This window comes from Setaria viridis, chromosome 4 (genome assembly GCF_005286985.2).
Source record: "Setaria viridis chromosome 4, Setaria_viridis_v4.0, whole genome shotgun sequence".
Lineage (NCBI taxonomy): Eukaryota > Viridiplantae > Streptophyta > Magnoliopsida > Poales > Poaceae > Setaria > Setaria viridis.
The window spans coordinates 8,755,446-8,812,173 of NC_048266.2; the positions used below are offsets into that span (position 1 = coordinate 8,755,446).

The 56,728-nt window shown below is 47.4% G+C and overlaps 2 protein-coding genes and 2 pseudogenes across 3 annotated transcripts; 2 read left to right on the top strand and 2 right to left on the bottom strand.

The window, feature by feature from the left end:
- Positions 1–11,942: 11,942 nt before the first annotated feature.
- LOC140222554 (uncharacterized) lies at positions 11,943–16,791 on the bottom strand (annotated as a pseudogene).
- An 8,393-nt stretch (positions 16,792–25,184) lies between these two features.
- On the top strand, positions 25,185–29,474 carry LOC117853823 (probable fructokinase-6, chloroplastic). Its single transcript, XM_034736107.2, has 6 exons — positions 25,185–25,548; positions 26,452–26,669; positions 26,994–27,206; positions 27,310–27,645; positions 27,874–27,990; positions 29,029–29,474. Exons 1-6 carry the CDS (start codon positions 25,398–25,400, stop codon positions 29,161–29,163), a joined length of 1,170 nt encoding a protein of 389 aa, XP_034591998.1. The 5' UTR covers positions 25,185–25,397; the 3' UTR covers positions 29,164–29,474.
- Positions 29,475–36,395: 6,921 nt separating this feature from the next.
- Positions 36,396–39,350, top strand: LOC117854096 (probable auxin efflux carrier component 1c). 2 transcript variants are annotated; one of them, XM_034736386.2, is made up of 6 exons: positions 36,396–37,524; positions 37,621–37,897; positions 37,985–38,070; positions 38,175–38,332; positions 38,656–38,732; positions 38,874–39,350. In XM_034736386.2, exons 1-6 carry the CDS (start codon positions 36,396–36,398, stop codon positions 38,938–38,940), a joined length of 1,794 nt encoding a protein of 597 aa, XP_034592277.1. In that variant the 3' UTR covers positions 38,941–39,350. The 2 variants fall into 2 exon arrangements, with proteins under 2 accessions (XP_034592277.1, XP_034592279.1); XM_034736388.2 differs by having other exon boundaries at positions 36,396–37,897.
- Positions 39,351–55,292: 15,942 nt separating this feature from the next.
- LOC117854364 (small nucleolar RNA Z247) lies at positions 55,293–55,417 on the bottom strand (annotated as a pseudogene).
- Positions 55,418–56,728: the final 1,311 nt, after the last annotated feature.

The following is a 56,728-nucleotide window of genomic DNA, read 5'->3' on the forward strand; positions in this document are numbered from 1 at the left end:
ACTGCCAGGGACAGCTGATACTGCTTCACCATAAGACATGCATTGGTGGGTTGCAGCTGGTTCTTCCTCTGGCTGATCGCTGGGAAAAGACATACTCTTAATGTCGTACTTGTAGGCGCGTTGGAAGTGAAGATAGAGCCACAAATTGATGAACCACCAGGGGCCGCCCAGATTGCTGATGGGTTCTCCAGCCAATAGTTTGTTGGATACTTGATGCAGTAAGTGATAGGCCAATCCAAGAAGATGCTTTCCTACGGGAATTGAAGACCCTGTGCCAATGCTTCGGCCAAAGGTTGCATATTACTGGTGTAACGACCTGGACTACTTAAGCCGAGTTTAATCTTAAGACGAATCCGCTAATCTGGTTGACTCAACTTTTCTGGAGCTATCCCGGCTAAGTCTAGTTTTTAGCCCAACCTGGTGCCTTAGAGAGGGTTTATCCTTGGTAAGTTGAGCTGAACGTCCAGAAATTCCTTTATGGAAGTTGGAGAACGAAGTCCCTGCTACAACTTTATTACTTGGACCTTGGTCCAATTCATCTCCGAAACATCCCAAATCTGCAGCTCAAATCAGCCCCGACCTCTGAAACCCAACAAATCGCCGTTTTCTCTAAGTCTCGAGACCAGTGTTCCTTTGAACTTTGGAGCTTTGGGTCTCCGAATCCACTGCATCAAAGTTGGACCCTAGCTGGTGTTCTACAACTCTTGTTAAGGAAGTCAAAGTGGTGAAGATTACAACTTGGGAGATCAAGAGGCTGGAAAATGGACCCAGAACAGGATCCCGCAGATCTCTCGGGCCAAGCGCGCCCGAGAGCGCGTGCGCCCTATTTCAGAGCGCCGCTGCTGCGTGGCGTAGCCTCACCGACGAGCGTCGCCTCACCCAGTCGCCGGCCGTGACAAGATGGATCAGCGCGCCTCCTCTCCAATCACGCGCAGAAGCGCCCTGCAGTCCTTTTCCGCCTCGTCTCGTCTCGCCCGCAACCTCGTCGGCCACGCCAGGCGCCCTATCGCCGCTACGACCAAGGATTGGCCGCTGCCGCGCCAGTTCGCCTCGCCTCCCGCGCACATCTCCTCACCAGGATCCCCGGCCGCGCGCCCCAACGCCTTCCGGCTTTTCCGTCGCCCCTCAGTCGCGCTGCCCACGCGCGCCCCGTGACAATATCGCCTCCGCCAACCACTGCGCCGGCAGTGACAGCTCCTTTCCCCCGCCCCGCCAGTAGCGTGCCCCAGCAAAGCCGCTGGTTCTGCGCTTGCTAGCGTCGCCGCTCGCCCGGTCACCTCGCCTGCAGCACCCTCGCCTGCAGTGCCCCTTTCTTCCTTCCTGCCACACGCTGGCCGAGCCGCCGCACCCAATCCGGCGCTTGATGCGACCAAACTCCGCGCTCGACCTCGCCAATCCTTCTGTCCGGCAAAACCGCGCCTGCATAGCGCTGTCTTCAGTACCCAATACCGTAAGATCCTGTCCCCGAAGCACCACTTCGCCGGCCAATGGAGATGCCAACCAATCGCCGCCGCGGTAGAGCACTCCTTTCCCCCTCGATCTTATCCTCGCGCCGCTCGAACTCGTTCACTTCCGTGCAGCTATAAAAAGGGTACCGAAGCCTCTTATCGAAGTTCCCTTCGCCATCGTTGCCCTTGCCGCACCTTCCTCTGTTTTGTGCTCAAGTGCTGCTACATAAGCTCTTTGAGAAACTCCCCCTTCCGCCCAACGCCGTGCCTTTCCAACCCCACCAGCCGCTCGTTTCCTTCGAGCTGTGCTAGAGCTTAGTTGTTGTCCACAAGAAACATCACCGTCGCCCGAACCTTAGCGCCTTTCATCGTTCCGCCTGAGCTTGCTTCCTTCCGACCCCAAGACTTCGTTAGTAGGCCCAAAGGTAAGCTGCCGACCCCTTTCCGTTTCGCCCGACCCCTTTCTGTTTCGCCCGACCCCTATCTGTTTCGCCGACCCTTGTCCGCCTCGCCCAAGGGCTCGTCTGTATCCTTTTCTTTTAACCAAGGGTATCTGTGTAAAATTTTGGGGACTTCTCTGTGTTAAGTCTGAGGACCCCGGTACAGTTATTCCTTAGGTCTAAGGGTCAGGTCATAAGTTTTTCCCGATCCGACTCCTCTATCTTGTTCTCTATCAACATAAGCTTGGGATTCCTCACCTTTCCTGTAGCCTTACTACAGTTTCTTGAGCTACCTCTTGCAAGTGTTGTTCAAATAACCGTCTAAGTGTTTTAACCCCTACATTTTCATCCCGTGTAGAGCTAAACCTCGCCGATGGCACGTACGAGCTGCACCCGGTGCCAGAAGACGGAGCGGTAGCCGAGCTGCTGACCGCAGGAGCTGAAGCAGAGCAACTAGAAGATGAGTTTGCCTCCGCCCTGATCGAAGGCAAGCCCTGGAGCATGCCTTCAATTGTATGTATGTGCATTTACGTTACAGGAATTGTTTGAAACCATAGATGCATGACTTAGTTCCCTTAATCTGTACACTAGTATGATAGGCCGAGTAGTTGCAATGCTTAAACAAGAATCGGTAAAAGTCGAGTGATTCCTTGTCACTCGCGAGTTATAGGAGTTGCTTGCTCTCCTTCTGGTTACAACTATAAGGACGATGGACGGGGCAAGGCTCTGTGAACTATTTTGATGGTCGGTGGATTGCCTCGTCTGTCTACATAAAATTTGATTAAGGTTGGAAAGTTTTGGTGTTCGTGATCAAGTGTTTGAAAGTACTAATCTCATACCTAGTATGGGATGGGGTAGCCTAGTACCTGATTGAACTAGGGCGTGGCTTATACCCCTGCTGTCCCTGGAACGAGCTTCCCATGGTGCATCATGTGGGTGCAAGTGCGGTCACAGTATGGCAAGAAGTCGGGACTGTGGAGCATTGCATGCCAAGGGAAGTTTGGACCTGACACGCGCCTAGGAATTGATGGGGACGACCGACACAAGAAGCAACCCTCTGCGGTGCGCGGATGTCGTGAGATTAGGTTCACCATGCATGGTTAAGAAATTCGAATCGATTCGTCTGCCTCTCACAGTTTTGGACTACTTGATCACTATGCTACACTGAGTAAAGATGGAATATGATGGTGATGTGAACCTTGATGCTTGTTCCTTAATTTGTTTGGAGACTATGTTTGCTTAGCATAAGTTGCTAATGTAGACTGGATAATGAACTTAGAACCTGAGCTAAAATATTGAAAGTAAGGACCTACTGTAGTCGCTTTTGGCAAAACAAACCCCTCAACCAAAGAGCCTTGCATGTCTAGGAGGTGGTGGAGTAGATACCACTGGTCGGTTAAGTCTTGTTGAGCTTAGCAGCTCAGCCTTGTTTGTGGCACATCTTTCAGGTGAAGTTGAAGCTTCTGAGTTTGCTGCTTGTGACACTTGGCCTCCCCAGCTTCCTCCTGGGTGGATGGTCGAGTGGGATCCCTCCTCGGTCGAGTGGCACTCCTAGATTCTTGCTTCAATCCATAAATGGATCTCTGAAGCTTGCATACCTTTCCAGCATTTTTCGGATCGATAAAACCCTCAGGCTGTATCATATACACGTCCTCAGCTAGGTTTCCATTCAGGAAAGCTGTCTTGACATCCATCTGCCATATCTCATAATTGAAATATGTAGCTATAGCTAGAATAATTCGAATGGACTTAAGCATCACTACGGGCGAGAAGGTCTCGTCGTAGTCAACTCCTTTTGCGACAAATCGTGCTTTATAGATGTGAACATTTCCATCCATGTCCTTTTTCTTCTTATAGATCCACTTGCACTCTATGGCTTTAACACCATCAGGCGGGTCAACCAAGTTCCAAACTTGATTGTCTCCCATGGACTCTATTTCGGATTGCATGGCATGCTGCCATTTTTCGGAGTCTGGGTCCATCATTGCTTCTGCATATGTCGCAGGCTCATCATTGTCCAACAATAATATTTCCCGCATTTCGCGGAGCCTTGCCGACCTTCGTGGTTGTGGCGGCGCCATGGGTATCTCAACTTGTTCTGCTACTTTAGCATCACTCATTGATTCTTGCCCAACCGGCTCATCTTGAACTTCTTCAAGATGCACTGTCTTTCCACTCTTTTCTCCTTTGAGAAACTCTTTCTCTAGGAAAACCCCGTTTCGAGCGACAAACACTTTGCCCTATGACCGGTTGTAGAAATAATATCCCAAAATTTCCTTTGGATATCCCACGAAAATGCACTTATCTGACTTGGGTGTGATCTTGTCTGACTGAAGTCGCTTGACAAACACTTCACATCCCCAAATCTTTAGAAAAGACAAACTGGGAACCTTTCCAATCCACATCTCATATGGTGTCTTAACTACGGATTTAGATGGTACCCTATTAAGTGTGAAATCTACTGTTTCTAGAGCGTATCCCCAAAATGACAACGGTAGGTCCGACTGGCTCGTCATTGATCGAACCATGTCTAACAAAGTTCGATTACGTCGCTCGGATACACCGTTTCTCTGAGGTGTTCCAGGCGGCGTAAGTTGTGGAACAATTCCGCAACTCTTCAGATGATTGCTAAACTCGTGGCTCAAATACTCGCCTCCACGATCAGATCGTAAGGCCTTAATTTTCTTGCCACGCTGATTTTCAACTTCATTCTGAAATTCCTTGAACTTTTCAAACGTTTCAGACTTGTGCCTCATCAAGTAGACATAGTCATATCTACTAAAATCATCAGTGAAAGTTATGAAGTATTGAAATCCTCCTCTAGCCGTCGTGCTCATTGGTCCGCATACATCGCTATGTACGAGTTCCAACAAGTCTACTGCTCAGGAAAACCTGTGAAAGGCGTCTTGGTCATCTTGCCTAGCAAGCAAGCCTCACATGTCTCGTATGATTCAAAATCAAATGAAGTTATAAGTCCATCAGAATGGAGCTTATTCATGCGTTTTTCACTTATATGATCCAAACGACAATGCCACAAGTAGGTAGGACTCAAATCATTAGGCTGAGGCCTTTTAGCACTTACGTTACAGACAGGTGAACCATCAAGATTTAAAACAAACAATCCATTCACAATGGGTGCAAAAGCTATAAACATATCATACTTAGAGATCACACAACCATTGTTTTCACTCGCAAATGAATAACCATTCTTCATCAAGCATGAAGGAGACAAAATTTTTTAACTTAAACTAGGAACGAAATAACAATTATTCAACTCCATAATAAATCCTGACGGGAGGTGGAGTTGCATCGTCCTGACAGTCAACGCAACAACTCTTGCATTATTGCCCACGCGGAAATCAACTTCTCCTCTTTCCACGCTTCTACTTCTTATCATTCCCTGCATCGAATTGCAAATATCAGCAATCGATCCGGTATCAACTACCCAAGAATTAACAATTGTATCAGCGAGAAATATGTTCTCTTACTTCCGCCATTCTTTAACGAAGCTAGGTAGTGCTTGCAATTTCTCTTCCAGTGACCAAGTTCATGACAGTAAAAGCACTCTTTGTCTGGAGCAAGTCCAGGTCCAGCTTTAACCTTGGGCGTTGGGTTTGGCTTGGACGTTCCAGCCTTGCCCTTCTTCTTCCAAGAATTGCCCTTCTTCTTAAAGCTAGGCTTGTTCTGTATAGCCATCACATGGCTGGTACTAGCGCTTTTCTTAATGTCAGCCTCTGCTGTTTTAAGCATGCCACACAGCTCCTTCAGACCCTTCTCCATCCCATGCATATGGTAGTTCGAGATGAAGTTCCCATAGCTAGGTGGAAGAGACGAAAGAATAAAATCAGTGGCCAACTCTTGGCCCAGTGGGAAGCCCAGCTTCTCCAACCGTTGAGTGTAACCAACCATCTTGATTACGTGTGGTCCTACTGCTGCGCCTTCTGCTAGCTTGCTCTCCACAAAGGCCTTAGACACATTGAACCTTCCAGTCCTGGCCTGTGTTTGGAACATGTCTCTAAGCGCCACGATCATATCGTGCGCCTCATGATTTGTTTCGAACTGCATCTGCAGCTCGGGTTCCATGCAAGCAAGCATAAGGCAGCTTACTTCGAGGTTAGCATCACATACTAGAAAGTAAACATTCTTAGCAGCCGCAGGTGCATCATCAGCAGGTTCTTCTGGTAGTGGGTTGTCTAGAACATCTTCCTTTTTCTCAGCCCTGAGAACAATTCTCAGGTTACGGATCCAATCCGAGTAGTTTGTTCCATTCAACTTGTCCTTCTCAAGGACTGAACGCAAAGCAAACGGTGTAGTGCTGCTAGGAGCCATTTAATCTACAACAAAAGTAATGCAAAATACACTAAGACAAATGTATCCATGATAGAGCAAATCACATTAAACTATTTTAACAGAATCTACTCCCACTAAAATCAATATCCCTCTATTGATACTTAGTGATTTAGGATCCACAACTAACAAGTCTACTAGTGAGCTTTAGCATCACCGCTAGCAAACAAGGTAGATCGGTAAGCAACTTTTGCTAATCATATCACATATGACTCCTGTTGTTGGGTGACATCTCCATGTTTCGGCGCCCAACCTTTATGCCCCAAGGTTCTTAACCGTTAAGATAACCTTGTTAAGCAAACCAACCCTTATGCATGTAAGTGTCCGACACAAACCCGTCTAGTCAAGGAAAACTAGTGGTACCCTAATTTCATAGACCCACAACTAATTGTACAAGACATGGGATGGTGCAAGTTTTAGTTGGGAGGGCATACTAACTTAAACTTTGTGAGGGATCGTTCTACTTCTAACATCACAGCATGCAGAAAGTAAAACATAAACAGAATAGCATTCACACAGTTGTGACATAGTATGGCCCGTTTTCTTATGGTGATCTCCATCTCCACAGAACCTGTTTACCATAGTGATCTCCATCTCCATGTTCCATGTGCGCCATCCTTCTGGTGATGAGTCCTCCAAGAACTAGAACATGCTATTACGCCTAGCTAGTAAAGAAGCTAGTAATGAAGATTACATAGTTGCTTGGATCATCACAGATTGGTACGCAGACCATTAAATACATTAAAGTGACAACACATATGGCTCCAACCGTGTTGCCGTACGCGCGACACGCAGGTCATGAATGAGTTATACACATGCATCACATACACAAAGGGGCCATACTGATCACAACATACATACATCCTGCAAAATAGAGTTAAGCGTCCCAACGTTCCAAACTTCGGAGGCCTAAAACTCCAGATTCCAAGCCGAATTTGGGAAATCTAATTTTGCTGAAAATGGCAAAGCGATTGAATTTCATGTGTAACTTTTTCTTTAGATCAATTTTCATATAAAATTCGCCCCGATCCGAGATCGTACCGAAAAGTTACGGCTGATTTACTGAAGCACACGCACACGGTAAAATCCCGACCCGGTAGTAGATCCAATCTACTATTGCACATCTCATGCGCCTGGCGTATGAACCTAGATTTCGATTCGACAAATCACATTGATCTTCGCTCACTGCAACTGGAATTACGTGTATCACTTAACTCCGATGGCGGAAACCCGACCGGTAGGAATATGTCGTTACACTACCATTGCAGCAAGAACACGAAACCACGACATAGATCAAACTGAAAACTCGCATATCTCCATATGCACACATCCCAAATCCAAAACTAAACAGCTACGGCTCTGATACCACTATTGGGATACGAGGTAGGCTACACTAGCGCAAATCAAAATTTTCTACCGCGTAAACCCGGAAAACTGCCGTATAAGGATCACGGGATTACCACTTGACGCAATGATGCGGAAGATGTAGATTCGTGTCGATGCAGCGAAGTCGATCAGCGTAGTCGTACATAGTCGATCACGTCGACGTCCAGCAGCTCCTCAGCAGCTCGTCCACGTGTAGCAAGATCGCCCTCGTGCCGCGGCTCGTCGTCGGCTCGTCGTGGCTCGTCGGCGGCTCATCGGCGGCTTGTCCAAGTGTTGTAGGTGCAACACCTCCAAGGTATCCACACGTGCAGGGAGGAAGCGTCGCAAGCCGGACTGCTAGGTCCGTGAGTTGCAACAGGCGAGGGCGTGGGAGGCACAGCAGATGTGTTTCACCAAAAGGTGTAAACCCTAGGGCGCCCCCAACCCTCTGTTTATAGAGGTTCCTAACGGGCTTCTGGGTTCGAGGTCCATTAGTACTTTTAAACCTAATCCAACTCGGATCACATCCAAATTGGGCTTCTAGCCCCTTAAGTGTGTGACCCTATGGGTTCGGATACGTATAGACATAGCCCGAGTACTCCTACTCGGCCCAATAGTCGGTAGCGGCCTCTAGCAAGACGTGCCAACTCCTATACGCACACGAAGATCATATCAGACGAACCATCACAACATTATATACATGCTATTCCCTTTGCCTCACGATATTTGGTCTAGCTTCAAGCTGACTGCTCTTTCTCGATCCTATGATTCGGAATCCCTTTGCAGGTTAACTCTTAACCGTACGTAGCATGGCCAGACATTTTCGGATCCGATCACTCGAGGGGCCCAGAGATATCACTCTCAATCAGAGAGGGGCAAATCCCATCTTGATTGACCATGTCTCATAGCATGCTTCTTGACAAACTCGAAAGCTACCTTTATAACTACCCTGTTACGGCGTAGCATTTGATAGCCCCTAAGTAAGTCGATCCACATCTTGAGTACATGCGACAATCTCAGGTCTAAGGACAAAGCGTATATGTTGTGTAAAGAGAGAACTACTTCTCGTGTTGGGTCAGTCCTAGCACGTGTCTCCACATGTGCCCACATTATTAGTTCAACATCTCCATGTCCATGACTTGTGAAACATAGTCATCAACTAATACATGTGCTAGTCTAACATTCATGTGTGTCCTCACATGAACTCCGACTAGGGACAACTTTAGAATAACCATAAAAGTAAAGAGTTTCACATACAATTCACATAATTGCAAATCAATTCAAGTAGCCTTTAATGGATATTCAAGGAACACAATATAAATCATTGATACAAATGGAATATATCATCATCTCTATGATTGCCTCTAGGGCATACCTCCAACACATGCTCCTTTTCTTTGATGGTTCCAGTTCTGATGTGTCAATCAATATAACATTTCCATCCACCAATGGATTTTATCTCCAGCCGGCGAGAACCTTTAGCCGGGAAGTGAAATGGCAAATCGGCAGAAGTGATATCCAAGCCCGTCAGCATCAAGACGTCGGTTAAGGTTGGGGTCATCGGCCTGTGACTGAACAAGAAGACATTTAGGGCGTCCGACCAGACATATGATGCGGCTATCAACATGCGTTCGTTTCTAGGCATATCTGATAGAGAAAGGGTAATGCATTGACTGACGCGGCGCTCTTGCCAGAAGACCCTTTTGGAATTGGCCACCGTAAGATACCAGTTTTTCCATCCAGATGTGCGGTTGGGCCAAGATCTAAAGACATGATCCCAATCAGCTAGATCCATCGATGCAGACTTAAAAGGGGTTCTATTAGTCTCCAAGTTAATCAGATCTGTCAGATCAGGGTCTCCCATGGGGCCTAAGGCGATGAATCCAAAGGTATCAGCTATGGGGATGGTGATTCTGTCTCTAAGCTCCTAAGAAATGCGAAAATAGCTAAGTAAGGAAAGGAAAATAGAAGCATGGGGAAACGATGAAGGCAAAGAGAAGTACCTCAGGGACGGTGGTAAGAGTGGCCATGGAACTGGTTGCCTGAGGTTTGGAATCTGAAGCGATTAGCAAGTGAATCACCGATGGTCGCTGGAGATCGTTGATGGTCACCGGGAATCGTCGAAGGTCGCCTTTCGCTCGGAGGAAAGATGAAGCAAGGTATGGCGATGCGAGAAGATGAACTGGTGGGGAAGAAGAAGATGACGGCTGTAAATTTATAAACTCACCCGAGAGGGTAAATGTGGTATCTCATCCGCCGCCTATGCGAAACCCGAAGAGCTGTTACCCCCAGACGCTTTTTCAGGCAATCATGACTAAGGGGATTTCGAAAAAGAAAAGATTTTGTTACTTGATGATTGGTAAATATCGGTGTTTTCCCAAGAAAGGTGAAAAATCATGGTTGAGATAATTTTGGAGCAAAAGATATGTTTCACTCCGAAACTAGGGGGCATGTGTTGACACCATTTTTTGACATACATCAAAGATGGCGTCAAAATGAAGCAGAGATGCCAATGCATAGTAGAAAGACAATGGCTAGTGGAATTGGCCGATGGGGTTTAGAGGGCTCAGCCGATGAAGTTATAAGAGATCAACCTATGATGGCAAAAGCCTTACCGATAGAGGAAGACAGAAGCCTAGTGGATGCAAGACGACAGGGGCATAGCCGATGGGGTCATCCAATACGAGCAGAAGGATTCCAACCGATTGGAAATGTTGGAGGTTCAGCCGATGAAGAGCAGGTTTTGGCCGATGGAGGCCAAGTTCGTTTCCGACTCCTGTGCGGGTCATTTTTATTTTATTTAGAGAGTTTGTTTCTTTAGAGATAAATCTTATGTTTTGTCGTAATCAACTAGGACTAGAAGTCTTGATGTTTAGGGTATAAATAGGGGCCCTGCGAGGTCTGGAAGGAGATACAAATCATAATCAATATAAATCTACTATTTTTGCAATTTACTTTCAAGTCGGCGACTTCGCCATTGTTTTCTTTTCTTCACGAGTTCTTCCAAGCTAGTTGGGCTGCATCGCTTCGATCTCCGGCTAGACTGTAAGTTCCGCGTTTACCAAATACTTTCTAGGCTTTAACTTCGGCGCATCGCTATCGTTTTATCTAGATTTATTCACAAGTTATCGATATTTGTTAGATCTGCAAGCTTTATTCATTAAATCTTGTCGTTTTAGCTTTTATCACTATTATCCAGCTTGGAAGACGTTCCGATTGCTTTTTATTTTATTTTCTTGTATCAATCTACTACCACATAGCCGATTATATCTGTTTTTAATGTTGTTCATGTAGTACTGTTTAGGTTGTGCTTTACACTTCCTTTGCATCTACTACGTCCACATCGGCTCATCTAGCCGATTGTTATTTGCTCGTGTCGGCAGTCCTGCCGATACGTCTTGTGTAGCGATTCGAAGCACCAACTGATTTTCTTTTGTATTTGACATTTTACTTGTCCTTATCAATCAGCAGGTCAGATTGACTGACACGCCGCAGATCGATAGGGCTACAACCCGAACAGGAGCGAAGCAAATTCTCCCGGGTTTCGTGTCAGTGCGCGAGGATCGTCTCTTGATTTTTGTGTCGACAGTATGCAAATTTGTTAAGAGGATCATGATAAGGTCCGGTTGTTCCTGCATCAAAGAAATTGTGGATGAAATAAAAGGGAGAGTAGATTAGCACAAAATGGGCAAAATTTCCTCATTTTAATTGCCAGCTTGTGCGATGAGCCACTGTAACAAAATTTGTAAAGAAGAAAATGTAGCACCATCATGATCACGACTGCTTATCCGGTTGATGCTGCATCAAAGAAATCATGGAGGAAATAAATTGGAGCAAATTTAACATTAATAACAATAGAGAAATATTTAGGCATCAGTAGGTCTACAGCAATGACGAAACATATTAGGATCATGTTGTTTACATTCAAGTAAATGTGAACCTTTCAGTTCTTTTGATCCAATAGCCTCTATGATTTCAAATTTCCATCTAGCCTTCCGGTAAAAAGGAGTAGCAAAAGACCTCACCTCACCAGAGTAGTAGAAGGTAATGTAAACTTTCTCATGGAAATAAAATGCATCTACAAGAACAATGCTCTACCAAGGTTAACATGAAAGAAAATCTTTCAAGGTTAATGTAAACACAAAATAAGACTTGCAAGTAGAAAACACGGCATGGCATCTGCAAAATGGCATGCATACAGGTGATATTTTGCCTCCACCGCTGCTGCCCAATGCTGTTGCTGCTGCGCACCAGCTGATGTTATGGGGGAACTAGTTGACTTGCATTTCGTGTCCCAAAATACAAAGCTGTTCAGCTCCAAAATCAAATTAAAGAAATCTATCTAGACTCCGAAATGGTAGATGGGATCTTCATAGTAGCTGCAGACTGGCATATCAAAGGGGTCATCAGTAACCAAATCATGAATGTCCCTAATATGTACCAAACCAGGTGACTCATAATCAAACTTGATATCAAACTCTGCACCGTGAGAAGATCTGGTCTCCAGCTGTAGCTTCTTGCGCTGATTACCACTCCATTCTTCATGATCATCATAACAGCCAAGAATTGTCATATGTTCCAGCACTCGAGCATTCACGACAAAGAACTTGGCAAAGTTCACTTTTGACTCTATCCCCGCATAACATGTTAACACCAACCTTTTGAGGTGGAGATCAAGGCATTCTAATTGACCATAGGGCTGCTCATTTTTGAAATTATGTTGACTGTACAACTGATGAGAAAACTGAAAGGAGAAACGAACATAATTTTCATTGAGCTTCAACATTACCGCTCATAATCAAATATAAACAGCTGGGGATGAAATGAGCAACAGTGCATTAAGAAAAATCTCACCTCCATATATAACTTCCCCACACATGGAAAGCATTTCAAAAGACCAATGACAAGATCAGATTAGAAGAAATGATTAGAGCCAAAGTCTTCACTATGGGCACCATGGTAGACAAGGTAACAGGCATCATTTTCTGAAGCAGGCAAGAAACATGAACTGTAAGAATGAGAGCATATAAACATAATAAAACGTTTTGGACATTTCTGACTGCAGCTACCTGGCAAACCAGAGTCCCAAGTTGAAATGTGGAAATGTAGTGGTCCTCTAGATATCCCAATACGTTTAGTTTGGGAGCTTGAAACACCCGGATTACCATTGGATAACTAAGGGTGTGTTTGGTTGGTTGTATCATTTGATTCATGTATGAAATGATTCAAAATAATAATGATCCTTTTGTTTGATTGGGTGAATTGTACCAGCTCATCCAAGATGAGACCATCCCACTTAATACATTATTCTACTAATTACAGTGAACTATATGATACAAGCAAATTGGTCGAACCACCCCATCCAGGATCATCCATGCATGCATCATGTGGTGCATGTAACCAAACACACCCTAACATTGCGTGGGATCAGCTTTTCTAACAGTGGAACATCCTCAATTACAAGTTCTTCCAGCTGTCCCGGCTGCGTACAGTCACCATTAGACACACCAAGGCTGCGAAGGGTTGGGGACTGAAGCGTCCCCACACAAGTAGAGACTAAATGTGATCCAATTATCAGTCCCAGGAGGCTGATAACACATTTATTCAACAGATAGTTGAAAAAGTACAACTCCCGAAGGAGCGGGCGGGCAAGCCACACCCAAAGCAAGACTAAAGCGATAACAATACAAATCCAAGTTGCAGTCCAGTCAGACTCCGGGCTGCAATCGGAACTAAGCGTCAGCGGAAGCATCCTGCAAAAGGGCCAACACCGCAGGCAGTGTTGGGTGCAGACGCAACCTCCTACTCGAAGTCCTCGGCGACGAAGTCCGGATCCTCCTCTGAAGCAACAACACAAGGGTGAGTACAAAAGTACTCAACAAGTCCAACCCCATCAACGGAGGGGGATACAACAAGAGTATGCATATGATTCAACAAGGATGTGGTTAAGGTCTATTTGCAATAAAGCTAGATTTTTGACATATGCAGGGTTTCACTTTTAAAGAATTTTCATAAAACATTTCCTTAATAAACGATATATCAAATGGGGTTGATCCTACCCAAAGGATCCAAGTTTTATCGCTACCGGACTCCCCGTCCGCCGTAGCGCACGGCACAACTGCCGGACACTTCCAAAATTTCACACACACACACACACACACACACACACACACACACACACACACACACCGTAAATACCAGTCATCTCCCAAAGGCTAATTGTGTGACCCAGCCGTAACTCGTCCAATGCCGTGGACACGGCTACCCGGATAGGTTTTAACTCTGCAGAGGTTGTACACTTTTCCCACAAGTAGGGTACCGTATCACGATCACCTTAGTGACGGTACGGATCCTAACAAAGCCATTACCCACCTTAGCCAACACTGACTAGTCAACACGGAAGCACCCAAGGGGTTAGCAACCCATCCACGGGGCCGAAACCGCGACCTAAGTCACCAAGAGCTTAGTCCTTTTCCAAGGGCTCCCGTTGCTCACCAGCACACCTGAAGCCTAGCAGTTTAGCTAGTGGGGTTTATGCTAAGCCGTTGCCCATACAACGGTCGAGTGGTTGCACGATGATGGAATTAGGCAGGATGACACATCAACTCGGTCCTTAGCCATGACAAGATGGATATCTCCCACTCTGCTCAACCACTAAGGTACGAGCTCAACAATCCGGCATTCCACACAAGAAACGCCCATCCATGTCATCCACCACATCTCTTTACACCCGAAAACCCAACTCCTCGGTTGAACACACTCACACATTTATTTTCCGAATAAACAGATGTAATCATGATTGAATTTGGATAATGAGTTCCTAAGCATTCTAACAGTATTTATCATCTAAACAGAGCAACTCATATTTAGAGATAAATATGGGACGACAAGGAATAATCATAACAATCAAGGGGTGGTTATCCAACCATGTCTTGCGATAAAATAATATGCATTTTATAAAACAGGCCAGTAGGTTGTGTCTGAAAAACTAGGTATTAAATATGCATCAAAGGGTGAGATTGGACTTGCCGTTCTCAAAGCCTTCCGGGAGCTCTTGCTCGCGGTACTGGTCCTCGGGCTCGGGCTCGCAGTCGAACTCCTCCTCGCGCTCCTCCTCGGTTACTCCGCGATCTATGGCACACACAAACGAGCACAAAATAAATAAAAAAGAAAAAGATTTTTACCCGTTGAGCTCCGAACAGGAAATATGAACGGAAAATAGGTAGGAAGGGTATTTTTATGAACTTTGGATATGCCTCGGCGGAAATATATGAGAGGAGGCCGTGGTTAAATTTGGGATTGATTGGAGGAAGTTTGGCGCATGAAATGACGGGTTAAAGGAGTATTAGGGGCTTTAAAATGAGGTTTAGGACCGAACCGCGAGAGCAGGGGCCTATCTGTAATTGTTTCTGGAATGGTGGGAGGACTTGCTCGCGAATAAGGAAAACTGGTGGGTCAGATCGTGAGGAGAGGGATTTATCCCTTTCTTCTTCCTAGAGACAACAGGAGGTGGAGGAAGGGATGGCCGGTGGTGGGCCGGCCGGCCGGGCTTGCCGGCGGCGAGGCCGAGCGGCAGGGGAGGAAGATGAGGGTGTGGGGGGGGCCATTTTGGCCCTCACCTTGGCCGGTCGCGGGTGGGAAGGAAGGGGCACCGGCGGCGTTCTGGTGGCGGTGGTGGAGGTAGGCAAGGTGCTCGTGGTGATGGTGTGGAGGTGCAGGGCTCGGCTCCCCTCTTTTATAGGCGGCGCACGGGCGAGCGGAGGCCGAGGCAATGATGGCGGCCGAACCTTTGGCCGGTGGCGTGCCGGGGTGGTGAAGCTCGTGGACGGCGTGGCGGCGTGGTCGACGAGGGCACAGGAGCGGCGACCGGCGACACGACGCTACGCACCCGGCCAAGCACTAGACGCCAAGGCGCGAGCGGGCGCGGCGGCGGGCGCGGGCGGGGCGGGGCGGCGGGCGCGGGATGGCGCGGCGCGACGCGCGGGCGGACGCGGCGGGCGCGGGCAGGGCGGCGCGGCAGACGCAGCGTGGCACGGCGCGGGCGCGGGCGCGCGGCCCAGCACGCGTGCGCGCCCAGAGCGCCTCGGCGCGCGTGCCAGGCAGGGGGGGCGCCAGGCACCAGAGAAAAAAGGGGGCGGCAGGGAAAAGAAAGGGGAGAGAGAAGGAGGAGGAAGAAAGAGAAGGAAGAAAGAGAAGGAAAAGGAAAAGGAAAAGAAAAAGGGGGGAAAATAAAGAAGGAAAGAGAAGGGAGAAAAGGGAGGGGAAAAGATGGCGGGGATTGCGGGATTTGACGGCACGCGTGATGGACTTGACGGGCACGCGGAGAAAAATACGGGGATGGAAAAAGAGGGTCGACGACGTCGGGACCGGAACGGCGAATCCGACGGAAAGGAGGAGATTTGACGGGGCTCAGTGGTCGGAAAATTTTTGGAATGCATTTTTAACGAGTGATTTAATTTGGTAGATTTTTACGGGCATTACAGGGACGTTATCCGGAGATGATGATAGCCAACATTACAACATAGGAGCAAGCTCTCCAAGACAGGGCATCTGGATAGCATTCCATGGAGGGAGCTCTTGGAGATTCCAACACGCTTGAGAGTGAGCTGTTTTAGGTGAGGGAAGATCAGAGTGCCGGCGTTCTCCATGGGGAACTGAAGCATGCGGTAGCTCGAGAATATGCAGAGGCTGCAGAGGGTGGATGAGAAGCGGAACGTGGATAGCGGTAGCGAAAGATCCCCGGCATCGGATTTGGATATATCAGGTCCGAAGGCATGGTAGAACAGCTCGAGCTCATGGAGGTTGTCGAGGACGGGCAAACTGAGCCAGCCGTCAGCGGTGACAGCGAGGAGGCGGCGGGACTACCCGATGTCATCGTGCTCGTACCAGTGGAGGGAGAAGCGGCGCGTGCGGCCCTGGTGAGCGGAGAGGATACGAGAGGCCAGCCTCACCAGCTCCTCCTCCTCATCGTTTTTAACGAGCTCAACCTTGAGGTTGAGGGGGGCCGAGCGCCATAGGGGCCGTCACCGGCAGGAGCTGGCTTGGGTGCGGGCGCCTTCTTCAAGTGGGAGGAGGGTGATGATGTCACCGAGGACGCCGTCGGGGAGGAGGCTGATGAAGTCATGGTCCTCGTCGTCTTCGATCCCCGCTGCTTGGAGCTTCCGTCTCTTCGCCCCGGTAACCACCTCCATGGAGGGATCGTCTCACCTAGAGATTAAGGCCTAGGATTGGTAAACAGAGGTGCAATTAGGAGGATTCCAAGCAATATTCCATCAATTCTATGTCTATCAATTGATCTCTAGAACTTGGATTGGAAGTACAAGAAAACATCGAGGCAAGGCAAACCTAAATAGGGTATCGCCTGCGTGCTGCCTATCAGTGTCAGATGACCCTCGGCTTCCCATCGAACACGCAGGTGTACAGGTCCGATACCAAACTGAACCATTATGTAATGCCGCTATCGTATTTTCATATGATGCTGGGGTGTATTAAGGAATCACTACACCCCTGCATTCCAACCATTATGTGCCGTCATCATACTTTCGTATGATGCCAGGGGTATATTAATGATCATTATACCCCTACATTTTGTGCTGGAAGTGAGTATAAATAACCAATAGTTACTTAGCCACCTAAAAATGACTCAAAATTTTCCTAGCGCTTCTCGTACTAAGTTCATCCTTAACGAACTTACGAATTTTTCAAACTAATTTCTTGCAAGTTTTATTTAGAAAAAGGTGTTTAGGGTCTGTTGTTCTCTTCGATATGTTTTATAGCTCTCATACCAGCTGTGCCGGAACCACCTAAATTAACCTGGCTAAAGTGCACTTAAGTCGCCTAACACGCGATCATGCACCTTAAATAAGTCAACTTAGTTGTCCGTCGGATTTTCTCCGATAAACCACATATACAGGATCGAGAAGCATTGCTCACACGAAGGTGAATGGTTACAGAGATTAAAATATTCCCATCACATTAACATAATTCAACAACTTATTACATCAGAGTTTTTCAAAATTCAGATAGGGTTTGCACGGTTTCAAACAACGAAGAAGTAAAACATGCGGAAGGTAAACGTCGATACACGATATCATGACGAAGCTGATCATGACATCAATGACCCCTGTCCTCACCGTTTGAGAAGGGATCCCACTCAACCATCCAACCCAGAGGAAGCTGGGTCGGCCAAGTCACACTTTCAACAAGAGCACTAACATCCAAGTTGCCTGAAAGTAAAGCCACAAGCAAGGCTGAGTATACTAATACTCAACAAGACTTACTCGTCGGGTGGTAGCTACTCCACCGACATCTAGACATGCAAGCCTTTTTGGCTGAGGGGTTTGATTTGCCAAAAGTAGTTAAAGTACATTCTTACTTTCAAGTTTTAGCATTAGGTTCTAGTCGACTAACCATTCTAGGTGAGCGCCTATTCTAAGCAAGCATGTTGAGCAAACAATTATTCCAAGCATCATCATTAACATAATCATTCTCTGTTCCACTTGTTACTCAGTGCAACAATGAGAGGCAGACGATTCAAATCGAGTTTTTAAACCATGCATGGCGAACCTAATCCCACGACATCCGCTCACCACACCGAGTCGCTTCACTTGTCAGCCGTCCCCATCAATCCCCAGGCACATGGCTAGGGCCCACTTCCCTTCGATACAAAGCCCCATGGTCTCGGAACGTCGTCGTACCGTGACTGCACTTGTACCCACATGATGCATTCAGGGGAACTCCGTTCCAGAGAGAGCGGGGAGTATGCCCACGTCCCGGTTCAATCAGATACTAGGCTTCCCTATCCCATACTAGGTATGAGATTAGTACTTTCAAACACTTGACTGCCCGTCAATCCTTATGGTTGCAACATAAGTAAACAAGCAACTCCTATAACTCGCGAGTAACAGGAAATCACTCTACTTTTACCGAGTCCTATTTACATAGCAACTACTCGGCCTATCATGCTAGTATTCAACCATAGGCACCTGAGATCATGCAACTAAGGTTTCAAGCAACTCATATGAACTTAAATGCACAAACACAAGCAACATAGATATTGCATGAATTTAGAAAACTAGGTTATGCTCTGGAGCTTGCCTTCCTGAACTATGTTAGTGAGAGAGTTGCTAGTAGCTTCTGGGATCTCTTTCTCGGCCTCGACGTGGTGCAGCTCTACAGATCCTTCTTCCTCGGTAGGCGTCAACTCGTACGTTCCGTCTGCGAGATTCGCTTCTACACAAGATGCATATGCAATAGTTCAATTTTCCATTCTTTCACATGCAAGATGCCAAACATGAATTATTGCTGAGGTGTAAATAGCATTTCGACCACATTCACCTAAACAAGGTTCTAAACTTTCATTATCTTCATGAAGGTATGTTGTGTATAAAACTCGGGGTTGACTTTGATGGTGATTGCGTACACATATATTAGGTTTGTTATTACTAACTGCCAAAGAGAAAAGGTACCATCCTTAGGTTGATCAAGCTTAGATTGGAAAGTTATCCTATTTCTGAATGTTTTTTTGTACCTCTTCCGATATTCCCATATTACCCTTACTATTACTTAATTTGTTTTCATTCATTTCTCATGGGTTTAACTTTCAGAAATGTTTATGGTAGCTTCTAATAAGATATGGTTCTGAAATTTTTACAAAGGCTTCCTAATCACATTAGTGAGCTCCTGTAAAGTTTTGGAACGCATTGGACTTCTATAAAATAGTTAAAATTAAAACAGCACCCTATAGCAGATTATAGGGATCTATTTTTAACTCAATTTCTAGTAGGATTTTGGCTCTGATAAACTTACAGGGGGTTACACTAGTGTGCCAGAGGCTTCTATGATTTTTCCATAATTTTTGGTGAAGGACATCTATTTCCATAATTATCTCCTATTTATCTTTCCATAAAAAGAAAAGCATAATTCATAAAGTTTCATTCAGTGTTTCATATGTTTCCTAAGAACTACATTTCATCACTGAGCTACTCCATGTGGTTTCAAATTTTTCTCTGGCAGATTCCACTACTTATGCAAAAAGAAAGATTTTTCACTGGATTTCAAGGATAAAACTAAACAGTGACATAAACATCTATACTAGGATCCAAAGTATTTTCTAAGCACAAGTTCACTGAAACAAAGCTAACAAAAGTGGTTTTGCTATTTTACCATTTTTCTGTGATTTATTATGCAATTAATGGTTTAAACAAGAAATAATAACTTAGAGAATTATTTGTAATAGTAACATGGCCAACATCATTTTTCTGTGAAACTACACACCTCAAGGATTCTAACAAAGTCAGTTTTGTATTTTTATCAATTTTCTACATTTACTTATGCCTTTTCAAGATTTCAGCCAAAATAAATCATTTAAACCGGAAAAGGTTAAACGTTTTTGCGTTTAACACCCTCGATGTTTTAAACCATCACGAATCAGTCCTACATTTTAGCGCTAAGGCCCCAGGAAAGAACTTAAACATCGCAATGTGGTCCTAAGGGGGTCCGGCGGCTCTCCAGCGAAATCGCCGATGACCAGCGGCGTGCTAGGGGAGGGAAAGGGCACGGGAGTGATGTGCAGCTCACCAGGAGGGTTTGCGCTATGTGCAGCTCACCGGGAGGGTTTGCGCTATGGGGGTTGGTGGCGGAGGATGGCCGGTGGCAACGGTTCGCAGTGGGAGTGAAACGGCAGCGGTGGACCTTCGGTTCCGGCTCCAGTGGTGGTTCCGGCAGTTGAGCGGTGGCACGGGAAGCTTGAGCGGGGTGTGCGTGGCGCACTTGAAAGCTTAGGAGGCGATGGAGGAGGCTGGAAGGGGCTTCTCCGCGGTAAGGTGAAGTGGCGGAGCTGACCAGAGGAAGGCGGTGAGGTGCGGAGTGCGCCGTCGAGCAGGTTATGGCTTTTATAGCCGCGGGGGTGCGAGTGTGGGGTGAGACGAGGCTTATGGGCACGCAGGATGTGACCGGCGGGGACCGGGGATGAAAAACCGAGCGGCACCATTGGCCGGCGGCACTCACTGGCGGAAGGAGATGTGGAGCTCCGGGGTGATCTTGCGGCAATTGGGCACGGGCGATTGTGAGCGTGAAGAAGCGGCTTTGCAGGGCGGACCAATTGGCAAAGCGGGGCGTCGCTGGGTCGCTGTCATGGCCAGGGTTGGGCGGAGGGCGCTCGGCCAGTGGGCGGCGTTGCCGTGGTGGAGGAAGGGGCTCGCGGGATAGGGCGGAGAGGATTGCTTGTCAGGAAGGAGGATAGGGTCGAGCGTTCAATGGGCAAAGCAGCGCTTCAATGGGTAGCTTTCATGCCGGCGATAGGCGAGCGGCGACGCTCCGATGGAGGCGGGACATGCGGTGGTGGCGCTCTAGAGTGACACGTCAGGCGTGTTCTGGGCGGAGGCGTTCGCTAGGCAGGGAAAGGGCCGAAGTTTGGGGCTGTTTTAGTTGAAAATTTTAAACTACACTTCAATTTTTCCCTTTCTAAGATCTGTTGTCCTCAAGTCAGAGTTCAAAAGTTACAAAAGGTTTGAATGCAAGATCTAGCTAGACACTAATTTACATGGTTCAAAGTTTGCTAGAACGCATGGTTTCAAACTTAGGCGAAATTCAGCAGTTTGGCTATTTTCGGGGTTTTGGCTTATTTGAGCTTACATCATGAAGGGTTTATGATTTGAATTTGGTCAAAGTGTAATTGAAAAGGTTGTTGTATGAACTGAGGACTCCAACTTCTATAAAGGATTTTTCTCAAGTTTTGTGATTAAATTGCATGCCAAGATGCACATTTTGTATTGTTTCTCAGACTTAGCCGGTTTTGCAAGATTGGGCTGATTGACCATTTTAGCCAACTTTGACCTTATTTTTGAAGGGTTTTTGTTGAGATTTAGCCCTGGGTCAAATAAGTGAAATTGTAAAAGACTTGTAGTACTCAAACTTCTATAAAGGGTTTGACTTATGCTCAAATATAAATTTGTGAGAAACAAGGCTTCCAAGTTGAGGGTTTTTACTGTTTTCAGCACTTAGAGTTTTAAGGTGAGTTGAAAAGCTACTGATATTGAACTAAGCTCAAATAAGGAAAGTTGTTTGTTTTGAAAAGTTTTACAACTCTTATATTAACAAAAATTCAAGTTCCTATGTAAAATTTCAAGTTTTAAATTGACCCCAAATTGAGCTTTTAAGGGCAAATTTGACCTTTCACTTGCTAGATTAGTGTCGAAACCTCCTATTAAAGATTAACCAAGTTTAGTTTAACTAGAGCTGTTACAGCCTACCCCCTTAAAAGGAATCTCGCCCCGAGATTCGAGTGGAGAAGGACTAGTGTGGTTTGTGCAACGTACCTCCCTGATCGAAAAGAAAACCTCAAAGTTAGCGTTGAGATAATCTTCAGTTTCCCATGTTGCTTCTTCTTCCGTATGATTACTTCACTGAATTTTAAACATTCTCACCACTTGTCTATGAGTGTGTCTTTCCTTTCGGTCGAGAATTTTGACAGGATACTCCACATAAGATAAATTAGGTTTGACTTCCACATCCTCTTGGGCAAGAATCCCTGTCAGCACTCGTACACACTTCTTGAGCTGCGAGACATGGAAGATGTCATGTATCGCTGAAAGCTTCTCAGGGAGTTTAATCCGATAAGCTACGGGTCCACAAATCTCCACAATCTCATATGGACCAACGTAGCGTGGAGCCAGCTTTTCTTTTATTCCGAAGCGTTGTACGCCCTTAGTTGGTGATACTTGGAGGTATACATGATCGTCAATTTCAAATTGTATCAGCCTCCTCCTTCTATCGGAATAACTCTTCTGTCTAGATTGAGCGGCTTTAAGGTTTTCTCTGATTACTCTCACCTTCTCTTCCACATCAGTCACCAAGTCGGGTCCATAGACCATTCTTTCTCCATCCTGGGACCAACTTAGTGGAGTTCAACACCTACGACCATACAATGCCTCGAAAGGTGCCATCTTCAAGCTAGCTTGGTAGCTATTGTTGTAAGAAAACTCTGCTAATGGCAAACATTTGTCCCAGTTCTTGTCGTAGTGAATGACACAAGCGCGCATCATATCTTCTAATATCTGGTTAACCCTCTCAGTTTGCCCATCTGTCTGAGGGTGGTACGTTGAACTAAGGATTAGCTTGGTGCCAAGTGCAGCGTGCAGCTGCTCCCAAAAACGTGCTACAAACTAGGCGCCTCGATCGGAGATGATCGTCTTGGGCACTCCATGTAAAGAAACGATACGGTCTAGGTACAGCTCCGCATATCTCTGAGTGGAGTAGGTCGTTCTTACTGGGAGAAAGTGGGCCGTCTTAGTGAGTCTATCCACTATGACCCATATGGAATCGTGCCTCTAGGAGGTGTTGGGTAACCCAACGATGAAGTCCATTCTGATATCTTCATATTTCCATGAGGGTATGGGTAGCGGTTGAAGTGTACCAGCTACCTTCAAGTGGCTTTCTTTCACTCTCTAACATGTATCACATTCCGACACATACTTAGCAATCTTTGGCTTCATCCCAGACCACCAGAAATTTTGTTGGAGGTCGTGGTACATTTTGGTGCTGCCAGGGTAAATAGAGAATTTAGAAAGGTGTGCTTCATCCAAAATTTGCTTTCGGAGCTCGGGATTGGTATTGATTCTAGTTTTTGAACCTCTTCCTCTCCAAATTAGCCAAAACTCAAATAAGCAAAGTTGTTTATTTTGAAAAGTTTTACAACTCTTATATCGACAAAAATTCAAGTTCCTATATAAAAATTTCAATTTTTAAATTGACCCCAAATTGAGCTTTTAAGGGCAAATTTGACCTTTCACTTGCTAGATTAGTGTCTAAGCCTCCTATTCAAGATTAACCAAGTTTAGTTTAACTAGAGCTGTTACACTTCATCCCAAATTACTATTTGTTTTGGCTTTTCTAGATACATCCATTTTGCTATGTATCTAGCATAATTCATCCCAAATTACTATTTGTTTTGGCTTTTCTAGATACATCCATTTTGCTATGTATCTAGCATAAGTATATATCTAGGTGCATATCAAAAGGTGTGTATCTAGAAAAGCCAAAACGAATAGTAATTTGGGACGGAGGGAGTACATGACAAACATTCATTCTTGCTACATGACAAACATCTAAAAACATACAAGAATATAAGTATAGCATCAGGGCATTTCAATGGGAAGACATTGCACTTAAGGCTTTTAAGATATAATTAAAAGTTGTGCCTCGTAGACACACCTTTGGCAGCAGCAAAAAATTCTAACGTAAAAAAAAATCTAATTAAAAGTTAATCCAGTGTCTCAGGAATGCGAGGGGATAATAGTTGCGTTCTCTACTTGGATATACTCCCTCTGTTCGAGATTATAAGTTATTTTCAAAAATTACGTATCTATATATATAATATATTTAAATGTATAATAAAAGATATGTAACAATCTATAATTTAAAACAAAGAGAGTACGTTTATGGTACCAAGTACGTCCTGACTCCTACCACTCATAGTTATGCTCCGCGCACAGACTTAGACCTACATACTACACGCCTAGCAAAAAAATCACTTCAAAGAATCACTAGCAATCTTTTTCAAACTTTACCAACCATATACGACAGTCGTGCTACTTTTTCACTAGCAATCTTTTTCACATGCACTTTGGACACTTCTATGGCTTTCAAACTAAGTGATATGCATCAAGCATGTCCATCCACATCTTTTTTGGGGTAATTGTTACTCCTTCTGGTCATGGATTTGTGTCATTTTGGATATCAATAAGGTCAATATAACTTTGAATGCTATTCTTGTTATAATATATTTGCAAAATATAGACAAATATTACGAAATAATTTTCAAGATGAGTATACTCATACCATTTTTAAATATCCAAAACCAGATCTAATCAAAAGTTAGAAAAGTCGACATACACGCAACTCAAACCGGCACATTTTTTTGTTGAGTATGGTTTTTAATCCTATTTCAATCGCCACTTAGGATAAAAATTCTAACCACTATTTTTTCACAACATATATTTATCAGAATTAAAATATTACTTATTTATTGAAAACAAAATTTACTCATAGACCAAAAAAACATCTCTCTTTAGGATTCATGCAGTCAAACTTTTTATATTGACCATCAATATATAAATAAATATACAAATTCAATAAAATGAGATAGACGTACTAGGTTCACTGGTAAATGTAGTTTCGAAATATTTTATTATTTTTATTTGAAATACAAATACTGCATTTTTAAAAAAAATAGGCTTCTACCATGCTAATATCTAAATAAAATATATTTTTAATTAGTGGGAGTAGACTTCCTCTCTCCCATGAAAATATAATTCTATTTTTTTTCAACAGATTAGTGGTAACATGAAAAGATTTTTATGCTCCTATTTGTTGACCATGCAAATTAAATCCGATTAGTTAATTTGTAAGGTAATTATGATCCAATTTCTAGGACACTTTTTTGTAAGATTCTTTTTCAAATTTTAGGATTTTATTTTTATTGAGATGGAGTTGGAGGAAGTTAAGATGTGGTGTGGACGTGTGGTACATGGAGCAAATAAAAGACAATAAAATCCTTATTCGATTGCCGTATGATACGCCGCCGGCCCATCGCAGATCCAGCCGAGCTACGCCAACGACCATCGACCAAGCTGGCTACTCCACTCGCCAGTAGCCAAGCTGCCGCAGCCCAAAATCCACCCGGAAGCTTGACCACCGGCGGTTGCTCGCCCCCTCGCTTCCTCCGCGCACCCGCCCGCCGGGGCCATACTCCTCCCCCGCCTCTTCCGGCTCCGCCCTCACGCTCATCTACACCCACATGGCTCTCCACGCGGCGGCGCCGCCCTGCGCTGCGGGCCGCGGCCTCCCGTCGTCCTCGTCGCCCCCTCGCGCCGGTGGCAGGCCCTCCCTCTCCGCCGCCGCGAGGCCCCGCAGCGTCTCCTTTGCCGCGCTGCTCCGGACGCGCACAGGTACTGGGTGCGGCGTGCGTGTGCTTGGTACGCGCGCTGTTAAGAGCGTGCTCCATTTGCATATGCTGTTCAGCTTACGGTTAGTTGGTAGTACCACTACTTTTAATTGGGGGTTACTCTTTAAGAGTCGACGTTATTTTGTACTAGCAGACTAGCAGCAACGTTAAGAGACGGGCTTCTGGAACTTGGAGGTGGTATACGAGATAGGTGGTGTGACCGAGCACATGATTTCCGTGCAAATGGTACTTTAAACTGGAGGCATTAGCATGGTTTGATTTGGGATGGTGTTTTGTGTTATGTAAAGTTGGTTCCTCTACCAGTTCTAAATGTCCAATGCGCAGTGCTCAGAGTTTTGGCGTGATTGAGCATCACCCGTGCAAAATTTCTGCACTCATACTGGTATGGCAATTGGCAATTTGCCTGGTTTTGAATGTTGAAGTCAGTCTGACCCATGCGCATCTACATGAAACATGAATCAGCAATGTAGCAATTCAATGCTCAAAGCAGGCTATGCTAAGTTGTTAACCAATGCAGCATCCCTTTTCCTTGATACAATGGTGTCACTTGTAGTGATTGGTTGGCAATTTATGTGCTAACTAATTCTTTTTGCCACAGTTATCGTTCCTGAAACATACAGCAGCAATGCAGCATAGCACTAGTATCTCGATCGCCTGATCAGCCTTTGGTGATTCTTTAGATTTTATTTTTACTGAATTGGATTTTACTCTAACTCTTAGTCTCTCACGTGCATTGGTAGCCATCTTGTGGATTATTATGGATCAGTCCACAGTGGCTCACTTTGCAGTAGGATGGTTTTGGATAAATAAAAAGATGTTTTGTCAATTTAGAGATGATACTGTCAAATTCAAAGAATCTGATTTGATTCCTGTTTGATTCACGTAGTTCAAACAAAGGCAGTCTTAAGCAGTGATGGTGCCCCTGGAATGAGCAATTCTCCCCATGTAGTGTGCTTTGGTGAATTGCTAATTGACTTCGTTCCAACTGTCAATGGAGTGTCATTGGCAGAAGCACCAGCCTTCAAGAAGGCTCCAGGGGGTGCACCTGCCAATGTTGCAGTTGGAATAGCTCGTCTTGGTGGGTCATCAGCTTTCATTGGAAAGGTAACATATTTGCATCTGTCCTGTTTATCCAGAGTTCCAGATGTAACAGAACGGCAGGGGTTACAAGCATGTGCAAATACACTTTTCTGTTTTAAACCTGGGGAAGGATGATACTCAGGGTTTATGTGGTATAGGTTTATATTAGTTTACATCTCGTATATACTTACAATCAAGTAGTGCTTCATTGCGCTATGCGTTCATTTATATTCCTGATAACGGTTTGCTGCATATCCTTTTCATTTTCAAAATAGACGATAGTTTTGTTTATCATCATTGTTTATTTTTATCTTCCCTGGTTTCTACTCATATATCTTACACTTGTAGATTGGTGATGATGAATTTGGCTATATGCTAGCTGATATATTGAAGCAGAATAATGTAAACACTCAAGGATTACTTTTTGATGCTCATGCTAGAACAGCTTTGGCTTTTGTGACACTACGAAGTGATGGTGAACGTGAATTTATGTTCTATCGTAATCCGAGTGCTGATATGCTACTTGAAGAAAAAGAACTCGAACTTGATCTAATAAGGAAGGTATAGAAAGACACTCTATTGCCATTTCGGTTGTTTTGTTCACCACCATTAATATTTCTGTAATCCGAAAAACTGAGTATCCTAATCATGTTATTTGTGCTAGGCAAAAATATTCCATCATGGCTCGATAAGTCTTATAACTGAGCCTTGTAAAACTGCGCACCTTGCAGCTGCCAAAGCAGCTAGAGATGCTGGAGTACTTGTTTCATATGATCCGAATTTAAGGCTTCCATTGTGGTCATCAGCTGAGGATGCTAGAGATGGTATCTTGAGCATATGGGAAACAGCTGATGTTATCAAGATAAGTGAAGAGGAGGTTTCTTTTCTGACGAACGGGGAGGATCCATATGATGATGCTGTTGTAAAGAAACTTATTCACCCCAACCTGAAGTTGCTTCTTGTCACTGAAGGTCCAGAGGGATGTAGGTATTATTCTAAGGTATTATATACACCTCTGATTTAGAGACTGCTATCATTATTCCTTGCCGTGACATGTCATTTCCTCCTTTTCCCTCCATGAGCATAAGTATAGTCCGTCATCCAATAGAAGTCACATGGCATTTGATATAATCTTAATAAAAATATTCTTTCTTGCATTCACTTGGTATCGATATCTTATGTAAGTAGGGTGGAAAAAATCATTTACACTACTTTTTGTAAATAACAGGAATTTAGTGGGAGAGTTGGTGGGCTGAAGGTAACTGCTGTTGATACAACTGGTGCTGGAGATGCTTTCGTTGCTGGAATGCTATCTCAATTAGCCACAGATTTTTCACTGCTCCAGGTATGCCCATAACCTACATATTACAGAATGTGGCCCAGCATTTGGTTCATTTTCTTTGCTCAGGAAGTAGGTCAAACTCTTTTGTAGGTGGTCCTGCAGTTTGCTGCAGTGCATTCCTGCTCTCTTTTATTACAGACGGGTGCATGAAATAATTTTAAAATGAGCTACAGTAACTAAAGCCACATATGTTTGGCACATTTACTTAACAGAGTAAAAAAATGTTCAGTTTGGTTATCTATAGAGACATGCACAATCCGCTGAAAGCTGAGCATTGAAGAGATTTTGGCATGCACATGTCAAACTAAGCTTTCCATATCCTGAATTTTGATATCACCCAAACTCCAGATGCTATGAATTTGAAAGCTATAGCAAATTAATGAATATTTTTTTAGTATACTAACTTTATATGAAGCTTCGACTTCAAAGTTTAAGAATAGGGTCGCATGAACCTCATGATGAAAAAGAATTTTATCACATTATAATAAAGAACAGCGTGATGTATCAGATATTCAGATGATACATAGGCTGGGTCCTCGTTCATCTAAAAAAAAACCACAAAAACCGTCTATGGTTTGTGACTTTGTGTACTGAAATTAAATTTGCATTCGCCATTTTGCTTTTCTTGTTCAATTGTTTAGCTGTGGTTTGAGGGACTTTGAATGGCGTAATAGCAAGATTATTAACAGCACATGCATAAATGTTGCTACTGGTGGTTACATTCTCTTAAAATTTCCCGCCATCAGAGACATGTTCTTTAGTCACATGGTGCTCACTGATTTAGGGATTCGCCATAGGCTATTCCACGAATATATAAAGTCTCAGAACTCTATACTGAGATACTACTAAGCAGTTAGCTGTTGTCTGGGAAAATCTTCAGCTGGCGCCTCACACCTACACAAACAAGTGAATTATGCTGTTCGTTCTTGTTTGCACATCCTTGTTCTTCAGTCTAGCCTGTTATCTCTTGTTGTGCACACAAGTTGAGCTATACAGCCGTGCTTAAGATCAACTCATATTATCCTTTTGTGGCTTAAACAGGACGAAGGCCGATTGCGAGAAGCACTGAAGTTCGCAAACGTCTGTGGAGCTCTCACGGTAACAGAGAGAGGCGCGATTCCAGCACTGCCCACCCGACAGCAAGTGCTCGACGCCCTGACCAGCGTTGTTGCTTGAACGAGCAGCGCGTCCCTACTTACTTGCTGCGTATGCTAATGTGAATCAGCGGAGCACCACGTCAGATTAGGTGCCATTCCGTTTGCCTAATAATTGGGATCTTGCATCTTGGCGGTGTGTACCCCAAGCCAAATAATCGGGTGCAAGAGGCTGTTTCTTGTCCGTTCTTGAAGTGTGTAGCTGGATTCCGAGGCATGTGTGGTGGGCATGTGTCTGAATACCTGTACAGCAGTTATGTGCTGATGTCGTATGGTGCTGAAAACTCAATACTAGCTAATAACATCATCAGTACATCACGAAGAAGTTTGCCACGGGAAGAATGGGCTATCCCGGTTGTTCCTGCTCTGACAGTTCCTCCGAGTGTACAAGCTTACAACAGGCATGCGCATGTGTTCCATTTGGGCTTGGGCCAATTTTGGTTACCAGACCATACTAGCCTGTTCGAACTCCCAGCACAACACCACTATGGGAACAGTCCAAATCTCGCAAATGGTTGTTCCAGAAATTAGACTCCTTTCTTTCTATACATCTTGTCTGTCTGTACCAACAGGCCACAGGTGCATGTTAAAGGGGAGCAATCGAGGGAGAGAAAGAAAGAAAGAAAAAACAAGAAATGCCCAGCTTGCAGGCACCATTCCTGAACTTGAGTGACCCCAATCCACTCCGAAGAATGTTGGCCAGAATCCCGCGATCCTGTCCACCTAGGCGACGACTGCTACTGCTAGCCATCCTCCACCCCCTACGCCTAGTAGTAGGTCAAAGCTTTTGAGATCAACCACCCATCGTCAGTCCATGCCATAAACTTTCTAGTACTAACAACTGCTCTTCACTGTGTTTGGTACCCATGTTTCACGTGTTGCTCATCTTGACCTAACAACCAAAAGGATGCAAGTACATGTGTTCCTGCCAATAATTCTTCACCGGGCTGAACTCACGATGGCGCCGTTGCCGAGTCCCAACGGGCACTGATACTGCAGCGTGTTTCAGCAAACTCCCACGCTGGAATCATGGCTCACGAGTAGCAGGCCGCCGGTCGCAAGTGAAAAGTTTGGTGCGTGCGTGTGGACACCACCGAGAGAGGCGAGAGGATAATGAGGACGGAGCAGCCGATGCCGCCCCGAGTCCCCAGGGATCACGCATGATCTTCGTCCGACATGGAGATCCCGGTTCTCGCAGGCACCGCACAACTCCAACGCGAGGACGGCAGGAGGCTGCTCGGCCCCGTTCCAACAGCGCGATCTCACCGCGGATCCTGCGATTTTTTGTGCGCGGGGCCTGGCGCGGTCGATGATCCACGCAGACGCAAGGCCTGAAGGCCGGGAAGGGGAGGGCCGACCTCCGGCGCACGCGGTTCCACAAGTGCGTGCAGCTGCCAAGCAGACCAACCAGCTCGGTTCATGAGTAAACAATCTTATCTGCGCCGTGGTCCTGATGAGAAGAGAGCTTTGATCTGCGTTTCTTGGTGCACGCCATTGTTCCAAGCAAACAGAGCTAAAATCCCTGATTGGTGAGTGGTGTCCGAGGTCTGACCGGTCAAATTTATCCGCGTAGCATCAAGGTCAAACCGGTCAAATCCATGATGTGCTAGCTTAGGGGTGAGGACTGAGGGAACGAGGACACCAGGAGCACATGCCTGTGTTCGTGGGGAGGCATAAACAGCTCGCGATTCAGCAGATCGACGCGAGAGGATAGCATAGCAGTGCAACAAAAGGGAGCCTAGTCGGCATCCCCCACGTGTGCACGTACACCAAAGTGGGGGAAAGTGCACATGCATATGAGATTCTTGTAAGGGCTGAAGGCATTAACCTCTGCTTGCAAGCAGATTTGAGATGTTGCAGTCTCCGAATTTGAGCAAGTAATGGTCAAAGTATCGAAAATGTACGGATATCCAAAACAAGAAGCCAAAGATAATTTGTGCTGACGCTATTATGCTAGCGGCCTAACGCTTTTTAGGTCGGATCCGTTCACACAATTTCCATGTGGCACGGCCAAATAAGCAACCAAGGAAATATTACTATCCAAACTTTAAAAAGCAAATGTTCCTTGCACGCGTCTTCTACGGCAATTCTTCAGCATTTTCTTTTACCGAAGGCATTTTAGCTGAGCACCTTTGCTGCTAGGCTGGACCGACGTGCACGAAGCACTCCTCGTCTCCTCTGATCTCGCTTGGTCCCTGCAATGGATTTACCGATAGCTCAGTGGCATCGGCTTCCATAATTCTGTCCCCGACATGCGCGCCCACCACCTCCTCTTCTCTCGGTGCGCCCGACGCGTCGATGGGCTCGTCCGTCGCAGCTGCCCCGTGCGTCTCCCTCTGGGCCAAGCCAAAGCTGCTCCCTTTCCCGAGCTGGGCCTCCCTCCACTTCTTCCTCCGATGCGACTGTGTCATTTGCGCTTCGGGAACGCAAAGGGTCCATGTGGGCCTCTCGCACTTTCTTTTCTAATTTGTTCGCTAAAAAAATCAAAACTTGTCGCGAACGTCTAGGCAGTACGTGTCGAGTATGTACGCGTAAACAATCGTGTCACGAGGATTAAGACAGATCCTGTCAACGGGTACGTGCAAGGGAATGTACAGCCGCGACAAGTGGCAGAGTAGCAAAACCATTTCCCAAGCATTGCGAGGCAAAAATTCCTTGAAGCAATGTTAGCGTACTACTGTGTGATCTTGGACAGTTGGAGAGATGCCAAGTTAAAAATGTGCAAACACATGCCAAGTTAGAATACTCCCCTACTTGGGCCTGTGTTAGTGATGGTGATGATACTGCTAGTGGGCACCACGCCAGACCAATCGGCTTCGTTCCCGGATTCGGTAGCTCTTGAGAGGGACTTTCTTCTCGGTCGCCTTTCATTTCTCAAGCAAGCTCTTCTCCGTTCCAGCCCGATACGCGCAGCGTTGCGAATATATTACTAGCCTCTGAATCTTCAATGGACCCAAAGGATATCGGAGCCAGCGACGCAGGATCAGGCAAGGCGAAAGCATGGAGTCCTCGCCACCGAAAGCCCATGCCGGCCGGGATCTCTCGCTCCCGTCCGCCCTCCCGCGCCACGTCGCCGGCGCGGCTGGCTCCGGCACGGGCTCGTGCTCTTGCTCGCCCCAACTCGTCACTTCACTTCACTTGTTCTGGAATCCAGACGCAGTCATAACCACGTCATGCGCTCGCAGAAATATGCCATCATGTGGGCCTCTATGTCTACACGTACACTAGGGAAAACAGTGTAATTCCGGGAAACAGGCTTGGATGGGGGCTCATCTCGGGAGGCCAAACCCCACATTCCAGGGGGACGACAATTTTGTGTGACGCACGCACCAAAATGTGCCATTAGGCCATCGCTTTGCACAAAGGGATTCTAATTAAGGCAAGAGCATGGCCTAATGATCTCTGTTGCCCTGGTAAAGCAGCACTGCAGTCTGCAGCAGGGCGAGGATGGGAGAACATTTGGAATCTTGACAAATACTAGTTTTCTGGTCACCCCGTCCGGCCCCTGAAAAGGATTAGCTAGCTAGCAAGGCAGCAGAGCGAGCCTTTCTTCTCTCATCATCGTTGCCCCTCCCCATTTTCTTTCCCATTCCCTACTTTAATGATTTCTCTAGAGGGCCGTCAAACAGGGGCATCTTGCAAAGCATGTACTAGGCTCAACCGCTCATGTACTGAAGAAGTGAATGTATCTGCTCCCTCCTTCCCTTATTATTTGTCGCTCGGAAAGCGAGTTTGTGAGAGAAACACGGTTTCTAGAGACAGATAAAAAGGGACAGAGGGAGTAGGTGTGAGGCCGCACTTAAATGCAAAGCATGAACGTTATTAGATGGCCAATGAGAGGCAATTTGAGTGATGGCTTTGGCAAGATGGAAGATTGTGGTGCATAGTTGAGAGTAGAGTCGATGGCAATATATCTGCATGTTTGATAAGAGGTGAAGGATATGGTTTGGCATGAGCTGAACAGGTTGATGAATGGACGAGAGACATAAACCAGTGATACGCAGACATACCACAGAAAGTTAGGTCCAGTGCGATTGGATGGCGCTGCATTACATCTGCCCCACCTACTACTCCTACTACTAAGCTAACGGTACTGTCGCATCTCGTATGCCCTAACCAGGAGTTTTTTTTGCTGTGAAGTATCGCAAGACGATAACGGGCACCCAAAATTCCAACCGGACAAGGCCAGTGAGTGAAGCTGCCGTGACAATAGCTTTAATCGCCCCTCGAGTCTCATGTACGAAGGGACACTACAAAAAGGATTTGGGATGAGGTTTACGGGGACAGCACACGCACAAAAGCCTGCCACACACAAGTCTCACTTTTGGTGCGGGTATATTCGATGACCTCTCCTCTGCACCGCCGCCCATCTTTTCGTTCATCCATGCGACTACACGAGCACGAGCAGTAGTAGCATGAGCCACAGAGCTACCAAGAGAGAAAAGTGCAGCTAAAACGAAGCTCAAACCCGCGATAAACAACTGCGGCACAGTACGTGCTCGGCAGGACCACCCCGCATAGAAAACCTCCGAGCCCATCTGCCCGTGTGCGTGCCGACTGCCGAGGAGAGCGAGCGGCTGGCACGCCAGCTTTTTGAGGTGCGTGGCATGGAGCCGAGGTGCCAAAAGGTTTTCCAACGGTGCGCTGCGTATAGCGCCGTAGGATATTTTCCCCTACCCCCGACTCCCCGAACCCTTTTCCCCGTTCTTCCCATGCGTCATGCGAGGAGGCGCGACAGGCAATGATGGCCGGGGGCGCGGGCGCGCACGCGGTGGCGGGGAGCAAGCCAAGAGCAAGGGGGTCACCCGGCTCACCGCGCGTCCTCGCGAGCCGACGCCGAGCCAGGCCACGCCGGCGCCGCGGGCCGCCCGTGCCCGAGCATGGCCATTTTTCCCTTCCCTCCCTGGTCACGATCACGACACCAGGACCCTGCGGTTCACCGGCGCTCCGCGCTCGCCCGCTTTTCTTTTCGTTCGCTCGCCGCCCGTCGGGCCGCGCGCCGCGACGCGACGGCCGCTGCGCGGAGGGCGCAGGCAGGAGGCAGGAGCGCAGCGCCCGAAGCGGGGCTGTGCAGACGCAGGGCAAGGCGGGCGGGCGGGCGGCCTGCAGCTTAGCTGGGGCGCGCTTTGATTATTCGGTAGTCCTTGGAGTCGCATCGCAGCTTTTTGGTTGCCCTGTCGGCGTTCCGGCGTGGCAGCCGTACAGGAGTTCTGCTGCTCCGCTGCAAATTTGCCCTTTTCTCCCGGGCTGGATTCCTGCGTGGAGCTTTGGTTCACCGCACGGTGTAGCACTAGTGCAAATTAGCAGTGCAAATTAACCGGGGTGTTTGGTGCGAGCTACTAAACTTGATGAGGGTCACATTGGATGTTCGGACACTAATTAGGAGAATTAAATATGAGCTAATTATAAAACTAATTGCAGAATCCCTATACTAATTCGTGAGATGAATCTATTAAGCCTATTTAATCCATCATTAGCAAATGGTTACTGTAGCACCACATTGTCAAATCATGGACTAATTAGGCTTAATAGATTCGTCGCGAATTAGACTCCATCTGTGCAATTAGTTTTGTAATTAGACTATATTTAATACTCCTAATTAGTATCCAAACATTCGATGTGACAGGTAATAAAGTTTAGGTGGGTGTATCCAAACACCCCGTAGGGCTGGACACTACGGTAAAAAAGAATTGTGTATAGGGAGCGCCACGTCCGATATAGTCTCAATTCGTATGTGTTCGTAAAGACGTGTATGCGCGTGTATTTCGTAGGAGGAGGAGGTGTAGATCGAAGGTGGTGCTCTACTGCTTGTCTTTGGGTTTCACGCGGAGGAGGCGTCCAAGGATGACGAGCTCCGCGGAACGGAGGAGAGGTAGCAAAAGAGTGTGGATCACAATTAAAATGATACTGGGAAGGAGGATGGATTGGAAAGCGCAAGTGTATTCATCTCATTCACATATATTTCTACATATACATTGAGAAGTTTGAGCCACGGGAAAATAGCTATGCTGCTTGTGGTTTACAAAATTAGAGAGAAATGTTCAAGTCAGAGCGAGAGAACAGTTTACAATCTAACCGATAACCGATATAGGTACGATCCGAAGAATCAAGTACCATGTTCTCTCAAAAGAGGTGAGTGTACGTACATGTACGGGTTTTCATTTGTACAGTATTTGATAAAAAACAACCACACTTAGCAAACTTGAATCTCTATGATAAAGCCATACTATCACGTAATGGTTGCACAGTTGCACCAAGGATGTTTCATCATAGGAGTCACCTTAGGATGGTGCCTAGACGCAGTCCTGCCAAGCCTCAGAGCTTGAAACTTAGCTCACTTAATTTATAATCTTGATGGAAATCACAATTTATGAACCGTGCTAATGTCTAGAACAAGATTTTGCTACGAGCAAGTTGGAGTTTATTTTCATCCTAAATATCAAATCATGTTAAATTATCCCATCTTCAATTTTTGCCTAATTTTAAACCAACTGCTTCACAGTTGAAGTTGATCCGGCTTCCCATACTACTTTGCAGTACAAAGTTTCCCTTTGTAACATCCTAAACTAACCAAACTTGATACACACCCTACCATGACCAATTCCCCTCCACCCAACAAGCTCTAGTACCTTGTTGACCTACCTCTCTATACAGCTGCCTGCCTCTGCCTCTAGAGAAAAATTTGAAGTCAGCTTTGAATGAATTTCACCGACCTCTAAATCAATTGGTGGTAAACGAGGAATGGACATCAAGCACACGGGAGTATGGATCGCAAGGTTCTCGTGATCGAGTAGTGGGGAAATTTCAACAGAGCATGGATGATTTTCAGTCACACTAGGAGGGAGAAAAAAATGTCATTTCAAATTCTTTAGTTTGGAGATTTTTTTTATTAAAAAAGAAATCGTTGAGAACATATGAACCCCAATTTTTACATTCCTTAAACCCACGGCCCATCTTCAGGTCGGGGTGTGTGCAGTGCCCATCTTATGTGTATAAATAATCAACGCGCCTCCTATGCCCACTCCCCCTCCCCCTCCCCCTCCCCCTCCCTCATTGGCTCCCCCGCCTGCCTGCCTCCACTCCACGGCGGCGCCAGGCCTCCACAATCCACATCTACTCATCACACACACTCTCCCACCGCACCACCACCAAGCGCCTCCCCGTCCGCACGCACACCGGGGTTCTGTGCAGCTCGATCGCAAGCGTCTCTCTGCAGGGCGTGGCGGCGGCGGCGGCGGCGAACGCGCCGGCAAGATGATCACGGGCACGGACTTCTACCACGTCATGACGGCCATGGTGCCGCTCTACGTCGCCATGATCCTGGCGTACGGCTCCGTCCGGTGGTGGCGCATCTTCACCCCGGACCAGTGCTCCGGGATCAACCGCTTCGTGGCGCTCTTCGCCGTGCCGCTGCTCTCCTTCCACTTCATCTCCACCAACAACCCCTACACCATGAACCTCCGCTTCATCGCCGCCGACACGCTCCAGAAGCTCATCGTCCTCGCGCTGCTCACCGCCTGGAGCTACCTCTCCCGCCGGGGCTGCCTCGAGTGGACCATCACGCTCTTCTCCCTCTCCACGCTGCCCAACACGCTCGTCATGGGCATCCCGCTGCTCAAGGGCATGTACGGCGACTTCTCCGGCAGCCTCATGGTGCAGATCGTCGTGCTCCAGTGCATCATCTGGTACACGCTCATGCTCTTCATGTTCGAGTACCGCGGCGCCAGGATCCTCATCACCGAGCAGTTCCCCGACACCGCCGGCGCCATCGCCTCCATCGTCGTCGATCCAGACGTCGTCTCGCTCGACGGCCGGAACGACGCCATCGAGACGGAGGCCGAGGTCAAGGAGGACGGCAAGATACACGTCACCGTGCGCCGCTCCAACGCCTCGCGCTCCGACATCTACTCCCGCCGCTCCATGGGCTTCTCCAGCACCACGCCGCGCCCCAGCAACCTCACCAACGCCGAGATCTACTCGCTGCAGTCGTCGCGGAACCCCACGCCGCGGGGCTCCAGCTTCAACCACACCGACTTCTACTCCATGGTCGGCCGCAGCTCCAACTTCGCCGCCGGGGACGCCTTCGGGGTGCGCACCGGCGCCACGCCCAGGCCGTCCAACTACGAGGAGGACGCGCAGGGCAAGGCCAACAAGTACGGCCAGTACCCGGCGCCCAACCCGGCCATGGCGGCGCCGGCCAAGGGGCAGCCCAAGAAGGCGGCCAACGGGCAGGCCAAGGGCGAGGACGGCAAGGACCTCCACATGTTTGTCTGGAGCTCCAGCGCGTCGCCCGTCTCCGACGTGTTCGGCAACGGCAACGCCGAGTACAACGACGCCGCCGCCGTCAAGGAGGTCCGCATGGCCGTTGCCTCCCCGCGCAAAGGTAGCGTCGTTTATTTTTCCTCTCCCAGGTTGCCCGTGTCCTACTTTCTTGGCGGCGCTGCATGCTCAAAATTCTGTTCTGTTCTTGGATATTCAGTTGCAGCGGACGGGAGGAAGGAGAGGGGCGAGGACTTCGCGGAGCGCGACGACTTCAGCTTCGGGAACAGGGGCGGCGCGGAGAGGGACGCGGAGGCCGGCGACGAGAAGGCGGCGGTGGCCGGGCAGGGGAATGCCGGCGTAGGGGCGCCCGCGGCGATGCCGCCGACGAGCGTCATGACCCGGCTCATCCTGATCATGGTGTGGCGCAAGCTCATCCGCAACCCCAACACCTACTCCAGCCTCATCGGCCTCATCTGGTCGCTCGTGTGTTTCCGGTAAGTACTGATCACTCCGCCGGCGATGTCCCGTTCACCAATGCAAGTTCTTCGATTCCGTCATCCACTAATCCGCCGGCGATGCAGGTGGAACTTCGAGATGCCGGCGATCATCCTCAAGTCCATTTCGATCCTCTCCGACGCCGGGCTCGGCATGGCCATGTTCAGCCTCGGTCCGTGCATCCGCTCCCTCCTACTTCTGCAAGTCCACCTATGGAACAGTGAATCAATCCTGTACCGGAGTTACTGACACCTTGTCGTCGCTTTCTCCGTGCAGGGCTGTTCATGGCGCTGCAGCCGCGGATCATCGCGTGCGGGAACAAGGTGGCAACGTTCGCCATGGCCGTGCGGTTCCTGACCGGCCCGGCCGTCATGGCCGCCGCCTCCTTCGCCGTCGGCCTCCGCGGCACGCTCCTCCACGTCGCCATCGTCCAGGTAAAAACCCAAACCCAACCAAAAACCTCACGACCAACCGCACAAACGAACCACAGGCATGCCACTGACAAGAACCGCCTTTTCAAAGAAAAAAAATGGAAAGCAGGCAGCCGGTCAAGTGGCCGGCCGGGCATGCCGATCGATATGCCCCCTGTGCCGGTAAAGCGCGGCACAGCTCGCTTTCGCTTTAGACTTTGCACGCCCAGCACACTAGCAGTAGCAGCACAGGCGCTGAGAAGCCTCGCCTCCCCCCCCCTCCCCCCCCGCCGCCTCTGACCTGACGTTCGTTTTGTTTACTGCTGGCGACGACGCCACGCTTGCAGGCCGCGCTGCCGCAGGGCATTGTCCCCTTCGTCTTCGCCAAGGAGTACGGCGTGCACCCTGACATCCTCAGCACGGCGTAAGCGCGCGCAGCCTTGTCCACGATCCGTCTCGCAGAGGGCGGGACGCTGACGCCGAGATTCTCGGCGCGGCGGCCTCTTCTGCTTTGCCTCAGGGGTTTGTCTCACCTGCCGTTTTGGCTTTGCCTTTGTGGTTGCAGAGTCATCTTCGGCATGCTCATCGCGCTGCCCATCACGCTGGTGTACTACATCCTGCTGGGGCTGTGAAAAAGCAAGACAAGGGTGGTGTCGTTGCAGGAAGTCACAGCTCAGCGATGCCGGGTGGATGGAGTAGGAGACAGAGGAGGGGACAAGGGATGCTGCAGCGACTGCGCGTGCGTGCAGGGGACATGCTTAATTTGTAGGAGTATTCTTAGCTGTAGAGATTAGAGGCCACAAAAAAAAATGTTTAGGACAAGGGTTGGGTTGAAGGAGGGCGCCAAGAACAACACGTGCAAGGCTTTAGGGTGACAATTTGGAAAGCATCCGGTTGATCAGGTTACGGGGTTGATCTGGGTGTGTTAGGGGGGCTTGTGATGGGAAGGGTTTTCCATGGATGGTTGGGCTGATCTTGCATTGTAAAATGGATGCATATGTCACTTTGATGGAATGCTAGAGCTCTTGTTCATCTTAGGGCATACTACTTCGAGTGGCAGCTTGTTTCTGTTTCAGATGAGCGAATTTGGTCTCTAACCCTTGTTTCGCATTGGATTAGGATATGCTCAGGGCTGGAGAATAAAGCCGTTGGGTGGGGAGAAAATAAATTGAAAAAAATACACGTCTTATACCCATATCTAATTACCATTTATAAAAGTTCTCTGGGAAGTAGATTCCAGGTACTTTTTCACAAATGATTCAAAAAAAAGAATTTTAGTGTTATTGTGTCTCAGTTGAGTCTCTTTCCTTTGAAAGAAAGCACAGTGATCGGAACATGCCAAGTTTCATGTTCATGTTGGAGTGCTATTGTATACAGTATGACCAGAAATTGGGTTCCACTTTATTCGATTGTAGCGCCGCTTGTTAACATCATCCAACGAACAATTAGATTCTTCTTCGTTTTAATGGCTTCTTCTTCATACGGGGATAATCGATATCAAAAAGTCTAAAATGTGGATAGCAGCCGGCTTGATATCTGCCCGCACAGTAATCAACTGCAGCAAAGTGAAGCCAATTGGTCTAGGAAAGACTCAATGCGAACATGTGTGGTGGACTGTTGTGAAGTGTGAATGGATGGATATCTACCAATGTCATTGCATTCCCTATCACTGAACTAATCAGTCATTCATTTTCATATCACTTTTTATAAGACAACTTCACCAATTTTTTGAATCACCTAAAGATTCAAGATAGCAACATCATAGGCTTTAGTTATGATTGCATATCTAAAACAAAGAGACATACATTAGGTTTCAAGAAGAATATCACTCTTGGTGGTAGTTGTAATGTCTTTGATTAAATTCCTTCTGGTTTGATGATGTCCGGAAATAAAATATACTAGCTTTATCAACATGTGCTTCTACGTGGTTAGTAATTTTAAGAGACATAATTGCTAGAAATTCATGTATAAATGTGGAGCACGCAACTGGCTTGATTTTTTTGCCCGAACAGTCATCAACTGTAGTAGAGCGAAGCCAATTGGTCTCGGGAACAACTCAATGTGAACGTGTGTGGTGGAATGTGTTGAAAATTTGTGTGAAGTGTGAAGGGAGGGATATGTTCCATTGTCATAGCGTTCTCAAATCATTGAACTAATCAGTGCTTCCTTTTCCTATACACCCTTCTTCTTTTTTTATGTAGAGGGTATTACTTATTAGGATTCGAAAAAGATCAAACTTTGTAAGTTTTGACGAACAATTAGTTAAATTCTATGTATGATTAGTGTATACTAGTCCATCAACCCGTGCTCCCGCACGGGCTAATATTTTCAAAAGTTATTGTATTTGAAAATTATTTAGAAATTAAACTCCTAGCTAATAATCAAAATTATTTACATACTACTCTTTCGTTTTTTTCAATACTTCAACATAACACTTGTATAAACAATTGTGATTGATTTTTAATTAGTAATTACTCCATACACTTTTCATCCACGTTCACACTTTTTTCATTTTGTATCACACCTCCATACATTGTATTTAGCATAAAATTAATATTTTTCATCACTTCCTCACACACATGTATAAATGATCTACATTGTGATACTCATCATGTGTATATACCTAGTATTTTTATATTAACAATGACATAAATAGGTAATTTAGGATCATATATTAGTTTATTTTTGGACATTGTTGTATAATGCACATGAAGATAATTAGAGTTTAGTTTACAATATTTTCATAATGATAGCGGTGGGTAACTTTTTAGAAAATATAATAGATCAATAATGACTATAATTATTATAGTTTAAAGGATCGATCTTTGATGTTTCTGATTTTTGTGAGAATTTCTAGGATTTGTCCTTTTTTCCTAGCGTATCTCATGAGAATTAATGCAGAGTCTCAATTGAAAAAAATGAGACCACATTGCTACAAAACTGTTACCTTGAGCTACCTCCCATTTGTTAAATATTCAAACACAATACTTATATTGATATATACTTATTATCTTCATCTCATTGTGATAGATTTTAGTTAGTATTTTTACTCTATAACGTTTTCATCCACATTTATAACTTTTTAACTTTTCACTTTGCATCGCATATATGTGCTTGAATTTATTTAATGGTCCTAAGTTGGAACTATAATTTTAACATAGAAATCTATATTCTCATCACTTCATCTATATCTTTATAAATGATGACACATATCATGCGTATATACCTTAATTATTATATCATATATCTATAGTGTAAGAAATAGATGATTTAGAATCATATATTGGTGTATATTTTTAATTAAGGTGATTTGGATTCAAATGTAGGGTTACCTCATGTTATTTTTAATAATGGCATATGTGGGTAATATAGATGTAAATTTAAGGGTTACTTTAATTTATTTTTTCAGTATTAATGGTAAGCATATTACTTGCAAATTTAGGAGTTATTTTAAATATTATTTATAATGGTATAAGTGAGTAATTTAGATGAAGATTAGGGTTTACTTTAGTTTATTTTATATAATGGCAGAGGTTGGTAATTTAGATATAGATTTAGGGGTTACTTTAAACTATTTCCTAATGGCATAGGCAGGGCCGACTCTTAAAATAAACTATTTGTGTAATGGCATAGGCAGGACCGGCTCTAAGGCCTGCAAGCGAATTAGATATTACGGGCCCTTTAGACTAAATATTTTTTCATTTAGAGTATGATAAGAGGAGATACTAGTACTAATGATATATATTTAATTCTCGAAGAACAATGTCAATAGAACAACATAAAAAATCAACAAAATAAAACTAGTATGATTACCTCAAATAATAACTAAGCCACATGACTCCATCAATAATGATGCTTTAATCTTTCAGAAAGAAACTCATTGACCATGTTCATGTTGCCCGTGATCAGGTTCTTGCCCTCGAACTTCATTGATATCATCATTAGCTGCAAAAGATTTATGTAAAGCATTCCTTTACGATTCAACCAATTGATCATCTTATTTTGTTTTTTTTCTTTTCTGAGCACGTGACAGAGGCTTCTTTGGCAACACCAAGACCTAAATTATAAAGAAAAGTAAATAACAGATATTTGGATTCAAAGTTTAAAACTAGAACATTTAACATGTCAAATGGACGATTAATGAAAGGAAATAATTCACCGAGTTGATGCTTCACGAATTCGGAATCACAAATCACCGAGTTGCTGGTTCACAAATCACGAATCACCGAGTGGTCGAGAGGCGGGAGCTCAGGGTGGCCGGGCCGTGGGACTGCCAGAATGGGAGCGGACGTTGGGCGCGCGGCGCCAGCACCAGGCACGCAGACTGGACAACGTCGAGATGTCCGGCGGGCGGCGGCCACGGGCCAGGCGATGAACCGAGTATGAAAATTGACGATTCGTTTCTTACCTCCAGAGTCCCGACGTCTCCTCGATTACCTCACGCGGCCACGGCCGCGGCGTTCTCCGATCGCACGCGCTGGACATGACTGCAGCATTTGTGAGGGCCTTCTGTAGATACCGGCTGTGGGCCCCTTTCTCCCGTGGACCTCCGGCCGTCGCATGGCCTAGAGCCGGCCCTAGGTAATTTTTCTAAAAATATAATAGATCTAATGGCTATAAAGATTTGAGTCTACTGATTGATAACCAGATTAGTGGTAGTAGATGACTAGATATTTTGCTTTTTATGAGAATTTCTACGATTTTTATTTTTTTAAGTATCCATATATGATCCTAGGTAGTTTCACCTGAAGGCTCTAAAAAGAACCGTAAGATCCATTAGTTGCGTATGATCTATCATATTCACACATAGAACCACTGAACATTCAGTGCTATATCAAGAAAAGACTGCTATGTAGTGGCAACACTAAAAAGGTGTACAGAGTAACTAGAATCATCCATTACGCGTAATAAAACAGAACAAAACCCACAGAATTTATTGGTCCTGTACAGTCCCATCCGACACCTCTACTTACATGATTATATCCACATCGTGCTTGAGCTTCACTGATGTACTCTATACTATGCAGCAGTAGTTTAGGAACAAGCGTCCAGGCCTCCAGCGCCTGCGGAACCCCACACTCCGTTCGGTGCCCAGCCACTACACGGTAATGTGGGATTCGACGGTGACCGGCCCGGGGTATCCAACGACAAGCCGGGCCCTCGCCGCGTCTCGCTACGGGATCCAGTACCCTTGCTGTCGGACCTGGAGAGGACGGTTGGTATAACAACTTGCTAACCGATACGTTTTCCCCTCAATTTCTTCAGGTATCGTCTGCTCCGTGTTAACAACTGCTGCTGGGGCTGGGGCCTTCGTAGTTTAGGTACACAGCGATTCATGGGAGGCTGTCGGCCGGTACGTACGATGAGGAGACATGTATGTACGAGACACGCACAGCTTTTATCAGCAACGACCAACCGGGCCGAATGATGATGAGCTCTCCAAAAAAAGATGACGAGAAAAGCTTGGCGCTAGCACGTTGGGGTGCGAAAGCGTGCCCGCAGGCAGATTCGTCAGGCCTTCGCGCAGAGATGTGCTGCCTGGTCACTGCTGATCTTCTGGTTCTTGCCCTCGTTGATCGCTGCAAACTTTTTTTCTTTATCTCCCAGGATGAAGGATATACGAGATGATGTACTTTTTTTTTTACCTAAAATGCTTTGATGTTTCTTCCATCTGGTTCGTATGTGGTGCAGGGTTTTCGGAAAAGGCTAGTGGTGATTTAGTTACAGAGTGTTTAAACAAGGACATTAGGTTTGCATTTTAGCAATCAATCATGGACGCGTCAAACCATGCTAACTCTGTACTTGCTTTGCTCTAGGTTACATGTCTATTTTCAGGCCTATCATTGAGCAAGTACTACCTGTTAGCTCAAGCCTCCAAATAATGCAAGTAGCACCCCCTTTTTTTCGCGAGTACATTGTTGCGCCACATCTTCTGTGCTATCTGCAGTTCAGTACAACATTCCACGGATCTGATCGCCCATGCAAATTTTCGTTTTTGCAGCGATACAAACAGTGCTAAAAAGGTTAGGTTGCTGGTTCTCGTTGTTCGATCGGGGCCCAGTTCTGCTGCGACGCATTGCACGTACGCATCATGCAGGCGTCTCGGCTGCAGGCGAGGGCATTGATCACAGTGCCTGACAAGTCTACTCGACCAGCCGGCCGATCGATCGATCGGGGCGCCAGCGATGATGGCTTGGCCTGCTTTGGAGCTCGCGGCGGCATGCATGAGCATATGGCGTGGAAAGGCAGCGGGGCGCGCATGATGGTGCGCCCGCGTGGAGGGGCACCGCGGCATGGCCGGCCAGGCGGCCACTCATCACGCCCACCCGGGCGCGCGGGGCCGCCCCGCCCGCAGAAACCACGGGAGCGCCGATAAACTACGAAAAAAGGCTCCCGATCGAACCCGCCTCCCGTGCTGCCGACTGCTAGCCGCCACCACGCCCGGGCGGGGGCGGGGCACGGGGCGCCGGGCGGCCGAGCACTAGCCGCGGTTGGGTTGGGCTCGGCAGTTCTCGCCACGCGCGCGCGGGCGAGAACGTGGGGGGCAGCGGCTTTCGGTTGGCACCAGCCTTTGCCTCGCCGCGCGGGAGGGGTTTGGGCGGGCGTGGGATGGGAAGGAGGGGTGCGTGCTGCCGCCGTTGCGCGGATGCGCGCGGTCGCGGCCCCCGCTCGTGGTCCAGGCCTGGCGCCTACACGGCGGGCCGGCACCTGAGTTGGCGCGCTGGCCCCTCGCCTGCCGGCCGGCCTGCCGCCAGTGGCGCGCGTGTGGGGGTGTCGCGCTCGCGCCGGCCGGCCGCTGCCACGGCACGTCGCAGATGCCGTGGCTTAGCGTGTCGGCCCGGCTCGGCTCGCGAAAGCTGTGGCTAGCGTACACCGTAGTATCGTACTACTTACTGGACTTGCTCGTCGTCTTCGAACGGGAACATTTTTTCGACACCGGGTGTCTCGTCTTTTTTTTTTCTCCTTTCGCATCGGTCCTTCGTCATGGGCGACTCGAGGATAGGGCGTGCTAGCTCCACTACCGCTGCCTTTTTATCTCGACACCATGAGACCGGCTTTGACGAGGAAGATCTCCCTTGCTCTGCGACAGTTGACGCATCAACGGCTTCTTGTCGAACGATCTTTCCGCAGACAACTCAAATCGAACTCGGAGGAATCGGAGCTCGGGCGGTGTAGAGCGTGACAGCGTATCGTTCGTACCGAATCGCCAGGTTAGAAGGATGGGCACGCACATAGACGTACGTACCGTTACCCGGAGGCCAGGCACAGTAGGTGGTGGCAGTGGACGTCCAACTCGAAAGCCAGACAGACATTGGATCGCATCACGCGTCTCCTAGGCTCCTAGCAAGTAGGAGTATGAAGTGAACGGGAGATTTACCACCACCGGACATTCTCGGACTTTATCCAGATTCAGTGACCGGCAAGGTACGCATATAGTTGATTTGTAGGCAGAGAGGATCACAAGACTATGAATTTGATGGTAACGCAAGGCACAAAACATAGAGAGTTATACAGGGTCGAGCCGCCAGTGTAACGTAATACCCTACGTCCTGTTTGGAGGATTTTATTGTGCCCTGCGCTCGAGTGTTAGTTGTTATGTTGAGGGATTGGATGTTCTCGTAGGGGTACCCCTACCTCCCCTTGTATACTCTGAGGGGTAGGGTTACATGGCAAGTTCCCTAATCGGTTACTATAGATGGGATGTAGTCGGATTACAACATGTGGGGAGCCTTAGCTGGACTCTATCTCCTGCCTTCTTCATCAAGTCGGGCCGCCCATTAGTAGTCGGCTGGGCCCTCTATGACGGTACCCAGGAATCTATAACCGTCAAGCCCCCGAGCAGTGTGGAGTTGAGCGGCAGCCCGACGCGAATGCTAAGTTGGATAAGCTTCGCCCGAGTGCTTTCGTCGTCTTCTTGCCGAGAAGCTGCGCAGTGCTCAAAGAAAAATCCTTGATCTTGTAGTCTTTGTCTTGAGAAAACACCATGGACGCATGTCTAATGAGATCCCGCGTCCAACCCACAAACCTGGGAGCTAGTTGAGCCGCGGAAGCGCGCTGAGTCGCCTTCCGCACCCAGTCCCCGAGCCTAGGAGGTCAGCCTGGTGGCAGGAGGCACACCGAGTCGTCTATGGTGCCCAGCCCCCGAGGCTAGGAGCCGGCCAAGTTGCCTCCCGCCCCGAGCCCCTGAGCCTGGGAGGTCGGTTGAGTGGCAGGAGGCACGCCGAGTAATCTGTAGCACCCAGTCCCCAAGCTTGAGAGGTCGATCTAGTGGCAGGAGGCATGCCGAGTTGTCTGTGGCACCCAACCCCGAGGCTACGAGCCGGCCGAGCTGCGGAAGCACGCCGAGTCGTCTCCTGCCCCGAGCCCCCGAGCCTGGGAGGTCGACTGGCGGCAAGAGGCATGCCGAGTCGTCTGTGGCGCCCAACTCTTGAACCTAGGAGCTGGCCGAGCTGCGGAAGCACGCCGAGTCGCCTCCCGCCCTGAGCCCCCGAGCCTGGGAGGTCGGCTGAGCGGTAGGAGGCACGCTGAGTCGTCTGTGGCACCCAGCCTCCGAGCTTGGGAGCTAGCCGAGCTACGGAAGCACGCCGAGTCACCTCCCGCCCCGAGCCCGAGCCTGGGAGGTCGGCTGAGCTGTAGGAGGCACGCCGAGTCGTCTGTGGTGTCCAGCCCCCGAACCTGGGAGCTGGCAGAGTCGCCTGCCGCACCCAACCCTCAAGCCTAGGAGGTGGACCTGGTGGCAGGAGGCTGGTTGAGTCGTCCGTGGCGCCCAGGCCCCGAGCCTGGGAGCCAGACGAGCCGCGGAAGCACGCCAAGTCGCCTCCCGCACCAGTGGCAGGAGGCTCGCCGAGTAGTTTCTGAGCTGTAAAAGGACAATGTAAATATTATGTAGCACAACATAGAATATTTAATAATTGAATAATTCGGAAGTTTAATCGGTGTAAAAGTAAATCCATGCGCGTCCTGCTCTTGTGTGCTATGTAATTTTCTTGGGTAGTTAGCCTGTTACGTTTAAGCACCTAGCCTTGCTTAGCCAGCAATCTGCTAAGAGCGGATCTCGAGCTTGTAGACGGGGCATTACAAGATGAGTCGAGGTTTCACGGATTAAAGCATGTGCTACCTGAGTACTTTAACAACCATTAAGAGGGATGGACTAGCCGCAAAGCAGTCATAATTGTGCGGGAAAGCGAGAGTGTGCTGGGCACTCGTAGAGTGCAGCCCCGACTGCCCGTGTAGTGGACGGATCAAGCTGTATAAGCAGTCGGGGTGTGACCAAGGTGGTCGATGAAAGTCACGGAGATATGGAGAAATCGAAGCGTGGGGGTGTATTGAGATGTACATAAGCCGTAAAATATTTAATTAGAAATAAGACTTAGCTTGATTCGTGGCCGAGTCGGAGAGTCAGCGTCGTGCCCGAACGAGAAGCCGTCGATGAACAGTTGTTGACGAAACCAATGTCGATTCGAAGTAGTCGGCGGTGTTGGCTGCATGGGCAGCGGCGCGTGGTATGCTGCTGCCGAGCTGATGAGGCCATTGGGTAATCGCCACGCTTGCAGTAGGGCACCCGTGGCTTTGTTGTTGACCTGTTGATGACGAATCTGCCAGCGACAAAGCAATCGTAGGTGATGGTAAATCTGCCATCAAGCTCGGTGGGGAGGATCTCACGATCACCCCTACCTAGCACGCCAACTGTCGGATTTAGTGACCGGCAGTCCACCTTGGAGTACCCAGATGGTTGATTTGTTGGCAGAGAAGATCGCAAGACCATGAACTTGATGGTAACGCAAGACACAAAACATAGAGATTTATACAGGTTCGGGCCGCCAGTGTAGCGTAATACCCTACGTCCTATTTGGAGGATTGTATTGCGTCCTGCGCTTGGGTGTTGGTTGTTATATCGAGAGATTGTATGTCCTCGTAGGGGTACCCTACCTCCCCTTATATACTCCGAGGGGTAGGGTTCCATGGCAAGTTCGGTCCATTAGTGGTCAGCTGGGTCCTCCGTGACCTAGGTATCTATGACCGTCAAGGCCACTCAATGTCCAAAGAGCAAGAACGCAGATCGATGCTAGAACACACATCAGGGCAGTGGGAGTCCGCTAAAGATACTAGGAGTACAAACTCACAAGATCGTTCGGCACTTCGTTTTCTTCTCTCTCCAAGAGGTTGGATCGATGCAACGAGCTGAGGAACCAATGGGGACGGCGATACATGCTCGGCACCACCCTTTCCTATCGCTTGGCAAAAGTGACGCCGCTTTACCATCACCGCATCTTTCACATGCCTGCCGCCGTGCTGACCTGACTGTCCAGCAATCGAGCACCTGCCTGAATCTTTTCTCCACTCCACTTGCCCCAGCCGGGAATGTGAGCAGCAGTATATTCGAATCGAATCAGGGCCAGTGCGACCTGCATCTGCTGCATCCCCTAGCTTTATTCTCTCCGGCTATGCAAATGCATGCTATGCTGGCCGGCTAAAGCACGCACGCTCGTACGAGGAAAAAGCTTCACGGCATGGCGAGCCCGATCGAGGCGAGCCGCGAGCCGTTCCTGTCATCCTGCGGATACCAGGTGTCGATGTTCTATCCATGTCCACCTGAAAATCGTGGATCCGTCGCTATCGATCTGGAGATTTGACGGACGATACCCCCGGAGTCCGAGAACGGGGCACTTTGGGAGATGCTGTGCCATTGGGTTCTTGATCACGAGGAAGATACACGGTAACGGCACCAATGGCCATTGGGTCATTGGGGTGGTGTACATGAAAGGGTGGTTTGAGTTGGAAGTGGTTCTCTCTCTGGGTTAGTTGATACCCAAGGTGGGAGTGGAGTGAGAAAGGTGAACGGCATGAGCTCAAAGGTTGTTTTTTCAAACATGCAAGTGCAAATTTGTTTTGGAAGACCATGTAAATGCAAATTCGAAAGCGGATTGGACTTTGTCGGTTGAAAATTGAAAAGGAGAACGAGATGAATATTTGATTTTTTTTCATTGGTCAGACTTGCACCATTCAAATGTGTGTTTGGCCCATCCATAATTTTAGAGGCATGGTCATCAAAGTTACCTGTTAGGTTGGATAGATGGGATAGATCTTTTTTTTTTACGTTTAGGTGGAGGGACGAGGATGGACGGGATATGAATACTTAAAGTAATTATACGTCTTAAAATGTTAATAGTTAACCTTACACTAGTTTACACTTTCAAATACTTGTCAATATAATGTTAATGTTACCATAACATAAATTTAGTCCTTCTGTTTCTAAATATTTTTCACAGTTGACTTTTATATACAATGTTTGACCATTCGTCTTTTTTAAAAAAAAATATGTAAATTTGAAGTGGTCACTGACTTTTCACCTTGAGAAGTACAGTCCAATTTGAATTTGTGTTTTTTGACATAATAGAAAGAAAGGGAGATAAATTCTTAAGCAATGGTTTTTCGTGGGCCGAAATTTGAATGTTGGATTCTGGTGGAGTGGTGAACTGGTGAGGTGAACACTAAATTTCATTCAAGATATTGAGATCACTTATTCCGAGGCCAGTTCGGTTTGTCATTGGTAAGTAGTATATGCTATTTTGTTGCGAGGAATGTGGGATTGCGAAAATCTAGCTTATAGATTGTAATGATCTGGATTGTAACAATCTGTTAGCCGTTTGGACCTCTGGATTGTAGGTTTGCTTTTCTGTGTTTACGTGTTGAAAAGACTTTCTTGCCTCACGGATTGCTCGATAGAAACATCTTTGAACCTGGACGCGTGATACTACTGCCAACTGCTAGCTTGATGATCTAACGGTTTCGCACATGATCTGAACAGAAATTAAAAATATGACATCCACTAGGCAATCCATGCATGATCGTCTGATGATCTGATAATGTTGCTGTGCGCAGGGCATGCATGCATCTTCCCATATGTCGACGATCTGCCGCCCGTTTTCTCTTGTCAGCTTCCACTCTGCCAGCGTAACCAAAACTGTTTCCGGCCAGTGGACAAACATTTATAAGCAGCCCTGCGAGTATGGCAGCTTCGCTCTCACCCGCGCATGAGCTGCCAAAGCATGGGGAAGCCGCCTGGCGCGCGGCTCCTGTGCACCTGTGTGTCAGATCGCCGCCGAAAGAAGGCAAGCAGATCAAACACCCATCCCCCCGAGCCGTGCTCCGCGCAAACGAACGGGGCGCTGGCCCGCCGCCCGGCCGGCCAATCGCGTGTGCATGGTATCGTCGTCGTATCGATCACGATCGCGCGGAGGTCGGCGGCAAGCAGCAGGCCGATGGATCGCCGTGGCGCACGGCAGTGCCGGAACGCGATGCGCCGTCCCGGCGCGCTCGGCCCCGAGCGCCCGCGGCATCGACCGGCGCGCCCCGCGCGCGCGCGTCTAGAACGGTGCCCTCTTGACGTCGACGGGAGACGTGACGGATCGGATCCCAGAGTAGGTGACGCGCGGGCGCAGCCGAATCGAGCTCGCAAGGTAGCCCGTGGCGGCTTCCTCCGGCGCGACAGGAGGCCATGGGCCGCCCGGTGCCGCGACAAGGCGCGCGCCCGCCGCGGCGCGGGAAAACGACGCGGCCGCGGCGGGACATGGTGGGGGGCGGCGCACCGGCCCCGCGCGGTCCCTTCTATCCATCGCACCGGCCCATACACCCATCAGCATCCGATCCTACTACGCCCCGGGCGGCACTGCCGCGGAACAGCGGCGCGCCTCCCCAGCGTCGTCGTCGACAGCCGCAAGCCGACGAGCGGGAGGCCGGAAGCCTACGTCAGTTTGGACGCACGCGGAGTCGGCGATCGAGGCCGGGGACGGGGGGGCCGTGTGGGAGCAGCCGTGTGAGGGGGGCGCGTGGGGCTGGGGCCGCTGGTGCCCGGCCCGCGGCCGACCGGGCAGCGGTTGATTGGAGGGCAGCGCAGGCGGGGTCCCAAGGCCCCAGTGCTACTGGTACTTCGGCTGTCTCGCCTCTCTTTCCCTTTGCCTTCCTATTTGGCTCGGGGTAGATGTACTATCTGGCTCTGCAAAAGATGGTAATCGGTTAACGTGGCTCTCTGCTCACCACGGATTAATATATAGGCCTCAATGCCTTGAAGATTACAGAGTTTGAATTACAACACATATCAAAGGACTATCTAAGCTTACAATTCGATTCCAGGATGTGCTTACACGAACTGCATACTAAAGTTACAATCCGAGTTCATTACGTTTACAGGAGATCGAGTTCTTCTAACAGCCTCCCTCAATCTTAACCGAGTTTACTAACCAGATTAAGATTGTTTCAAAATTCTTCAAACTTTTGAGTGCTAATAGGTTTGGTGAAACCATCTGCCAATTGATCATTTGAAGGAATAAAACGAATCTCCAATTGCTTTCTTGCAACCCTTTCTCGCACAAAGTGAAAATCAATTTCAACGTGCTTGGCCCGGGCATGAAACACAGGATTCGCTGAAAGATATGTGGCACCCAAATTATCACACCATAAGCTTGATATTTGATTATCTTGCACACCTAATTCTTTCAGCAATGCTTCAATCCAAATCATCTCGGCAGTGGCATTGGCCAAAGATTTATACTCGGCTTCAGTACTTGAACGCGAGACGGTTGTTTCCTTGCACTCCATGAAATTAGATTTGGTCTAAAGAAAACTGCAAAACCACCTGTTGATCTCCTATCATCAACTGAGCCGGCCCAATCAGCATCTGAAAATGAACTTATCAAAGTTGAACTTGATCTTCTTATACTCAGTCCAACATCTGTAGTCCCTTTCACATAACGTAAAATTCTTTTTACCGCACTCCAATGAGTTGTTGTTGGAGCATGTAGAAATTGACTCACCTTATTGACAGAATATGCTAAATCTAGTCGAGTCAATGTTAAATATTGCAAGGTCCCAACTATATTTCGATACCTGGTTCCATCTTCGAGAGATAATGGGTCTCCATCATCCTTTGATATCTTCTCCGAGGCTGACAAAGGAGTAGGGCAACTTTTACACTTTGTCATCCCTACTCTTGTCAAAATATCAGAAGCATACTTCTCTTGAGACAATTGTATGCCTCCCGCATAGATTTTACTTCAATTCCAAGAAAGTAACTTAAATCTCCAAGGTCCTTGAGAGCAAACTTTTCTCTTAACTTGGCGAGGAGAATAGTCACAGCATTAGGAGATGAACTTGTCACAATAATATCATCCACATAAATAAGCATGAATATTACTATGTCCCCTTTTGAATAAATAAAGAGAGAGATATCAGACTTTGAAGCCTTGAACCCAAGATCACACAACTTAGAGCTAAGTCTAGAGTACCACACCCTAGGAGCTTGTTTAAGACCATAAAGTGTTTTGTCCAATCAACACATGTAATTAGGTCGTGAAGCATCCTCAAATCCTAGTGGTTGTCTCATATACACTTCCTCTTCAAGAACATCATGTAAGAACACGTTCTGTACATCTAACTGCCTTAAGCACCACCCTTTTGACACGGCAATAGATAACACCAATCGAATAGTAGCAATTTTGATAACAAGGCTAAAGGTATCTTCATAATCGATGCCATACCTTTGCTTGGAACCCTAAGCAACCAATTGTGCATTATAACGATCAATACTTCCATCTGATTTTCTTTTCACCTTGAACACCCATTTGCAGTCAATGAGATTAGCTCCCTGTGGCGAAGGCACTAAATGCCATGTCTTGTTCTTGTGAAGTGCTGAAATTTCTTCCTCCATAGCACGTGTCCATCTTGCATCAAACATTGCTTCACTCAAATTGTTAGATTCTCCTGTAGAGCATATCCTGAATATCGAATAGTACCATCAGCAAACGATTTAGGCTTAGAAATCCCACTTTGGGATCTTGTTTTAGGATAACCTGGTGTTGGAGCCGCATCTGAGTCTGTAGATTCCATGGACGCAGACGATCCAGAGCTGGCAGCATGAGATCTTGCAGCTCCGACAGTGCTCCCCGCCACGTCCACGACTCCCGAATTGACGCGTGGCGAAGCTGTCCCCGAGCCAGAGTGCTCGCTCACATGCGCCTGATGACGATTGGTGCTGGCTGGTCCCCCATCCGCAGGACCGTGCGGCTGCAGGTTCCCAAGTGGATCCGCCTCCTATTCCACGCCCGATCCTGTCGGAGGATCAACTCCTCATTCCATGCCGCTGTTTGTTTCCCAAAACAGCAAGTCTTCTTCTTGTGAGGTATTTTGATGATTTTGCCTCACAATTTGCATCGGATTTTTTCTAAGATTAACCTGTACATCAAGCAAAACACCATAAGGTGTCACTGTTAGGAGTATAATTAAATATTGACTCGTTACTATTTGCCTCCCCTTGCCTAATGTCATAAAAATGATCTTGACTAAGCCGTGCGCCTGCATTCTCATGTAAGACCGCAAAGGGAAAAACTTCCTCATCAAAAACAACATCCCTTGATATAAAAACACGGCAAGAAGAAATATCCAAACATTTGTATCCCTTGTATCGAGAGCTATAGCCAACGAAGGCACATCTTTTAGATCTAAAAGCCAACATCTTGGAGTTAAAGAGCCTAAGATTTGACCAACAAGCACACCCAAAAACTCTAAGAAATTCATAGTTAGGTGTTTCATGTAGAAGAAGCTCGGTAGGAGTCTTGAAATTGATAACTTTGCTTGGAAGAAGGTTAATGAGATAGGTTGCAGTAAGGAAGGCCTCATCCCAAAACTTGAGAGGCATAGATGCTTTTGCAAGAAGAGCTAATCCAACCTCCACAATGTGCCTATGCTTTCTCTCGGCTGACCCATTTTGTTGGTGGGCATGAGGACAAGAAACATGATGGACAATCCCAATCTTTTGGAAGAACGAATTCAACTTCTCATACTCACCTCCCCAATCAGTTTGCATCGACATTATTTTTTTATCAAATTTCATTCTACAAGTTGTCGAAAATCATGGAAGGCACGAAAAACATCAGACTTTTGCTTGAGGAGATATATCCAAGTGTATCTACTATAATCGTCGATGAAGCTAACATAATAGGTATGCCTTCCAACAGAGATTGGTGCAGGTCCCCAAACATCAGAGTGCACTAATTCAAGAGGAGTGGAAGAAATATTGTTGGATTTTGAATAGGGAAGTTGATGGCTCTTGGCCCTTTGGCACAAAGCACAAATTGAATCGACACTATAATCATTAATAAAAGGTAAACCATTGTTTCTAAGAACATGGGACACAATGGGGAAAGCCCCTAGGCAACTATGCCATCGCTCAGTGGACGGCTTATTTGCTGCATAAGCATGCTTATTCCGAGACTCCTCCTCAAAACTTGACTCCAATAGATATAGGCCACCCTTACATCTTCCTCGATGAAGGACTTTCTTCGTTCCCTGATCCTTGATAAGGAAAAAGTTTGGATGACACTCAAGATAAGCATCGTTATCACGAGCTAAGCGATGAACAGAGGCAAGACTTTTATGAGTGAAAGGAACATGAAGGATATTTTTGAGATGTAAATTACGAATTGGGGAGTGCAAAATAGAATGACCAATATTACTAATACTCATACCTGCACCATTTGCAGTGTGGACTTGTTCACAGTCACTATACTTCTCCTTGACGGTCATCTTGTCCTGCTCGCTTGTGATATGGTCTGTTGACCCACTTTCAACATACCAATTTGTATCAATCCCGTAGGAAGTGGATGCATTAGCCACCATCTTGTTACTTGGCTGATAGTCCTCTTCAAATCTATAGCAACAATCTAAGGCAGTATGGTACGGCCCGTCACAGATTTGACATCTTGGTTTGGAGCTGTTGCTTTATCCCCCAGGCTTAGATCTAGTGGTATTGCTGTTTTGACCAACAGAACCACAACCTCCACGTCCTTTTCCTCAGAAAGATCCTCCACGTCCGCGGTTGTTGAAGCCCCTATCGAAGCCTCCTTGCCCATGACTTGCAGAGTTCGCCGAGGATTGGTAGTGGCCGCCTCCTTCATGTTGCATCTCCAACCTCGTCTCATACGCCATGACTTAAGCATATAGGTCGCTGAGCGAGATTGGATCTACCCGACCCGTGACCAAGGTGACTATAGGATTGTAATTTGAATCCAATCCAGTGAGGATAAAGGAAACCATCTCATCATCCTCAACTTTCCTTCCTGCGGTAGCTAATTTATCACCGATGGCCTTCATCTTGTTAAAGTACACAGCGGTGTTCATGCTTCCCTTCTTCAAAGTTGACAACTGCATACGCAGATTTGTGACCCTTGCGCGTGAATGAGCGGAGAACATCGTCTCAATTGCAGCCCATACTTCAGCTGTAGATTCAAGGGTAGTTACTTGTCCCAGTACTTCCTTCGAGATGGAGTTGAACAGATAGGCAAGGACTTGCTGATCTTGAGCAATCCACGTAGAATACGCCGGATTTGGAAGTGTCACCTTGACTTGTCTTCCTTGATCGTCTCTAGGACTTGAGCCGGTCACTTGAGGGCCGAGAGGTGCGCCGCCACCATTGGAAGATGTCGACGCTATGGCAGTAGATGGATTCTAGATGAAGAGAGCTTTGATTACCATGAAAGAAAAGATGGTAATTGGTTAACGTGGCTGCCTTACCCGACTCACCACGGATCCGTGTTAATGTATAGGCCTCAATGCCTTGGAGATTACAGGGTTTCAATTACAACACATATGTCAAAGGACTCGATTTAAACTACATCTATCTAAGCTTACAATTCGAGTCCAGGATGATCACATGTGCTTACACGAACTGCATACTAAAGTTACAATCTGAGTTCATTACGTTTACAGGAGATCGAGTTCTTCTAACAAGCTTGACTGCTCGCGGGCCAAGTCGGCAGGGAACACATTCAGAGAAGAAAACTGAAATGCTGCAGTGACTGTGCTCATCGCGTGCAAGCCTCACAGAAACGCCTGACGTGCCTGCCATGGCGGCATGGCTTCATGGTGGGGGGCCCGGGTGCATTTCGAGTTTTCGACCACCCAGAACGGCGCGTGACGGCACGCGGTGATCGGGCGGTCAGGTGACGCCGTAATAACAGCTAGACGTCGCGGTCAGGCACGACGGCGACCGGCGACGTACCTCTCCAATCAGCGCGTTGCCCACTCGGATTCGGGGCCCCTGCACGGAGACGACGGCCGCCGGCTGGGCCTCGTGCGACGCCATCACGTCGCGCTCCCTCATCCACCCGTGGGGCAGCGAGCGCAGGCCAACAGCGAATTGAACATCCCATGCCAAGAAACTTCGGCGGCCGCCGCCGCGTTTTGACGGGCTTCTCTGCTCTGCTATGCTCGCCGGCGTTAATGCGGCGGTATGGTGAGCGCCGAGCGGCGGATACGCCTGCCCGTGCGCGAGGTCGCCGCGATCTTGCGCCGTACTGCTCGTTCGTGTGCGATCAAACAGTGGAATTCCGGCAAGGGGGAACAGGAGCATGGCCTCGCTGCCAA

Coding starts and splice junctions, on each gene's coding strand:
- LOC117853823 (XM_034736107.2), top strand. CDS start 25,398: ATGGCTCTCCACGCGGCGGCGCCGCCCTGCGCTGCGGGCCGCGGCCTC. Junction 26,670..26,993: donor CATCAGCTTTCATTGGAAAG/GTAACATATTTG, acceptor TTACACTTGTAG/ATTGGTGATGATGAATTTGG. Junction 27,646..27,873: donor GATGTAGGTATTATTCTAAG/GTATTATATACA, acceptor TGTAAATAACAG/GAATTTAGTGGGAGAGTTGG.
- LOC117854096 (XM_034736388.2), top strand. CDS start 36,396: ATGATCACGGGCACGGACTTCTACCACGTCATGACGGCCATGGTGCCG. Junction 38,071..38,174: donor CATGGCCATGTTCAGCCTCG/GTCCGTGCATCC, acceptor TTCTCCGTGCAG/GGCTGTTCATGGCGCTGCAG. Junction 38,733..38,873: donor CCTGACATCCTCAGCACGGC/GTAAGCGCGCGC, acceptor TTGTGGTTGCAG/AGTCATCTTCGGCATGCTCA.